This window comes from Ambystoma mexicanum, chromosome 2q (assembly GCF_040938575.1).
Source record: "Ambystoma mexicanum isolate Mex_15411 chromosome 2q, UKY_AmexF1_1, whole genome shotgun sequence".
Lineage (NCBI taxonomy): Eukaryota > Metazoa > Chordata > Amphibia > Caudata > Ambystomatidae > Ambystoma > Ambystoma mexicanum.
Window position 1 is genome coordinate 507,758,747 of NC_090924.1, and position 72,089 is coordinate 507,830,835.

Below are 72,089 nucleotides of genomic sequence, written 5' to 3' on the forward strand. Positions count from 1 at the left end.
GTCTCCTCCACTTCCTCTGGGGCAAATCACTTTGGGTGTGACATCAACAGGGCAAAGTCCACTCCAGCCAGCAGTAGGGATTGGTCCCCTAAAACAGGCTAGCTTTAGACCAATCACCTGGGCATTTGTGTCTTTAAAGGAAGGGGTTGTGCATGCCTTCAGCAGAATGTCCTCAGTTCCTCAAGGATTCTTTAAAACCGAAGAGATATTCTGAACATTCTCACCTTGCCTTCCCTTGGGACATTTGCACTATTCAACTCCCTCAGCCTGAGGTGAAGAAGGAGCCATCCAAGACAGAAAGAAGATCTTTACACTCTCCACTCCCAGGGAACATTGGGAGTTACTAGTGCTGTGTACCAGGACCAACCACTCTGCAACTGATATTCTGTGCCAGAAGAGCAGACCCTGAACTGGAGCATGCTGTCCTTGAATGCTTTACGAAGGCCACACAGTCTCAGGCTCTGGTATTTCCTCCACCTGACCCTCTTTACCTGGTTTTCCCATGGCACTATCCTGGGTCTTCATTTTCCTCCTTCTCCGTTTCTTCTGACAGCCTGATTCATGGAATTATTTGTGTGAAAAACGCAGATTTGCGCGCCTTTCTCCCCGAAAATCCCTGTTTGAAGTATGGGGATTTTCGGGCAGAAAGGCGCGCAAATCTCAGTTTTTACGCAAATAATTGCATGAATCAGGCTGTTAGTCTCTTCCTCCTTCTTGTCCTTCTTTTCCTTCCTTTCTTTCTTTTCTTTTCCTAGAGATACGGGCGAACTCCGCCGGAGGCCACCTTGACTGGGTAAGTAAACTCCAGACAAAAGGGGACTCAGAAGTCAGAGGAGCCAGCCCCCTCCAGGGAAAAAGCCTGATGGCTGAAAAAACCCTGGGTCGGTGTAGCGTGTAGCTGGTTAGAAGGTTCTGTATTCCCAATGGAGTACCCAGATGGAAGGAGGGCACTTGAGAGTATATGTCCTGAACCGACTCGCAGAGATCCCGGATTGGCAGAACGAGTTAAGGCTGGAGGTCAAGAGGAATATGGAAAGCACAACTTTAGCTCGGGAGATTCTGGAGATCAGTCTTCATAGCAAGGAGACACCCAAAAGATACAAAGAGAAACCCGGACACAGGAAAGCCAGCAGAGGTGAAAGGAGGAAGGAGGAGGAAGAGGGAAACCGAAGGAAACAGACAGAGAGTTGCAGGAGTTGCCAGCTTCGCAAGGCAAGCTGGGCAGATAGCAGAAGCCAAGCAGCAACCTACAGATGGGAGAACAGAGAGAGCGCAGCATTCCGGAGAACTGAACGCGGCGAGCGGGAATGGCAAAGAGAGTATAGCATTCTGGGAAATTGAACGCAGAACGAACAATAAATGAACAGAAAGCAAAAGTGTAGAAAGGTTCAGAGAATGAACTGCGAGCGTCCGGTAACAGAGAAAGAGTTCCAATGCTCTGAGCTGGGGGTGTGGCTCCAGTAAATAGTATGGCAGCCATTGTGGAAAAAGGCTAGACCGTTACAATAAGAACCTGGGAGACTTGACGGCCTGATCTAACAGAGCCTCCAGCGCTGCCATATCTTCCAAGGACGGAGCATGACACACAGCAACATGACGGCCAGACCAGCCGAAGCTCCCCGAACTGGTCGCTCCATGTTACCCGCATCCACAACTATATGGAAGGCCCTGGTGCTGGTATCTGTGTTCTTCCAACCAGCGAAACTATTCCTCTTTATCTAAACCAACTTGAAACTACATTGTGTAATAGCAAAGCACATCACCTGATGGGCCCAAAGTGACTGTTCAACACCAGCACCTGAACCACATTTTTGGAGGGTCACTCGCCAACTTTAACAGGGGTTACAATACAATCATGGATCAGCCCAGATAGCCCTAGACCCACTCCCTCATTGATAGAACATTGGCAAACCTTTGATCACCACTTCGACAAATGTCGCCTTTGACTCAGACCACTGGAGCCTCACTCGCCAGCCTTTTCCAGTGGTTAAAGATCGACTTGACCTGGCCAGCTCTGGAGCATTCTTGGGAATGCCCCATCCTGCATAATTTGAACAGCCACTGTCCGTCTGTACAGAGCACCCGCAATTGCCCCGTGTTGATGCCAGCTTGCGAAAAGTGTTCAGAAAAGGATGACTTGCGGCACTTCACTTGCAGACTAGAGTGGTAAAACCCATTTGGTGAAAGGGCGAGGTGGCATGTACATCGAATGCCAATTCCGTCTTTAAGGAAGAAGCTGCACATTCCAGCATGTAGGCTACAGATGGTACGATATCAAAAGAGGTTCAGGCACCAAAAAGAGGGCCAGTAGAGGAGCAACGAAGGATGCAAGTATGTCAAATAGGGACACCCATGAGAACAAGATGGTAGTAGGAGTGGTGAACTATTCAAATTCCAATCTTGTCCTGATGATGGCCAGAGCAGCAATTAGTGTTAATGAATGGCTAACCAGAACCGGCTGAAACACATGTCGACGGATAGATGAAGAAATAGACACACTGATATTAGCAATAGGTGTTCCAAAGTACTAAATATATGTTGTTAGTCTGTATCCCCGGCACTTCGACCGGGTTTTGTTTTAGATATTATGATTCCTACCTTGGTGGGATAGTGAATGAATGTGTATGATGATGAGTATGGTATGTATTTATTTATTCAAATGATGAGGAGTCTGTATTTATTAATTGTTTAGAATTTATGGGATGAATTATTGCATTTTTAAGTAATTGAATAAAAATACATTATATTTCCTTAATTGGAAACGGTATGACTGCAATTAGTGTGTGGTTAGTTCTGTTTGTTAGTATATGTCTTGATCATTGTTCTATATAGAAACGTTTACTTCCTGGGCCATCACGACTCTACATGCCCGAACTGAGCCTGATCAGCTGGAATAATTGTTTGACACTGGGTCTGATGCGTCAACCCACCAAGAACTGGAATCCAGGTACTTTGAAACTGAACTGCTCCCCACCCCCCGGTTCACTTGCACCCTAGAGATCACGGTCGCTTCTGTGTTCAACCCAATACCCTTTTTATGGTAGTACCTTATCTACCAACTCCAGAACTACACTCAGAGAGCTATTTTCGGCAGTCTATTGCACCTTCTCAGTTCTTTCCTTTGGGATAGGTTTTTGTATAGAAATCTCTTTTCGTTCTACTTGTCAATGGTGTGTTTTGGTAAAGTGTTTATATTTTTATATTTTTTTAGAACCTTGATTGTAAATTCCCTTTATTTTGGACTGTGAGGCTGTGTTGTTTGGTCACTAGAGGGTGACCTTGACAAAAGGTGAAGGAGGTAAATCTCTTAAGGGTCCCTGTTTTACCTGTATAATTGCATTGTGTTTTTGTTTGTAGAAGTGTGAGGGCTGAGTGGGCTATTTTACCCCTACTCATCCTTGTACTCCTGTGAGGCAGAATCCAATTCATCGCAATTCGTTCTTACATGTACATGGTATTGTGGGAGGTATTGTGCAGTTAGCATGAAATGGTGTTTTCTTACTGTGGCATGACATGTTCTACTTGTGTTAAGGGCAAAGCAACTTCATATGTGCTCTTACATGGGGGCAAGCCATGTTTGCTGCCAGCAAGGAAATGCTTTATTACTGTGGTATTGTATGTTACTGCCATTAAAGGCAATGTCAACATAATCAGTATTCTTACATGATGGGTGTGGTAGGGGTAGCCATTGGTGTACAGATCAAGAAGGTTATATTTATTGATTTGACATCCATTTTTTTTTACTGTCATTAAGAGCAAAGTCAACATGAGTGTTCTTTCATGAGGAAGGTATTTGTGCATCCTGCAAGAAGATTATGTTTTCTCACTGTGCCATGACATTTTGTACTGGGATTAAGGGCAAAGGCACCATGTTGTGTGTTCTTACATGGAGGGGAGGCATTTACGAAGCCAGCAAGATCATGTTTCCTTACTGTGAAATTGCAGTTATTAGTGGTTATTCAGGACAAAGCCAACATGATGAGTGTTCTTACATGGTGGGGTGGGAGGAAAGTGTGGAGCCAACAGGAACATATTTTCTTACTGTGGCATGCGATTTATTTCTGGGATTAAGGGCAAAAGCAACAGGAGTATGTTCTCAATTGTGGATTCTGACATATATTGGCAGAGCCACCATGAACATTTATTTTTCATGGTATCATTGATGGCATTATACGCAAAGCAAACACAACTGTGCTCCTATGTGGGAATACTGGCAAACATTGCTGGAGTCAGTAGCCAGCATGGGCATTTATGGGTGCAGACTGCATGAACAAGTTGTTTATACTAGTGTATACATGCATCATAAAAACGCTCCTGTACACTGCTGGTGGCTTGAATTACAATGGATTTTTTTCATGTCTTAAACAACAAAACTGATCATAAACAGTGTGGCTTTACCCAATTGTGTGCCCATTATTTAATTTAAAACATTGGTTACTGGGGAGCACCTCCCCTGATGGAACTCCAGTTGTTTGGTTCAGGCTCCGTCGCTGCACTCCCTTGGTCCCACACATTTGGCCCAGCTACATTACCTTTGGCCCGACTTGTTAAGCAATCTTGGCTATGTCTGTGCTGTGCTTCATGGACTGCCCCTCCTGAACTCCTTCTAGCCGCCTTTAGTGTAGCTCTGTACCGCTCTTAGTGGACGCTCCTCCAGCCAGCGACATTTGCTCTACACCATTCCCATATATAGGAACATACAATCTACAGTTCCATGTCTGGCGTAACCGCAGGGGTCCATTCCTAAACATTAAAGCGGGGGACGCATCACCAAACGCAGTGGGGTGTGACGTCGCTGGAAATTAGCATATCAAGGTGAAATATGCACATTTCATTAAACTGGCTTTCCATAACCATCCACATTTTACAGGATGGATGGCATTTGCCGTTCACAAAATGAACACACACACAAAACCAAGAGAGGATATTTTCTTCTAATAGTGTTTTTGAAAACGTTAAAAGGTGTGCATGGTTTAAACTTCAAGAACCACTACAAATGTTTTCCCCGGAACTTGCAGTACCGCAATGTGACATTTCACCATTAGTTGTATGTTACATTTCATCATGTTATATAGTGCATTGGTGAAGTGTTTGGCCTGCAAACCTGACTACTGTGGTTCGATCCCTGAGGTCGCTTTAATTCATAAATTCAAAAAGGATATTGAATGTTTCTCATTTTAGCTGAGGGGACTGAGTACACCCTCTGAAAAAAGTGTGTGGACTCCGTCCACACGCGTGTACCCTTACTTGAGCCCTGTGTAACCCTCTAAGTTTTCTGTGAGAGAATTCCACAGCATGTTGCCCTTTTGACAGCATATGTTTGCAGTAAATAAATAATGACAATATGGAATAAAATAACTTGTAGCCACTGCTCCAGTAGCATCATCCCACCAGCAGCGATTTCACTGCGGCACTTCATCTTAGGTCTGATGTAAGTATATTTCCCAGCACATGCTGTGGCGACCATTCAGCACATGCCTCAAAAGCTTAATTGGTCAACATCATTTGGTAACAACTGCAGTTACTTAGTGACCATGCTGCTCCGCCTCTATTGTAACAGCCACAACTTCACTGCACACCCCCACAGCAACCGATGCTTCACTCCTCCTCCTTAGCAATGCAGGAACTGCACTGTGTTGTGTGCATGTTTATCCTGCTCATTATAACTACCAGACCAGCATCATCATCCTACAATGCCTTACCTCTTTACCTTTATCTCCCTAACTACAAAACAATCGTACCGCAGAACAGTACACATTTGTATATGACTTTAACTGCACTGGTGAGGTAAGGAGCCCCATACCATGTTCAACCATGTCAATAATGAAGAACTCATTTTAATTAAACTTTTCCCCCAACAAAACTAGGCATGTGCGCCCCCCAACTTGAGAGAATAACCCCGCACTACTCAAACACTCCGGATCAGTGTAAAAACACTACCACATGCGCCTCTCTTAGCTCATACGAGAACGGTTGCTGATATGACAGGATAGGTTCTTGATAACGCGCTTCATATCTAGAGGTTTCTAAGCGCGGACCGGGATTCGAACCTATGTTGCTTCATGTCGTTTTGCTTTCAAGGCAAGATATCCTCCCAAGGCAGCGTGCGCTAATGGCATTCATTACGGTACATGGGTTGGGTAGCTGTGTTTACACTTGCATTATGTTATTGTTGAATGTTTTCTTGCATTTTATCTTCATTCATGTACAGCGCTCTGGTAATCAGTTTTTGATAAGGCACACCATTTATAAATACACTGAATCAAATTAATTAAACAACAAAATATGCCAACACCCATCAATCTGATCTCCTGTAGGAAATAAGCAAAAGGTTGCAGTTGTATGAGTAACCTAAAGAACGGGTAACATTAGCCCTCATTACAACCCAGGCGTTAAGGGCTTAACGGCGCCGTAAAAGGTGGCGGCGCCGTTAAACCCTTAACACCTGATTACGAGGTCCCTTTGCGGGTGGCACTTTAAGGCCTGCTTTTAGAAGGCGTTAAAAAACCAACCCGCAAAGGGACCTTGGTGCTAAGTACGGTGCCGCAATTTGCAGCACCGTACTTAGCGCCTTCACCATTCCCATTGAGCCCTATGGGGCAAAAATGGGAATGGGGAAGGGCCATGGCGGCATGGGGAATTACCGCCCCGCCAACCTCGGAATGGGGCGGTAATTCCCCATTCCCCCATGGCGGAGTCGGTAAGTTACCGGCATGGACCATGGTGCTATTAGCACCACTGTCCAACGCCTGGGTCGTATTGTCTAGTTGCTTTCTCTGTATAATCCTCAAACTTCCACTAATAAGCACTGAAGTCCAAATCAGCCTATAATGCCAAGTAAGCAAGTTAAAGGCAACATACATATGAATAGGACTTTCCTTCGTGGCGATGATGAACAGTAAGCAAGATGGCCGCTTTTAGTGAATGCGCTCCGCGATTACCACATAATTCTTTGGCTTTCCATCATTCAATGTTCAGAAAACTGGGCTAACATCAGCTAACCACAATATGTAACAAATACTAGTCCCTCACTTAAGTCATTTCGAGAACAGCAGTCATGCAACTGAGGTAATCAACTTCGCTGTGTGCACCGCGGCTTGCTTATCAGGCTTCATGCAACAAGTGCGGGAGATCGAGCATGCGTCCTCGCAGTGGCAAACACAGATGGATGCAGCAGTGCAGGTCCCGTTGTGGAAAACTGCTGACTATGATGACATTGCCCCCGTGCCTGGTGCCCATGAACTACTTGCACAAAGAATGCTGATGTGGAGTCTGTCTTCCCTGTACAAGTGGTGAGGAGGAAAGGCAGCCGTGCCGGCAGGAGCTTTGATGCTGTTATTGCCTGCGCAGCCTGGAGACACATTCCCTGATTGTGCTGCCAGCCCCCAGTCATCAGATCCTGGCCACAGCCCATCGCCAGTGGGATTTATGGTGCAATCCTCCAGGAGAGTGGTAGGAAATCCTGTCCCATGGAAGAGCTTCTGAGTGTGGAGCTAGGCTGCAGTCCCTCCTGTAAATAAAAGAGGACAAATACACTGTCCTCCTGGCCTGAATAGTGGCTGTGAAATGTGGACAATATTGCAATAAAGGATCCTCACTGAAAGACTGTGTGAAAACAAAATCAAAATATCGAGGTTGAGTACCCCAAAAGGAAATACACCAAACACGGGTTACAAAGGAACATGCAAAGTACTTTATTTTATACTGAATCCAGTTACAAAAACAGAGCTAAATGAGATAGCTATCGGCCCTCAGTACAACACAACAAACTCCAGCGTGGTTCAGTGTCTTCAGTGAGAGATGCTGTACATTAGAATGCATTGGCTTTTTATACACTTTGTGAGCATGATGTCCAGCCCCACTTCGGGTTAATATTCCACTTAATACATCACCGATCTAGGGTTCATGCCAAGTCTCAAACAACCGCATATAACTGGTTCGCTTTTAATACATGTATCAACAAGCCTATACAGCAACTGTGTATTCTGGGATTTTCCATGTTAGTCTTCTTAAACATTAATACAATGTGGTTAACCAAGTGTTCTATGTTCAGTATTTGAATACATTGTTTTTATAGTATACTCGTGGATTAGTTTCTTTACACGAGTAATCCCTTACACACAGGTAAACGAAGGACAAGGTCTCAGTTCACAACCTCAACAAGTGGCCTGCAGGCAAGTTACATATTAGCTATGTACAGAGGTCAAGACGGCCATGTTGTATTTTGGAATGACATCGTCCACCATTTTAACTCACAGGGTGACTTTACAAAGCGAATCCTAAAATGGCGGATTGACCTAAAATGGCGGCTTACATTGATTTTAAGGTCAGGACCTTGCAACACGGATTCTTTCGCAAGCGACTTTCGAGCATCTTGGCGTAGGCCAATATACATATATTTATTGCAATAGGAGGCACGATATAATTTCTCTTTTGACAAACCCTCCTTTTGGCTTATGCCAAGTGCTAAAACTACTTTGGATCTCCTTGCAAATAACTCCATGCATCATCGTCCATGCACCCTGAATCACTGTCGGAAATATCTATTGCCATTAGGAAATTTGCTAACATTTCTTTCAACACATATTCTTTGGAAGTTTTATCTGGGGCATACACTTTATGTCCTGTCGAACCTATCGCTTGTGCGCTACATCCCCCTAGCATCAAACACATACCAGGTAGACACTGAAAGCAGCAACAAAGAAACAACAGGATTCCTAAAATAATCAGCAAGACCGAAACTACCGTCCAACCCCAAGATCGCAAGAAGTCCCAGAACCAAGCTCTAAGATCCCAGTTTCCCTCGGGAACATGCACTTCGGAAATAAGGACATGCAGATTCTGTATTGCCTTGAAGATAGTTGGGGAGGAATCTGGTACGAAAACACAGCAAGCGGACCCCACATATTTACACACTCCACCACGTTCAGCCAGAATGACATCTAATGCCATCCGGTTTTGAAGTGCTACTAGTCTTATCGCCTTCTGTTCTAACATCATATTATAGAGTATGTCCGTGGTCCGGTTGATGGTTCTCTCCAGTACTCTCGCTAGTTTTCTGATATCTTCTGAATTCGCTATCTGCCCCAAAAATGGCACAACTGATTTAGCTATATCTCCCAAGATTTGTGCTGGGGTGTCACCATTCTCGTCCCGCCGTGGACGAGCCTTTGAAACTTCTTTTGTACTAGCTATAAACACCCAAGGTAACAGGATCCCTAAATAACAGGTTCCCCGCCAATCCCTGGGCAACCATGGGAATGCTACATTACCGCAGACAAAGTAGACAGGTTCGCCTACATACAAAGGTCTGTTTTCCCCTGTCAAATTTGCAACGTTGGCACAATCTAGAAAATCTCCCATTGACTGAGTTCCATTCCTCTGTATGCACAAAGAAACTGAATCGGGGCTATGTTTAACAGTGTAAGAAGGAGGCATGGCATCCTTATTGCCTATTGGAGCCATCTTAAAGGAAATCAAAGATTGGAAGGGACGAGACAGTCTGTTAGAAGGCCTAATAGAAGCAACATTAGGTTTACTCCTGTTTGCAAAAAACGAGCATCCCAGGGGAGTCAAAACACGTTTCTCAAAACTATTCAAATTGGTGCCATCAAAGTTCCCTGAGATGCTATCATTCCAACGGCCAAACAACAGCGCTCTAAGAGAAGCATAGCAAGCAGTTGTCAAAGGTAAAGGATGAATATACCAACCTAGCCCCTTATCCCCGTGTTGCGGTAAATGTGAGCAGACCCAACAGATAGATTTATTAAAAATGGCATGCGTAGCATTCATGATAAGTAGTAGAGTGTTATTGTGGTACCTTTGTCTATGCTGAGAGTCCCTAGGGGATAGAGTATGCAAATGTACAAAAGGAGTAGGAACAATAGGTGTACTTTCAGTAGGTAACAAAAGTTCTAAAGAATTAGTTTCCTCAAGGTACCACAATCCTAAGGCAGCGACTATTAAAAACCCAAATATCATTATAAAAATACAGCAATACATTTTTGGGGCCCAGGCATTTTGTCCATTGTCCCGGTTGGTCACCCCCTTATTTACAAGTCCCATAAGAGCGGTAGCAGTAGCAGGCATTTGTAGTCTTCAGACAAATACCCCAAAGTTTGTTGCTGGCGACCTCCCGGTCGAGCGACTTCTTAGTCCTTCCAGAACCCTAGCCAACAGAATCCTCTTTCTCAAATTTGGGCAAAAACAAGCCCTCGATGATCCTTTTCTTCTTCAAATGCACAGCCGAACCGTGCTGTAAGTCTATCAGATGCACAGCAAAACCGTGCCGTAAGTCTATTTTCTTGGACGCAGCTTGTACCTTACTTTTCCCGGTACTGATTGATCCGGAAATAATATGTCATCACTTCCTGCTGGAAGCAACATGTCGGAAACAGGTGAAGATGTCGAATTTGAAATAGCAGTTTCTGGATGCAAAACCTTTGGAGAGTGTGGAGACAAAATGGCAGCTTCCCCAAGCCTCACAGGCTCAGAGAGATTCTCTGACACACTCTTAGTGCAACTTACTGCTTTGGGATCATTGGTTGCAGCATTAGCGAGGGGTTCTGTTTCTTCTGTAACATGTGGCACAGGGTGAGGAAGTTTCTTGACGTGAGACGCGTGGATCCAGTTCTTTCTCCCCCAGACCCGCACCGCTGTTTGGGTGACCAACAGGACTTGGAACGGCCCACACCAGCGAGGTGCAAGGCAGGAAGAGCAGTCGAATGCTTGGACGCGCACCCAGCTTCCAGACAGTATACTGTGGCCCGGGCCCTCGTATCGCAAAGGTAAAGCTTCTCGTACCTGGTGATAAATCAAATACAGGTTTTTAGTGAACTGGCTGCAATAATCTGAAAGTAATACATTTTTAACATTTCTCAATGAATTGCATTTAGGAAGGTTCCAAATATTCGCAGGTCTCCCCATTCCCACCTCAAATGGAGCGAGCCCAGTCTTAGTTTGAGGGGTTGTACTCATGGATAACAACATGATCGGTAAGGCGTCCGGCCATTTTAGTTTGGTGCCGGCACACGTCTTAGCTAGCTTATTCTTAATGATACCGTTGTGTCTTTCTACTAATCCGGCGCTCTGAGCATGTCTAGCCGAATGGAACCGTTTGTCAATTCGTAATGCCGTACATATCTGCAGAATTACAGCAGTGACAAAATGTGGACCATTGTCCGACCAGATAACTCTTGGTAGCCCCAACCGCGGGAAGTATTCCCTTAACATGATTTTTGCAGTAGTCATGGATGTAGCATCTTTAACAGGGAAAGCCTCAACCCATTTACTAAAAGCGCAGATAACTACCAGCACATTTTTTTTATTATCACATCGTTCCCTTTCAATAAAGTCAAAGTGGATCACTTTGAAGGGGACATCGGGTGGCCCAAAACTTCCCGTTGGAGTTACTGTCCCCTTTCCCACATTGTGTTGTAGGCAAATCATGCAATCCTGGACATAGTGCTGGGCAATTTTCGAAATTTTGTCATTTACCCAAACTTTCTCTAACATGTTTGTCATAATCTGGGCACATACATGGGGCCATGATGACCATCATCATTCCCGGGAGGATAGCTCAGCGGCAGCGTGCGCGTCTTGGAAGCAGGACGACACGAAGCAACAACAGGTTCGATCCCCGGGTCCGCGCTTAAAAACCTCTGGGTGTTTAAGCGCGTTATAAATACGCAACTAAGAGAAAAAAAAAAACAATTACGCAACTAAGAAAACACAAACAATCCCTGTAACAGCGCCTCGATGCCTGCGGGCTGTGTGAGCGCTTTATAAATGTTAAATAAAATAAATAAAAATCATTACATACGCGCCAGAAAGTAGCCATTTCCCTTCCACTATATCCACCCAAACACCCGTCTTCATCAATTTTCCCCAAGCCTTCAGCCCACCTTTTGGATTCTTCTAACGTGGCATCAGCTTGGATATCCCGTACAGACCCAACACCCTCATCCATTGCATAAGCATTTACAGTCTCCTTGGAAACGTACATCTCCGTAAGGGGATCGGTAGCAGTTTGTCTAGCTATCTGATCAGCGACAGCATTCCCTTTTCCTATACCATCTGTAACCTTTCGATGTGCTGCACATTTCATAACTGCTAACTGAGTAGGGAGCGCAAGCGCTGAGAGTAGTTGTACTATTAGGGAGCCATGTTGGATTTTTGTGCCATGTGAAGTTAGGAACCCTCTTTCTGACTCTTAGTTTCTACAACCGAGCTTAATGTGGTGATTGCATAAGCAGCTCTGGATGTACCATCCGGAAGTTTGAAGCAGGAGCCATCACAGAACAGTTCTCCTTGCGGATTATCCAAACGAGTGTCTTTCAAATCAATTCTACCCTTTGTCTCTTATTCGGTAGTATACAGACAATCATGTGGCTATTCATCGCCGCAAGTAGTATCTTGCGGGAAAGGGAGGAGTTCAGCCGGATTAAGAACACAACACCTCTTAATTTGAATGTGAGGAGCAAACAAGATCAATTCATATCTTGTCAACCGTGCAGAAGTGAGGTGTTGCGTTTGAGTTCGGTTCAGTAGAACATCTACAGACTGAGGCACCATCAGGGTTAAATCATGGCCTAGGACCATTCCCTCACTCTGTTTTACAGACGCAGCAGCAGCGACAGCTCGCAAACATCTTGGCAAAGCGCATGCCACAGGATCAAGGGCGGAAGAAAAGTAACCGCACGGCGTATTCTTCCCTCCATGTTCCTGCGTTAATACAGCCAAAGCACATCCATCACATTCATGCACAAACAACACAAAGGCCTTTTCATAGTTTGGTGTGCCCAAAACTGGTGCAGAGCATAATGCAGTCGTAAGCAAGTCAAACGATTGCTGGTGTTCCGCGTTCCATGGCAATGACGAAGAAATGCCCTTCTTTGTCAAAGCCAACATCGGTTTGATCACTAGTGAAAAATGTGGGATCCACAACCTACAGTAAGAAGCCATACCTATCAAGGCTCTAACTTCCTTCTGTGTATTTGGGACAGACATGCCAGAAATGTGTTTTATTCTTTCAGGTGTCAATCTTCTTCCCTCCTTTGACAGAAGATAGCCTAAATAGGCGACCTCCTTGCAACAATATTGACATTTTTTAAGCGAAGCTTTGTGACCATGCTTAGCTAGATGGATAAGCAATAACACAGTGCCCTCCTTACAGGCGCTCTTAGAGTCAGCAGCTAAAAGCAAGTCAGCAACATCCTGAAGCAATGAACAGGTAGAGGGCAATTCAAGGGTATCAAGTTGTTCTTTCAAAGCCCTACTATAAATGCTAGGACTCTCTGTCTCCCCTTGAGGTGCATGAGCAAAAATGTGAACAAGCGTCCCCCTAAGGTGAATGCAAACAAGTATCTACTGTCCTTGTGTATAGGAATACTAAAGAAAGCATTCTTTAGATCCACCACACCAAAGTAAGTAGCCGTAGCTGGAATCATGGTTAGGATTGTCGTTACATCCGGCACAATTGGAAATTGTGGAGCCACGACTTTATTAATGGCATGTAAATCAATTATGAAACGGAATGGAATTGCATTATCGCCTTTCTTGTACATGGGTAAAATCGGACTATTACACAAACTTCCTGAAATTTCTTCAATCACCCCGTGATGCACAATATCGGAAACAATGCATTTCAAAGCTTGCTGGCCCTCAACTGAAATCTTATAGTGGGCAATGCCTGGTAGCTCAATTCCATGTTTCAAAACTATCTTAACAGGTTCAATCTGTACAACACCGACATCATTGTCGTGAACAGCCCACAAGCTCTCTAGTACATTAATGAATTCTGGCGGCAAGGGTCTAGTCAAGAATTGCGAGATAGAAAATTGCTGTGGTGAAATCGCCAAGCGCACTCCATCAGGAGAACAATAAATCACTGCATTTAATTCTTTTAACAGATTCAACCCCAGCAAGTTCTCTCCACAATTCGAAGTCAACAGAAATGGACAGTGGTCCGTAAAGGGACCCAAAGAAATAGGTACCGGCGAAGAAACCGGACAAACAACTGTTGTGCCAGAAAAACCTACAGAAACATTGGTTTGCCCTGACAGTGGAATGCTTGAAACCCGTGAATGATCAATGGAACACTTCTGTGCTCCAGTGTCTATCAAAAATTGATGTTTCCTATTTCCCACTACCAGATCAACGTAGGGACCTTTCTGATTGACGGGAATAGGTGTAGGTTCCAAACCCTGCTTCGGGCAATCCTAATGAAACAGAATGTCATCAAAAGGAAGCTCTTCAGATAAATATGCAGTGGAAGGATGATCAAATATGTTCCTGGTGTCCACACTCAAAACCTGATTGTCCTGCGAGAAAGGTTGCTGAGGATCCTGTGTAAACTGACCTCTACCAGGGCCCCCTACACCTGGGCGACCTCTGGATCCTCTACCCATATTTCCGAATGTGTTATTCGACCTTTGTCGAAGGACGGGGCATTGTGCACGCCAATGACCCTCTTGACGACAATAGGCGCACTGGTTAATGTTCACAGGACCCAAGGGCAGATTCCCTTGCGGGACATACTGACCTCTAATCTGAGAACTACCCCCTCTGGGGCCTCTAACAATTTGCTGCAATAGCACTTTAGTTTTCAAATCACCTTTTCGTTTTTCAACTATATCTTTTTCATTATTGACACGGTTCTCGTAGTACTGAGCCATGTGCAGTACTTCTGATTGCGATTTCGCCTGCCAAGCGCTCTCAGAAGACATAATTTGTGACTGGATGTCAGGCAGCAATCCATGCACAAATTTGTCCACAAATAACCTTTTCCCAGACTCTGTGCTTAGGTCTTGTCCACTGAAATCCCAGAATACCTATTCGAACCGATTAAAGAACTCGGTAGCACCCTCAGACTTTCCTTGGACACAAGCCGTAAGTTTGTCCCATATAATTCTTTTCTCTGGAATTATGGTTTCAATTTTGCAATGATTCTATCAGGCAAAGTTAATATCACGTCAGGCGGTCTTTCACCAGCTGGCCTTTCTCCATCGAGTCTAGTTATATTCACCCATGTATCTCCCAACCTTGGCACGTCGTCTATAGTTCTAACTTGTTTCCACAAATCTAAAGGCAGGGGTACAGGAAATAACAAGTCAATATCACCTAAGGTGAACCCTGCGGACTGCAAAACGGACTCTATTTCTTTATAGAATCCTGTCGGATTTTTCCTAATATCAGGAATAGATTGCCTAATAGTGTTCACTTCCTGTCTTGAGAACGGGACATGAACGAACTGCGATACATAATGTGCAGGAATGTCCACAGCGACTATACCCCGTGCAGCATCGGCCGCAATCTCAACCTTCGGGACAAATGTCGGAGGAACCTCTCTCATAGGCAACTGAGAAGTAGGCAACTCCGAACGCCTACTAAGCAACAGAACTAAATCGAGCGCTAAAGCAGTCGAAGAAGTGTCAAGTGAAAAAGCTCTCTTGCAAATACTCAATAACTCTGTGGGACAACTAATCTTTCTTTTTACACAATCATCCTGTAGGTACTCTATCATTACCTGTGTCACTTTCCTCTGCATTTCTGGCGTATACTGACTATACGTGTCATATACTTGGAGTTATCGACATATCCGAAATCCATCTAAGTGCGTCCTTCATACAAATTTGTGCTTCCTCAGATATCGATTTACGACAAGGAAGGAACCGTTTCTGTACATACATACTTTCCTCCTCGTCATCCTCATTCTGCAACTTTTCTAACTCCTTGCTATACCTTGCTATACCCAAATAACCTCTCGACATGCTCCTTTACTTTCTCCATGCTAAAATATTTAGATCCCTTAACCCTTGCGGGAGATCTGTATTATTTAATTTTCCCCACATTACACATAACTGAATCCCTAAACCTTCAATAAAAACATTTTTCTCAGGAAAATGATCCATATTACAAAGCGTAGCAAAAACATTAGCTTGATCATCCTTCTCCATACAATACTTAGCCCATGCAATTAACTCACGTTTCTTCTCCGGTAGTACAGTATTGCGAGTGACAACCTTTGACCCTGCACCTCGATCGATTACAAGCGGCTCAGGACCACTTGGAAGAGAGGGAGCAGGCAAATTCAATGGAGGTACTGTAACTGGCGCGATAAGAAGAGGTGGAGGAGCTGGAGGAAGGGAAACATTAGGAGGAGCAGGAACAACGGGAACAACAGCAGGTAGAGCAGGAATAACAGGAGGAAGAGGCAAAGCAGCAGGAAGAGGAACATACGAAGTTGGAGCAGAGGCACCAGGCCTTCGTTCATTTAGCAATTTATCTATAAATTCATCGGAAGCATGGAGGTCTTTGGAAGGATATATTTTTTGAATTCCAAGTGAGAAAGCCCTATCCATATTCCTAGTCGATACAGAATGTTTATTTTGGTCATACAATAATGCTTTTTCGGCGTTCGTCTTATGGCGGCACGCATGCTTTTCTCTACTTTTAAGTTGTTGCAACGCTTCTTTTTTCCAATTCTGCAAAACATCAAATGCTGCAGGTATAGCCTTTTTCTTTAATAGAATTGACTCTAAATACTCAATACGAGGGATTTCAAAACTACCATTGATTGGCCACTGAAGTTCGGAGGCATGTCTGGTTTGTCTGTGCAAAATGTCATTAAATACTATACTTCCAATGCCATGCTTACAGTACATAGTACATGCCGGTGACCCCTCCTGTGGTGCCGGACGGCCAAATTCCAAAGATTGTCTATCGCTGCGGAACAACACCCTGAAGCAGGTAGACAATTTCCGGGGCATATCAAATTATTGGTGTTACCTGGTCAATAATTGTGTCTGCAGATACAATGCGCCAAATTCAAATTTTCAGGGTTGAATTAAGAGTCGGGTCACGACTCACCTGAACAAACCTAAGGAGGTCCGATCGGATTTCAAAGAATCTTACCTAACTAATCTTACCTCGTGTATGGTGATTTCGGCAAATCTGCCCGCCTCGATTAGTGGACCCTCGTCAAGATGCCGTCTCAGACCACAAGCTAATCGTCCAGGGATCGGGTCATGCAGCGCTGCTGAGGTGTTGCGTCTCATTCAGTGGGGCCCCTTTTTGTCACACCATCTGATCCCGGTCCGATTGCGTGTGTCAACCTTCAACAATCCGGCATCAATCTTGAGGGTCCCTATTCGAGCACCAACTGTGAAAACAAAATCAAAATATCGAGGCTGAGTACCCCAAAAGGAAATACACCAAACACGGGTTACAAAGGAACATACAAAGTACTTTATTTTATACTGAATCCAGTTACAAAAACAGAGCAAAATCAGATAGCTATCGGCCCTCAGTACAACACAACGAACTCCAGCGTGGTTCAGTGTGTTCAGTGAGAGACGCTGTACATTAGAATGCATTGGCTTTTTATACACTTTGTGAGCACGATGTCCAGCCCCACTTCGGGTTAATATTCCACTTAATACATCACCGATCTAGGGTTCATGCCAAGTCTCGAATAAACCGCATATAACTGGTTCGCTTTTAATACATGTATCAACAAGTCTATACAGCAACTGTGTATTCTGGGATTTTCCATGTTAGTCTTCTTAAACATTAATACAATGTGGTTAAACAAGTGTTCTATGTTCAGTATTTGAATACATTGTTTTTATAGTATACTCGTGGATTAGTTTCTTTACACGAGTAATCCCTTACACACAGGTCAACGAAGGTCAAGGTCTCAGTTCACGACCTCAACAAGTGGCCTGCAGGCAAGTTACATATTAGCTATGTACAGAGGTCAAAAAGGCCATGTTGTATTTTGGAATGACATCGTCCACCATTTTAACTCACAGGGTGACTTTACAAAGCGAAACCTAAAATGGCGGATTGAGCTTAAATGGCGGCTTACATTGATTTTAAGGTCAGGACCTCGCAACAAGGATTCTTTGGCAAGCGATTTTCGAGCAGCTTGGCGTAGGCCAATTTACATATATTTATTGCAATAGGAGGCACGATATAATTTCTCTTTTCACAACTGCTGATGGGGGATTACCAGTGCACCAACCCTGCTCTGAGAGCCTGGGAGACTACCCTTCCATATGACTACAGGTGGACGTACACCATATCTTCAGCTAAACATTGCAAGTACTACCAGTAAATACTGCTCTTCAAGCAGTGTGTGATATAATGTAACAGTGAATTCCAGTTGCTGGAAGAATACACCATGTAATAGTACTTCTGCTTTCTTTTTATCATCCAAAACATTGAAGTGATGGGTATCTGAAGTGTGCATATGAGTGCCACTATCGTTCAGTGTGACTAACATATCTGCATACCAGGCTAGTGGAACAAACTCTTCGGGCAATGCAAAGGCAAATCAATAAGAAAGGATGGATTGCTGTACACAGAACATGAATACAATCCACACAGTGTCCGGTCAAAGGTTCGACACCAAAAGGATCGAAGGCAATAGGGTCGAGGCAATAGGACCGAAAACCAAAGGGTCGAATTTATTTTTAAATATATATTTTTTGGGATTTTCGTATAGTTAAAAAAAAGTGGTTTTTACACCAAAAACTGTGGTTTGGGTGGGGACCCCCCCCAAAATAAATAAATAAATAAATAAATAAAAAATTTGACCCTTTGGTTTTCAGTCCTTTTGATTCGACCCTATTGCATTTCGGTCCTTTGGATTTGATCCTTTGACCTATAACCAATCCACACATGTCATTGATCATTCCATGAAGCTCCTCTGGGACTCTCACCTCTACATGCAACTGATGATAAGGATCAATGGATGTTGCTCACAGAGTAACTATTATTTCAAGTAAAGATAGCGTTAAACAATATTATCAACCATCTTCAGAGACATCAGCCTTCATATAATCTTCTTTAATTAAACAATTGTAGCTCAACGCGTTTTGGGAGATCCTCTCCCTTCTTTAGGAGCAGTAATTATATATGCTAGATAATACAGATAAGCCAAAATCAGAACCACTTTAATGAGGGAATTGAAATATAAATCACTTGGGAAATTTTATACAAGTAACAACATAACATCCAAATGAGAAACTATGATAAATACGCTTACAATAATGTGAGCTGGAACAAAGTGTAGAAATCTGTATAAATCAAGATATCGATACTCAAGATAGCATTATACACATGTCTGTAGGTTGGTAATATATAATACTGAATTACAATGGTTGTCGGGTATATTTAAGGAACCTTATGTGGGTCATACAAGTTAACCCAAAATTGACATAAAGCTGTATCTCAACAAAGCTCTCTGCACAAGACCCTGCTAGACAAAGGAAAGGTAAAAATGAAAATAAAAAGTGAATTAAAAAACGGTGAGTGGAGGAAAACAGAGGACGACAACAGATGGGTGGGGGCGAACTAAGGGTGGTGGGAGAAAGGATGGCAATCCATGTTACCTGGACTAGAAAATAAGTCAGTACCAGTGTTTGGAGATCTGTGGGGTGAAACTGCAGATGATACAAAAATGGTATGGCAAAAAAGTTAGGAACTCAAAAGTGACCTGTGTATAAAAAAGCAGTAAAGGATATAGTTGATGTATAGTAACTGACTTGGAAGGGTGATCAGAAAGAAAAAAAAATCACTTACAGGCTGCAAACATACAATTTCCACTTGTTATGAAGTGGAGTGTGAAAAAAAGACAAATATAGAGATGGGAAACGGACGTCTTTACGTTGTGACATTATCACGTCAAAAGTGACATGATGCATGACTGGCTGTTACAAAAGATGTAATAATGAATTACTGTTGATACAAAAAAGATAATATACAATAGATAAATGATACTCAAAAGTACAATGAATTGAAGGTTATTTGTAAGGTGAGTGAAGTTGTCACCTTAAAATTCAAGAAATCACATCAACAGCCTGAAAGTAGGAAGCGGGGAAAGTGGATGAAAGAAAAGAAAATGCGAGACAGTGTGGATCGACAAAACCAAGGTGGAAACTTTTATAACAAAGTAAAAACCACATACACAATGCTAAAAAAGATAAACTACAAACTGGACAACAATTTAAGGAGACCAAATACATAAATACATATATATGAGGCACACCAGGAGTGGTGTGCTGCCAATGACCTCTGCCTTAATGCCAGTAAGACTGAGATTCTCCTCATTGGCACACCTACTCCCTCCTTCCCTGTTGCTCTCTGGCCAGCCTCTCTTGGTCCTCTTCCTACTCCCACCTGCAAGGCTAAAAACCTCGGAGTCATCTTCGACTCCACACTCTCCTTCTCTCCTCACAACTCTGACATCTCAAAAAAGTCACACTACCAGCTGCACCTCCTCAGAGGTATTCTTCCTTTACTCTCCTTCCCCCAGAAGCTCACTGTCTCCAGAGCCCTGGTTCACTCTAGGTTGGATTACTGCAACAGACTCTTTCTAAATATTCCTGCCTCTACTCTCCGCCCTCTGCAATTCATCCAGAACAGGTCTGTGAGACTTGTCCTTGGCCTCAAGCCCAGGGATATCTCTCGAGGACTGAAATCTCTGCACTGGCTCCCAGTGGCTGCGAGGATTAAGTTCAAAACCCTTTGCATTGTCACAAGGCCTTCTGGGTCACAGGGCCTCAATACCTTCAACTCTCTCTTCCAAAATATCTTCCTTCTCTAGCCCTTTGCTCATCTGCCGCCAACTCCCTCAGGGTCAGTCGCTTCTCCAAGCAACAAGTTGATGGTAGATCTCTCTCTTTAGCTGGGGCCTCCCTCTGGAACAGCCTCCCTGCCTCCCTAAAACTTGAGGAGAACCATCTCTGGTTCCGGAAGCACCTCAAAACCTTTCTCTTTGCTTCTGCTTTTTCTCCTCCTCTCCCCTGCTGACCATCTGGCTGTAACGAGAATTGCGCTAGTTAACTGGACACCCTCTGAACTTGGACCCAGGTCCCCCCCACCAGTCACACACACACTTGCACTGGGTACTGTCTCTGTATCCCTTCAGTCCCCCTACCAGCACTTGACACCTGATGTCAGCACTTACCCTTGCACTTGCCACCTGCTGGCCGGTACTGTTACTTATTGTACTTATTGTTACTATCTATTCCCATGTATTGCACTGTCCCTTCCCCACTTCCGTTGCACTTGCGTGATCTGAATGATACCTGGCCTAGTAGGATCGTTCTCCGTCCTCCCTTTGGTCCCCTCCCTTGCCTCATCGCTCCTTGAAACACTTGTGTATAGGCACGTTATAAATGCCATATCATACCATCATATTGTATCATATATTAGGTTCTTCTAAGAAAAAAATATTTCATAATTGATATACAAGATATAAAAGATACCCAGGTAGCTAGATAGCATCCTAAAATGAATGATGTGAAATCTGCTAGAAATCAAAACATCCAGTGTTAAATTGTTAAATGTATACATTTATGTATCAAACATGGTGACACTCATCTATAAAAAAAATAAATCAACAGGCTAATCACTATTCAATCAGGTTGAAGTCTATAAGATAACAACAAATGTTGTGTTTAATACTCTTTATTGGCCATCACTGTTTGGATTTACATTTGTTGTTATCTTATTGAATCAACTTAATTCAATAGTGATTAGCCTGTTGGATGATTTATTTATGGATAATTGATTTCATATGTGGTACACACATGTATACATTTAACACTGTAATGTGTTGATTTCTAACTGATTTCAAATAATTAATTGTAGGATACTATCTATCTTCTTGGGCATCTTGTATGTCTTGCATATCAATGACAACATAATGTTTTTATCAGAAAAACCTAATATATATTTATTTCTGTATTTGGTCTCCTTAAATTGTTGTCCAGTGTATAATATGCAGACTCGAACATAGATTACAAGATTATTAGATTAGGCAACACTGTTGTTTGGGAAGATAGCTCTGGGGCAACATGCTTGTCTTGGGAGCAATACAGTGCAGAGCAGTCCAGATTTGAATCCCAGTCCCATGCTTTGAGACTTGTCGCTGGTATTAAGCATATTATCAAAAATGGATGATTTTCGATAGTGCATTTGATTGTACTTGACAGATACTTGATTCACTTACAACATCTAAGAACGTACATGTTGATAATAGAGGTTTTCCGTTAGTCTTTTTTTGCACTTTTTATGCGGTTTTTACTTTGTTAGATTTCCTCCTTGGTTTTGTAAATCCACAATGCCTGCAATTGTCCTTTCTTTCCTCCACATTCCCTGCTTCCTAAAGGAACAGCCCAAGATATGATTTCTTGGATTTTAAGATGACAACATGAATCACCTTATAATTAACGTACAATTCTTTGTAAGTTCGAGTATCATTTATCTTTTTTACATGATCTTTTTCATATCCATAGTAATTCATTATTACGTCTTTTGTAAAAGCCGGGCACACATGACATCACTTTCGACGTGATGACATACCACGTAATGACATCCCTCTCAGCATCTATATATTTGAATTATTTTGACATACCAGTCCATCATGAGAGGACATTTTATGCTTGCAGCCTGTATGTGATGTTTCCAATCACCTTCCAGGCCAGTTACTGTACAGCAACTACATTCTTTACAGTTTTGTTTTTTTATATCTGCTGACAGCTTTTGGGTTCCTAACTCCTTTGCCATGGGTATTGTCTGCAGTTCAGCATGGGTATCACCTCATTACTGTGAACACCACTACTGCGAATCCGAAAACATTGAATGATTTGTAACTACTTTATGTGAAAATATAGATGGGGTTGGGTTGGGGTATAGATTAAAATGAGGGAATGTGGGGTGATGGTGCTGGGGGGGGGGTCTCCTCTCACATTTATTTGAGCAAAAAGTAGCTACAAATGATTCATCTTTTCAGATGTGCAGTAATTTCTGTGGTGTTTTCACGTAGATCCTCACCATGCAGATCTCTGAACACTGGTACTAAACTTACTTCACAGTCCAGGTAACATGGCTTGCCATCCTTTCTCCCGCCACTCTTAGTTCACCTCCCACCATCTGTTATCATCCACTCACCTGCTTTTAATTCACTTCTTATTTCCATTTTTACCTTTCCTTTGTCTAAGAGGTTGATGTGCTGAGCACTTGGTTCAGGTTCTGCTTTATGTTCTTTTATGGGATCACTTCTAGGATCCACATAAGGTTAATTAATTATACCTGACAACCACTGTCATTTGGTATTACATATTACCAACCCACACATATGTGTATATTGATGTCTTGACTAGTGATGTCTTGATTTTTGCAAATTTCTGTTCAAACTCACATTATTGTGAACATATTTATCATGTTTGCTCATTGGAGGTTGTGTTATTACTTATATAGTATTTCCCGAGTGATTTATTTTTTATTAAAGTGTTACTGATTTTGGCTTATCTATATCATCTAACAGATATAATTAATGCCTCTAAAGAAGGGAGAGGATCTCCTGAAATACACTGACCTAGAATTGTTTAATAAAAGAAGATTTTGTGAGGATTGATATCTCTGAAGATGTTTGATTATATTATTTAATACAACGCTATCTTTATCTGAAATAACAGATGCAACTCTGGACGGTTTTACCAGCATTAAGGTGTGCAGGGGAAAGGCTTTTCTTGGTGTCAAGGCTGTTTATCTCCCCTGCACTCAAATTGTTTTGAAATACTTACCTTTCTACCGATTCTGACCTCTACTTTTGGTGTGCATTTGAACAGATGTTCCTTTGTCCAAATATACCTGAGCAAGGTAATGGTGAAAATTGAGTGCCTGGGGGCAAGGGGCACCTGCTTAGATATATAAGGCCTGATTCACATAAGGGGGGGTTTAATGGTGCAATCCCATAGGAAAAAGGTCTGTGAATCAGGCCCATAATCGGAGTCCTCAGCCTAGCGGGACTGACTCATATTGAAAAGATGGATGCCATTGTGGAGAACCTCTTATTAGAAATCCTTGTTAAACCTGGAGTGTCCCAACAGTTCCTTGTAGAACAAACAGCCTATTGTGGCTCACATTTTTAACTATTGGGATCTGTATATGGTATTGAAAACAGTTAAGCTAAGAGGAGACCATCCATCAACTTCCTTTCCTATCCCAGATTCCAGTTCATCAATGCCAGAGGCAAGGAAACGGTCCCAAAAGGCAAAAACGGCCCTGAAACAGAATGCCATTCAATACACTGTGCTATTTCCTGAAAAAAGAAAAAATAATCTCTGCTTTTGAAGGAAAGATGCTATTCTTCACAGATTCAAAACAGGTGAAGTAGGTCTTTTAGGTTTACTGGCACGGGTGAGGTGTAGAGGGGCATTTAGGCAGGTTTGTTGAACTTACTGGTAAAAAAAGAAAATTCTCTTATGCAACAAGTTCTACAATCCCAGCTGATGTGCACGAGTGAATCAAATGACTTCATAGAGGTGTCAGTCGATATAAGAAGTCTCTCATGCTTACTCTTGTACCATTCATTATTCATTGAGGCAAAGAAGGGATCCGCTCCTCACCTTTTCACAATATGGCAGACATTTAAAGTCTTTGCTAGAGGAATTTGCAGCTCCATCGAGAATGGTATGCTCAAAGCTATATACAACACACGCTGACTCAATTAGAACACACTCTAAAAGACCTGAAGTGCAAATACATGGTAGATGGCTCGCCAAAGACACTGGGTGGTGTCCATGAGGGTCTGAATCGATTCAGAGAACAGGCCGAATGGGAATTGACCGTCCATGACTGCTGCCAAGCTGCTAGGCAGTTTGGTGAAGGCAACCATTGGTGTGAACCCTTCCAGTGATGATCTGTCAGCAGGGTGGGGATAGGGGGAGTTATGAAATCAGGGAAATTGGAGAATCGAGGCACTTCCTCTACCGTAATATTCAAAACATAAACAAGACATTACAGATATATTATATGGTTTGCTCTACCGCCTACAGCAATTTTACCAACACAGAAACATAACCATTTCTTGATCAGGAAGCATTGGGGTGTCAAAAAAGGAGCAAATGGTTGTCATTAAATGTGCATTACTTTGGATGAGATCAAGGAAATTATAAAATCACTTTCTAACAATAAGGTCCCAGGAACTAGCATCCTAAGAGCAGAGTTTTATAAATAGTGTGCCAGGAAGCTTGCTGCCAAACTGCTGAAAATAAAAGAAATCCTTTATGGATTGGTGAACCCGCAAATGAACTTGTACCTCTCCAGTGATGCTTTTCCATATGTATGGTAAAACCACGGGGTAAGGTTGCCTCCTATGGGAAAATCTCACTGGTCAATACATGTGAAAATTTGCTGACTAAGCTCATTATACACGGTTTGCTCCATCAGGTGCCATTTCTGTTTGGCTGAAATCGGGCAGGTTTAATCCAGGACTGCTCCACCGTCAAAAATGCATTTGCATTGTTTTCCCGCATTCACAGAATTAATGCAGAAACTCCAGCTGATCAGTTCCTTAAATTCCGAGAAGGAATTCAACTCCATGTAATGGATATATTTTCAAGTGGTTTGCACATATTCAGGTTTGGCCCTGATGAATAAAGTACAACCAGGTGCCATCTCTCTAATGCGTGGCAAGGATGGCCCACTTTCCCACTCTGATTGTTACTGTCCATAGAGACTCTTACCTTCATTTTAGAGAAAATATAGACCCAGAGGGATTTACATATAACCAGCCCCAACCTTGATCTGCTTCTCTGCCAAAGATATGCCAATATTTTCTAAATAAATCACATACATAATTTGGCCCAGTAGTGGGGGATCCAAACACATATTTAGTAAAATATCTAGGCTGTGCATTAATTGGGATGAATTACAACTGTTACTGTTGACTCCAATCATCATTAACATGGGATAAAGATTTAATCATATATCTTGGCATACTGTTTTCTTTTGATAGACATCAGAATTATCTCAAGGTAATGAATGGATAAAAGGAGAAGCATGAACAATGGATCCTGCTTATGCATGGATGTATCTGACAAAAATGGTAATTATCTTCTATAATATATTAATGCAACAATTATTCAGTGTAGAGTATATTCATTATGTATAAAGAAAAATATGGCCACCCTAATTTGGGCTAGAGAGAGGTAGACCATTCTTTTATTGTCAGGGGTCCAGCCACAGGTGTCTATGATGGTCCAGACTCTCCCTGATGGGCTTCTCAGAGGGTGAATGGAGTGTGATTCCCTAGGCTGATCACCCCTTCTTATTTGTGGTGCCAATACTTCCTCTTGGAAGACACTGAGCTCTAACTCCCAGCAGCTATTTGAAGGAAATAGATACCGAACTGGACTATGCCCCCAACAGGGGACGCTCAGCAGCAAACACATTTGTTGCTGGCAAGCAGTGAAAGTTCAGTAGAACAATAGTGCTTTCCAATCAGTAAATGTTTGATGGTTTTAATGTATTTCCAGCATGACGAACATTTGGTGGAATAAGCATATATTTCAAACTGTGGGCATTCAAGGATAGCAATATATCTCCTGGACCTTGTAAAAAGACCATGTTCCCCGAACCGTCAACACTCAATGAATCAAGTGTCCCTGTGCAATATGTGGGAAGCAAGGATTTTGTTGGCACCATGCGGGCTGGTCATAGTACCACACCTGCTCTCTCACATATGCTGCCTGCCATGGGACACAGTGGAGCCACAAACCAACACAGTAATATTTCCAAGATGGCACCAACATTCCAGAGCCCATTTAAAATCCTAGGAACAACTAATTAAGCATAAGTAGGTCCTAAAACCCCACTTCTCCAATACAAAGTGGGTAATAATCAGACAATTATAAACCCATTAAGAATTTACTATAATGAGGACTAAACAAGCGAACCGAATAAACCAACCACGGCAATGACCAATCCCGAATTGGTTTAGAAAGAAGACCCTTAGTCCAGGTGATTTAAAAGGGCTTGGGAGAGCCATGAGGTCAGGAAGTTGGAAGAGAGCAGACATACTGTTCTCGACTCCCTATGGAATAACGGAGATCACTACCTGGACTGAGAAGGCACATCTGCTGGAAGAAGCAGAGAAGGAAATCGACTAGATAAAAGAAAGAATCCACACCCATAAGACTCATGCTGGGCCAGGCATGGCACATTTTGCTGGGTGTTGCCATAGATGTCATCAGTTCAAAGGGAATCCGGAGGACGGACCCCCCTTCCCAAGGACATCTAAAACAGAGAATGAGCTAAGAAGGAGATACCATTTCAGAAGGGTGCGAATAACTTCTGCTTGTCAAGACCCAGAATGACGGGAAGAAATACTCTTTCTAGAATAACAAGATAAGAGGCCATGGAGAGGCCCTGAGAGAACTGTTGTAGATGTACCCTAAACCAAGCAAAGGCATTAATAACTTGGCCTAAGTGAATTGTGAAGAAGTGAACCTAACTGAGAGCCAGAGGCTGTGGGGAGGATTCAAGCTGATAGGTTATACAGAAGATTAAGAAACCGGTTGTTTTGTGCTGAACATTTTGTAGAAGAGGTCTATGAACATTCCTGTTGGCTCTCAGGCTCTCAAAACTGGATTGTGTTCATTAGACTAGGGCACCCCAGGTGGGACAAAGACCTATATGATTAGATTGGAGACTGTTTTGCCCTCAATATCCTAAGCTGCAGAGAGCACTAATAAGACCTCACTTTATGTTATCACATCCTTGACACTGTTTCCCCTATTATTTCTCAATTATTACCTTATTCCCCATAAGCGTTTGGGCAACCCATATCCTAAAATCACTTCTAGTAATAAAGATACTTTGAACTCGACTTTTGACTCTGGTCCATCTTAACTCGACCTTCTTGCAGGGCCTGTAAACAGCCTTGCATGTTGCCTAGGAAACTCTTATTTGAGGGCTTAGTAGTACCTAACATTAAAGCATATTTTATGGCAGCACACGCTTATTATGCAATGTGGTGGTTTACAGATGTGCACGAAAATCCCCATGTTGCAATGGAAAATCTACTCCGCATAAGTCGAAATTATTATTTGTTTTGCGGGGTGCGTGTATATGTCCACAAGCAGAAATACAACCTCTTTAAGTTACCTGGTGGGCTCTATCAGCGATTTAGGGGACATCTGGCTTTATCCTCGGCAGTGCAGCACCTTGCATGCCTCACATGTAGTGAATATCAGATGTGTTCAACTGTTTTGCAGTCAGTTTGAGAGATTGGGTTTAACTCAACAGAGAGGCTGCTGCATATATAGTATAATCATATCTCTGTCACGTGCCGTGAAAAAGGTCCTGGGAGAGGGGCTACTTGGGCTCTGGCTGATTCCAGGGCACTTTACCGCAAACTGCTTAAAACTAAAAAGGCAGAGTATTCCAAACACTTGTAGGATAATCTTCTCCAGGCCTCCAAGGTGGGAAACTCCAGGGGCTTTTAGCACCACGTTGGGGTGGAGAGGAGGAGCGAACAACACCTGATTTGGGCTGGTATCCCTGCGGTGACATGGTTAGCCCATTCTGGAAATCTTTACAAAGCAGAAAACCATGACTTCCGCAAGGTAACCAAGGTCATCCTGGATAGGCCCAAGGTGGGGTATGATGCACCCCTGGTGTTGACCACGCAAGATATTGAGGTGGCTTTATTGTCGCAGAAGCGGGGTAAAGCCCCTGGGTCGGACCTGGTCCCTATCGACTGGTATGGGCAGGAGCTGGTTATGTGGCTCCCTTATCTGGTAAAACCTTTCAATTCTTTGGTAAAAATGGACAGAGTGCCTTACTCCTAGACCATATACAAGAAGGGAGAAAGGGGTTTCCCGGCAAATTGCCGGCCTGTCTCCCTCTTGGATGCTGGGGGCAATGTTTTTGCCAAGGCAGTATTGGGCCATTTGGACGCATGGAGTCGGCAGATGGGGGGTTTGCATCCCCTCCAGGCTGGATTCAAGCATAATATCAGTACGGTGGATCAAGTCCTGAGGCTTTGTCTGATTCTGGACAAATACGTCACACTACGGGCTCTGAACATTTACATGTTTTGTTGATTTAAAAAACGTGTTTAACAGCGTGCCCAGGAGTAATCTGTGGAATGTATTGACCAAACTGGGGATGCTGCTTAGTATTCTAAGAGCAATTCAATCTCAATGGGGCAAAAATCAAGTATGGGCTGAAGGGGCAAACCACTGCTAGTATAAAAGCTCCCTGGCCTTTGAGAAATCTGAGTGCTGAGAATAAACCAAAGGACATTGGAGCTGTGCAGAGAATAAAAGGACCATGGAGAGGTCTGGGTAATAAAGAGAAAGACTGTTTGAATGGTTTGGCGAAAAGAAGGACCCTGGAGATTTCCCAAAGAAGCATCATTTGTGTTTAATTTCAGTGTTCTACATTTATATGGTAGCTTTGTGGGTTCTTGTGTTTGTGAGGTCTTGGGGCGTTTGCTTTATATGCTTAGGGTTCGATTAGATGCTAATAGACTTGTTAAAATAGATTTGAGACTTTTCTGTTGGCCAACATGTTTTGACTTTATGTTATAGAATAAGCCACAAGGGGAGGGATAGAAACGTGTTGATGTTAGGCTTCAGAATGTCTTGTTTACTGAAATCATCTCCCTAATCTGTTGGGAGGACCTCAAGAACACCTCTTGTTATTGCCCATCCTCGAAACTCTGATCCAGCATTATATCTTATTATTTGTAGATTATTCCTCATGAACCTTGACTTACTGATAATGAATACACCAGTCTAATCCAAAAGGCTTTTTCGCTTGCATCATTGCTCAGCCTTCCCATATTTTCCAACAACTTAGAGTGGTGGGTGAGTGTGGATAATGGCTCAGGGGTCCGGACTTTGCAAATGATTCCACTATGCCCATGTGCCTGTGTTAATGTGCCAAATTTTGGAAGTGTGTGCATATTTCTCAGATTGTACTGGTTCTCCTGCACTATGGTGTGGTGGATGAGCATGGATCGACAGCTCAAGATGGTCTGCTTGGGTTAAGATGCCTTCCATTCTGCCTGAATGTTGATGTTAGTGTGATTTTGCTTACCAAGATCACAGGATTCAGCAAAATCTACTACGTTGAGTGCAATTTTATGTGGGTTGTGGAGGAGGTGTGTGTATTTTCGGGGCTGCGTTACATCAGTGGTCTGGTTGTGTATAAAGGTGAGCTAGGGAGTGTGAGTGAGGGTGGGAATTGGAGGAGATGAGAGTTGTGACTACATATGCAGCTTGATGGTAGATTTAATGGGTGGCGATTGGGAGATTTGAGTGTGATCACGTAGGTATTGAGTGCAATGAAGTATGTAGTGATGGACCTTACCCAGATCCATCCACTAAACATAATGTGATGGTATACAACATTGCATCCCAACAATTTGCATCAATGTTCACATGGTTGTGGCTTGTAACTGGTGCTGCACACTATAATTGGTGAACACTAAGCATAAGAGGCCAAATGTGCTTTTGATCCATAACCCCACAAACATTACAAGGGATGTGAAGTGTCCCTCAGTACACATGGTCAAAGTGCAATGAGACACACACCAGCAGAACCATCAACACCTTTCACAGGCCACAAACAGCCGGCCCGGCGACCCACTCCCAAACACCCAAGAAATGCCCACACAGTTGGAACTCCCACGATTTTGAATACGAAAGCAGAGGCTCCACCAATCCATAGAAACAACACCATGCCCAGACCTATCACCAGAACCACACTGTGTCAAACAACATGCACCCAATAAGAAGTACAGGTGACCCACAAGACAGGTTAATCCCAAGTGATCACACATAGTGCAAGACTCCTAGGCAAACACCACACAAGCATCTGCAAATGCCCTTCACTTACTTGCACAGGGTACCCGCCTGTCTAGCATACAATGCACACAATTGGGAGATGCTTCGCCTAAATCCAATGACATGCAAAGTAACAACAGAAAGAACATGCAAATACACGACAACACATGAATTGATACTGAAAATATGCAAAGAACACCCACTGCAGAAGCACCCCAGGGAGCAAGAGGATGACAGGACCTAGGCTGTGATCTGCCCATGAGTGCAGCATACCACAACAGAGCGAGGGAGAGAGAGTGATACTGAGAGGGCAGACCAAGCAAATGCCATATCAAGCAGTACACTCTCTGTATTGGAGATGGCCAAATACATGCACTACAACACAGTATGTGCGGCCAGAGATGAATTGGCCAAGGTAGGTAACACAGTGACATGAGTACCACTTAAATGAGCACACCAGCATGTTAGCATGCAAAGCACATATAGGTTAAGTTACACATGCAGCAAACATGGTGACCAATGATTCATGCTCAACATGTAAGACAGTGCTATTGCTTATCCACTCACTGCGTTGGCATGATGTGAATCCTACATTACCTTCACCTGGAACTTTGTCTCCAAATTAGGTACAGGAGGGACAGTGCCTGGACATCAAAGGGTGCAGGGTGTCTCCCCAGGGACAGCAGTCACTGCCACATCACGGATTACTGAAACAACATGGGAGAAGACATTGCGACAGGCATAGTGAAGTACTAATCACACAGCACACATGTGCGAGAGAACACTGAACTCATAGTTACCTGCACATGCCATTGTGTGCACTACAATGCAAACATGCAAGTTGACCTCACTATGCATGCCTGTATGTCCACCACTGCAAAGGTCATTGCCCTGAGAGGTTAACATCACAAATCATGGCAGAAATAAATAGAATAACAAAAAGAAATCCTGGCAGGGCAACTCAAAAATGAAATGCCGACATCCGGGCCTGGGGTCAACTAAAGTATCAAAAAAGTTTTTTTTTTTTAAATCAAAAATGTCCATCATGGACCGGGGGAGTGGGGAAGGGGCGATCCAGGATGGCGGAGGGACAGGGTGCATGTCAACTTCTACATGGATGGAAGTAATAAATACAAATAAAAATTAAATCCGGTCCATGGGCTCATGGATGATATGTCTATGGTGGACCGGGAGGCATGTCTCTGCTGGCACCACAATCCTGTGTTGAATCAGAAGGTGGAAGTGATGCTGGAGGGTGACCAATGGGAACATGCCATAAGTATGGGAAAAAGGAAACTGTCCCAGTTGATGCATGACTGTAATAGTACCACCTAGCCACGGTCTGTGAAGTGGGGAGAATAAGTAAATGTAGTTGGAGATTGGAACAAGGTACAGTGACCCACAAGAGGGACAGTGGCCTGGACTCAAGGAGTGTGTGCTGAGTGTGGGAGGGTAACAGGGATCAGGCCTCACAACGATTTGACTCAGGAGTCATTGCCATTGTGGCAGCAGGGATGTGCACAGTCTAGACATATGCATACTCACTCAGGGCATGTCGTACGGCGTGTTGGTTGTCATCTTGTGAATAGAGAATCTATACCCTGCAAGGCATGAAGTGTAACTCGTTTTTCAGACACAAGCACATGTCTAGCAGAGCAGAGTCAATGACATCCAGGATGCAACTAACATGAGGGCACGTTGTGGTCTCATGATGCAGATGTTGGGTGGGTATGCTAGTGGGGGATGAGTACTGTCACATGGCCATGTTCAACTGATGTATAACACATGTGTTGTATCCTCTCCTGAGTACAGTAGGCAGGAGACAATACACCATGACATGGTTCACCCAGGGCAGTCATTCAATTTCAGCCAGATGTGCACCACAATCATACATCTTGGTGATGCTTCACTACACATACTCAGAATGCACAATCTTGGTCACTCACCAGACATGCTCTTGTAATTTGGCAGGCCTCCAACGCCTTGCAACTTCTCCGGTAGAATGGATTTGCTCATGGCCTCTTCATGCTCGGTCAGCTCCTCCTTCTCTGGTGACCCTGCTCCAGGTGCCAGAGCAGAGGCTAGTTTGGCACCCAGCTGCGACAGGTGAGGTCATTCCAGCGCTTCACTACCTGAGCAGCAGTGCGCTTCTCAAACCCTAAGGCGTTGATCTCATCCGTGACATCTTGCCAATGCACCATACGATGACCAGGTGTATGTGTGCTCCCCAGTTCCTGGCTTATGTCATGGTGGTGCATGGTCACGTAGTCCAGGAGGATCTGGAGTTCTTCATAATGGAAGTTCCTCTTCCTCAACGCGCCAGTGTCCTGTGCAGTGCCATGGGAGCCTGTTCCTGCTGTGCAGGCTTTGCCTTCTTGCAGCGTGGTGTTGGTGTTGACCCTGTGTAACTGGTCCCTCTCTGCTGGACCACTAGTGGTCTGGGGCACGGCATTACCCCATGGATGCATGCCCATTACCCTTTTGAGCTGGGACAGCTGCTGCAACTGCACATCCCTTACCATTTGGCGCTGGGACAGCTTCTTCAGCTTCACATCCCTTACCCTCCCTTACCCTTCTGGATTGGGACAGCTGCTTCAGCTGCACATCCCTTACCCTTCTGGGCCAGCACAGCTGCTTCAGCTGCACTGCCCTTACCCTTCGGGCTGGGACATCTGCTTCAGCTGCATGTCCCTGGACCCTAGGTCTGCAACAGCTGTTTCAGCTGCACGTTGGGGCTGGGAAGCTGCTTCTACCACAGGTCCCATGACCCTTGGAGCTGGGACAGCTGCATCCGCAGGAGGTCCCTGACCCCAGCCACTTCTGCCACTTATCTCTCTTGGGGCCTTTCCATTCATGTTCCAGGTGTAAGTGAAAAATGGAAAAATGGAAAAATGGAAGGCACACCAAGCAGTTGTCCTGGGCAATTAGAGTGAGGGGGCAGTGTACATGATGGAAGATGTACTTCTGTGGTCCATCAAGGCTCAAACAGTACCCCAGGTGTCAGAAATACGATATGCGTAATGCACAGGCACCCCAACAAATGAAAGAAATATGTACACAAGACCAGGAAAGCTACTGTAAAATGTAAAAAGAAAACAGCGTTACGAGTTACAGAGTGGCACCCAGCAATACAACAAATACATACGCGAAACCCAGAAAGCTACCCTGAAGGTAAGAATAGAGGTACGCAATACACAGGGGCATCCAGAGTTGGAAAAATGCATACGTGACTCACCATTAGCCTACTAAAATACAATTGCGTGGCACCCCAAAATATACAGTACTCCACTCATCTGTTTCCTCCCCTGCACACGCACATTCGGAGTTTCTTCTACACGTACTTAGGTATCCCCGAATATGGCATGCTCAACGCCTGCGTGCAGCACATGTCAGTTAAGTCACGCGCTGAGGGCCTTTCCTCGGATTTCACGTGTCCATGCTAATTTTTTATGCCCAAAATCCTGTCACTCTGTTTCCGGCTGCCATCTGACAAATACATGGAAGACGCACGCTCCTGCCTCCATGCCTTTTAACCTGCCGTCGACTGCCCTGTGCTGCCTCCTACTCAGCAATCTGCTGCTGCCTGTCCAGTGTGTGTGTGTGCTGCCCACCTGCACTGCATGTGGATTGCCTGCTGTCCAGCCATTGCCAGTGCTCCTTTCCTTGACCCTGTGACTTCCTCAGCTGCTTCATCGGACTTCGACCTTGCCATACCACCACCAACGCTCCATAGCCCAGCTCCAGAACCACCTTGCCCACCCACACCAGCCTCAGGGGTTGCAATATCTGCACCATCATCTTCAGACCAAAGCGGCAACCCCTTGGCAGCGAGGCAGAGGGCTGTCAACTTAACCACCAGGGAAGTTGACATCCTGATGGAGAAGGTCCTGGAACATTATGACTCCCTCTTCAACCCTTTGATGCAACATGGCAAGTCAGGACATCAGCAGATCTGGGACAGGATAACGGATGCCATCCATGCGGAGGCAGTGGCATCCCGCACAAGTGCTGGGAGGACCTGCAATCCAGGACCCACAGCAAGGTGGTATCTGTCAACTACCAACATGCGGGTCCTGGATAAGTTCTACCCGGCACTGCACACACAGGTCTGCAAGTTAGCTGAACATTTTGAGTCGACTGGTGAGTATCATGTGGTGCAATGCTCTATGGTGAATGTGCATGTCACTGTATGTTGGCAGTGATCCACTTAGGCTTGCAGCAAGTATGTTTCTGAGACGGATGTCTGCGTGCATGCAGCAGACATTGCTTCCCATGTATGCAGTCAAATGATATGTATTTTGAATGAGCTATCACTTGCATTGTGTGTTGTAGTTCTGCCTTTGAGACCGTGCACCCACAATGTTACTTGTGTCGAGACATGCCAGTGTGACAAGTGTGACAGTTGAGGTAGTGTTGTCCATGTCATGTGCAAGCATGAAGTTCATGTCTATGTGCCAAAAATGGGAATGTGTGACTGGGCATCACTCACGCCTGGATGCAAAACAAGCATTTGGATGTCTGGCTTAGTCACATAGAGGGATTACAGTTCATGGGACTCTGATGTGATTGGTCATCACACTGCTCTCAGTTGATGTGTGTGCATGCCATGTGTATGTGCTTGTTACTGTGGCATGCTGATATGTGCATGTGCAAAGGATGCATGTGTGTGGAACATGCACAATTGATTGGTTGTGACAGTGGCAAGTAGTCTGATGTGAATGTCTGGAGTGATGGCCAGGCATGTGTCTGCATGGATGTGGATTGCATGTCCATGTGTGTGGGTGTGGAGGTTGATGGTTGTTCCCTTGACTAGTCATGTTCATGTGAATGTAGGTGTTGCCATGCACGAATTTGGTGCAGTACACTGATGTTTCTGTTCTGTGTCACCTTTTCCACAGTTGCATCTGATGAAGAGGGCAGAACCAGTGCTGTGGAGCATGGCAGCAGGGATGCTTCCACCAGGCAGAGGCACAGGGTCCAGCCACACCCCCATGAAGGCACATCTTAGGGGAGTGATGTGGCTGTTGCTGTGCCAGTGACATGGGGCACAGCTTCTGGGGGTACTTTCAAGACGGTGAAGGTGGGAGTGGACTCCTCATCAGCAGTGGGGACAAGTGATGCCACACAGGGGCCATCCATGGTGGAAGATGCCCCAGAGTCATCCAGGTAGGCGAAGAGGGAGGGGTAGTAGGTGGCCGCTGTAGCTCAGTCATGGGGTCAGTTGGGGTGTTGAGGTGGGTGTGCCTACTGCCATCCTGTCCCAGGGTCATGAGGCTGCCCAGGCCACCATGGAGGTGCCTGTGCAAAATCTAGTTCCTAGGCCATCAGATGCAGCAACATGTGCCTGCAGGGATGCCTACACCCACCAGACCCACCACCCGGTGTCGGCTGATATGTCCACACAGACCGACACCCCCTTACCATCTGGTGTTGCCATCCGGGATTATGTGCTACCCCTGCAGGCCGGGGTGGTGAGGCGGACATCAATAATTCGTGATGATGTGCAGGATACATGTAGTCTGCTTGCACATCATCACAGTGAGATATGTCGCCTCATCTGCTTGCTTGCAACATGCCTGTTCCATGTTGTGATCCATGGGGTGTTCACTGCTGCAAATCCCTCCTGATCTTCCTCCTCTGTGCACCATTTGTCCCCCACGGTGCCAGCCCAGATACCAACAAGGCCCCCAGTGCACCAGCCCCACCCACATTGCCCAGTTTGGTGGAGCCAACATCCCTGCTGACTTGGGAGTCCAAGGCAAATCAGCTGAGGTGGTCACTGTGCTTACCCAGGCACCGACAGGGTCATGGTAATGGAGGGACAGCAGGCACCTAGAAGCAGTGCACGTGCCATACATCCCTGGGTAGCGTCATCAGCTCGGAGGGCATACAAACATAGCAGGCACTGGGCACTGTGGCAGCAGGTGGCAACAAGGAGGAGGCTATCTTTTTCAGGGCAGAACATCCAAAGGGGGCAGGTGCGCGGTGTGAGGCTGGAGGCACATGTGGACCTGAGGGACATGGGCAGCAGATTGGAGCAGAGAGGCAGCAGGCTCGGGAAACGAGGGTTTTGTTGGCCAGTGCTGAGATTGAAATGCGTCAGGTGAGGAGGCCACTTGCAAGGAGGCCGAGGTGATAGAGACACACATGCTGGAGGCCCTGCAAGCCTTCCAGGAAAGAAAGGAGGCCTGAATGAGGAGTGAGGACGTGGTGCTGGACTCTGCCCTGGTAGAAAGACTAAGTGAGATTGGAGAGGAGGAGTTGGATTAGCCCGCTGCCTGTGTACATAGTTTGTTAGGTGAAGGGTTCCTTTTTTATTTATTATTTTCCCTAGACTTTGAGCACTTCCCTTCCCAGTTTTTATTCTATATAGTTGTTTGGGGTTAGGATATTAATTTTAGTACATTTGTCCCATGGACTACTTTGCACTTCATTCCCAGTTCATTTCTGTACATATATATTTCAAATACAGCGTTCTGTTTGATACATTCCACACTTCCTGCATTTCATTTGTGTGTCGTCCTTATATTTTCATCCATTGCATCTCTCCATTCCAAGTCATGTGTCTTGTGGCATGCATGCTTGTGTGTTGTTGTTGCTGGGATGGTTGTGGATGTCAGGATGCACATGTGCCTGACATGTGGGGGTGGGTCCATAAGACGACTGGGTCTGCACTGTATGTTTTCATTAACATTTACCTGTGCAACATCATTGTGTGTTTGGCATCTGTGCGGTTGCCTCACTGTGGGAGTGTTCCATAATCACGTAATTCATAGCACATTAGTTTGTCATTGCTGTGTAAAACCCATATCGTGCAGACATGTTCAGTAGAATGTACAGTCACACAATGCCTTCTCTCATGTTCTGCACAATCTCTACCACTGGAATGCAGTAGTGGGCCATGTTTCCTCTTCCAGAGTGGCAGCATAATTCTCCAATCTCTGTGAGTCATGCTCTCTCTGACTGCCCTACCATCACCCATGCATGGCCCTGTCATGTGATTGTTCCCTGACAGTTATTTTGCCACCCAGGACACCCATGCTCAGGCTGTGACACACCTGACCATTGTTTGTGAATCTTGCAATGACTTTTGGTAGGTTTGCTTCTGTCGTGGGCACAAATTCTGTCACTGTGCTTTGATGCCTTGTCAATATGCCATGGGGAACATGCACATGTTTTTGCATTCACTTGTTATATGTTTATGGTGGGGGATGATTAAGGCCTGGAAGGGTGCGTGACCAGATGTTCCACTCATGGATGGACCTTCGGTGATTCCAGTGGTCGTAATTTCAGACTACATGTTTGTGTTGCACTTCATGGTGCTTTCAGGCCAAAGAAGTTCAGGTGAGCTGCATACATGCATTGCACTGGTATTGTGTGAGAGTGTCAGGGGGCTGCCTGGAGGGGTGGGGGGGGGGGTGTCACAGGTGAAAGTGGATGTGGGGGCGGTCCTATCTGGATGGGGCTGCCTGTCGGGGGTGTCCAGTCTGGATGGGGCTACCTGAGCTAGGTTTCACAGAGTAGGTGGGTTGGGGTTGGTGTCCAGTCTGGAGGGGTCTGACTGTGGGGGGGTGTCCAGTTTGGAGGGTGGCTTGGGGCTGGTGTCCAGTATAGAAGGGGCTGCCTGTGGGGGGTGGCACAGGTGAGGGTCGATGGGGGTAGTGTCCAGTCTGGAGGGGCTGCCTGTGAGTGGTGTCCAGTCTGGAGGGGGCTGCCTGTGGGAGGTGTCTGGTCTGGAGGGGGCTGCCCATTGGGGTATCACGGGTGAGGGGGGCTGAGGGGTGGTGTCTAGTCTGGAGAGGGCTGTTTGTGGGTGGTTTCCAGTCTGAAGGGGGCTGCCTGCGCGGGGTGTCCAGTCTTGAGGGGGCTGCCTTTGGGTGGTGTTCAGTCTGGAGGGGGCTGCCTGTGGGGCGTGTCACAGGTGATGGGGGTGGTGTCCAGTCTGAAGGGGCTGCCTGTGGGTGATGTCACAGGTGAGGGCTGCCTGTGGATGGTGTCCAGTCTGGAGGGGGCTGCCTGTGGGTGGTGTTCAGTCTGGATGGGGGCTTCTTGTGGGGGTGTCACATGTGAGGGGGCTGAGGCTGGTGTACAGTCTGGGGTGGGCTGCTTGTGGGTGGTGTCCAGTCTGGAGAGGGCTGCCTGTAGGGGTGTCACAGGTGTGGGGGGATGGGGATGGTGTCTGGACTACAGTGGTTGATGTGAGGTAGAGGGGTATGTGGACAGGATGGGTGCCGATGGTGTTGGGGGGACTCACGTTTTGGTAAGGGGTGTAGCCTACACTTACGAGAGGGGCCTGCCTTATCGCTGGGTGCAGCCTGGTGTAGTGAGGTGAGGCATGGGATTTCGCTGTGGTGTGGCTTAGGCTTGCGAGGAAATGCTTGCGCTTGCTCTGGGGTGCGGCCTGGGATTGCAAGATGAAGCACTAAATTTTGCAGGGGTGCAGCCTGGGTTTGCGAGGGAGGGCACGCTTTTTTTCTGGGGTACGACCTGGGATTGTGAGGTGAGGCACACGATTTTGCTGGGGTGCAGCCTAGGCTTGTGAGGGAGGGCATGTGTTTTCTCTGGGGAGCATCCTGGGCTTGCGAGGTGAGGCGTGCGATTTCACTTGGGTGCGGCCTGGGATTGCAAGGTGAGGCATGCAATTTCGCTGGAGTGCGGCCTGGGCTTCCGAGATGAGGTGCGCGATTTCGCTGGGGCACTGGATGCTTGGCCTGGGGTGGCACAGAGGCTTGCACCATGTAAGTCCTTTAGCTTGCTTTTTGGTGTGCGTGGGGGCAGGTTGTGAGCATTCCTCGTGCAGCTTGGTGTTAATTGCGCAACTGCTAGTAATGCATCTTGAAATCCATGAATACGCGTGGTGCGCAATATTTTTTCTGCACCACGACTCGCACAGGGTCCTTCTCTGCGCGCGGCCCTTGTGCCATTTCAACACCATATTCCATGAATATGCCACAGTGTCATTGAAAGTTGTGCACATTTTTTTAGGAACTACCACTGAAAGTATTTATCACCTATCAATCTGTTCGCTGGTGGTAGCCTAAATATGTATTGTTTTACCATTTTTTTCAGCCATTTTGTCCTTCAATGTGAAGGTGGAAACAGATCATGTACACTAGTGGGTCATACAAATACTGTTTATGTTGTTATGCATAATGAGGTTAATTCGGACTCTTTTTGCATTACATGGATGAGGTGGCGAGTGGGGCATCGGAGATTCCCACCTTGTAACACACCATGGCTCTTTTTAAAATATTTGTTCACTATACAGAAGGGGTGCACCTGTGATATTGGGGAGTAAAAATAGGCAGATTCTCAGCAGACAGTCCGCCTAATAAACTGCGGTGGTATTCATTTACAATTCTGCCAGCGGTATTAGATATGGCATTCCACCAGTGATAGTTGATCAGCCCTGAATGGAAAATACCACAGATTTTACTGTTGTCTCTCAACTTTGAATGAGGCTTGGCACAAGGTCAAATAATAGAGAATGCAATGACATCCTCCCCACCCCCTTAAAATGCAATAATATGCTGAAACACACAAAATTGTTTAAATTGATGTAAGTTAGCTCAGAGCAGGCACACTCCCAATGTCATGTTTTCTATTCACGTCTATCAGAGATCTATTGGAAACATGTCAGCGAGACTGCCTAAGGCGTGTGAACTGTTATTGTACATGAAAACAAGCAGACCATAGGTGTTCATTAAACACAGCAGCACGTGTATATCAGGTTAGGCGATTGCAGACATGCAGAGTAGTTTGCTGTTGTGATATGCACATACCCTAACTAAGGAAATGGCACTAGCACTGAAATTCAAAAGCTTAAGATTTTACAGCTATTTCAAAACAATATATATGACCTACTGTCTACACAACCGTTGGAGCTCGTTTCTCAGTTTTCGTTGGATTTCCATACGCCATGTTTGAACAATCGTCCAATTTCTATCTTTACGCTCTCTGTAAAATATGTCCATTATTCTCTTACGATCATTACAACATTCTCCTTCCTACCTCTGTCCCTTATGCTTCACAATATTCAAATCTTTCTAAGAAATGCCCCTCAGGACGTCCAAAATAGATCAATACAAATTATTTTTGGCTTAAACAAATGCAATGATTTGTACTCATTCCTTAATACCATAAACTAGATCCTGTTTGATTTGCATTTTGTTTTGGAAAATGTTCAGTAGTCTGCCCCAGACTATTTGACTGACTTTGGTTCAACACCTGTTGGATGCCTGTGCTTGAGAGATTTTGCTTTCTTTCTTTACCTGAATTTGCCTTATCAGGAATACCTTTCAGTGGCAAGTCTGCATCAAATAATCATCAGACTGAACCATGAGCCTCATTCGAAGTCAGGCAGTAACTACCGGCAGTTTGCCACCAGACTCTGAGTAATTTACCGGCGTCTGACCTTGCGGTGCAACCGGCTCATTACGAGTCCATCGGCCAGGAAGTTAGGTGCCAGTAAATTGTTAATCCCCATTCCCATATGGGACTCTATGGGAGTGGGAACACGGGAGCACGAGCACCATTAACAACGGTTTTGGTGCTCCCCTGACAAGTCTACCTACCGTGGCCGCTGTGCCCGGCATGGTCAGACCTGTCGGGCACAGCGGCTCCGGCAGGCAGACTTGTAGTTTGGCGGTCCGGAGACAAGGGTGTCGGTGAGCTTAGCGGCACCCTTGTTTCCGGACCGGCAAACTTATAATGAGGCCCCATGTCTTTTTTTTAAACTGAACTGTGTTTTCTGGCTTTCAAAGGAATTTGAAAACATTGGCACTGCAGCAGGTGGCAGCAAATCTGATAGCATTACCACCAGCATGTGATTTTCAAGCTGGCAGTAATCCAATGGATTCGTGTGGAATCCGTCTGAATTTACCACATGTTAAAAGAAGGTGGATTTTAGAAGACTGTAATGTATATGCCTCTGGCAATAGTGATTTGTATAAGGCATTTAGACATTTTCCAAAACTGGGTGGAATAGTGTTGAATACTTGCAAATCACGTATTTTACTTTTAATATTTCTGCAGCATTTTGGAAATGTACACAATTGCACCGGGGAGGGGCATTTTTTCTTAACTGCGAACGTTCACTTCTCCATGAAGTTCAATTTTTGAATTTCTTAAAAACAATCCTCAGTGTTTACTGATTGCAGCACCCTCAGTAAGAATCGATATTGCCCAAATACCTTTAAAGTAAAGGATATAACTTGTAGTTTTTCCAAATTAGGCGTTTTATATAGAATCACCTTGCTTACAAGTTTTAGGCCAAACACCTATGAACTTTGCACTGAGGTTGGACTGCAACAATACACTTTGCACAGTTCCATGAATAGGGTTTATGTTGACAGTGCAAAGTCACTTTTCAGCAGTGCAAAGTCACTTTGAACCGTGCAAAACATTCCATAAATCGGCCCCAAATCAGTACCATCCTGGAGGTGAGGTAACACTAGGCATTGTGACAAAGCTTACTTACTTTTATCCCTCCTAATGCTTGACAGTAAAGGGGACTACCAGCGCTCTGTTGGCTTGGAGACGGTGCCGGCCATCTCAATGCAGTCATGCAATCACTATAAACAGCAACAGTGATTTTAGAATGGCTCATAGAGATTCAAGACTCCATCACAAGGACCAGACGGGCCCCCGAGAACCACCACGCCTGGAAATCCTGCACTGGTACTGTAACACGTAGAGCGGTGGACCTGATCAGCAGGGATCCATCTGCAACTCAGATACCCATGGACTCACTGCAGACACCTCGAAATCTCACCTTGGCTGCCATGCACACCCCACTACATGACAATACGTAAATAATGGGGAACAATAAACAACAAATTGCTGCCCTCTTCCCCTTTCCACTCTCATATGGAGGCAGCATAGCATTGCTCCCGCAGAGGAAGGACGTCATGATTGAAGCCTGCAGCACCCTGGTGTCAGGGAGTAGCTTTGAGCTTGTTAGTAGACCCCTCATTGTGACAGGCCTTGTGCAGTCTGTGGCCCAGTTCCTGCCTTCTTAGGAAGCAGCGGTATGATTGGGAGTAGACATGTCATAGTGCTCGAAGTGTACGAAAAGTAGTAGTGGAACTATGTTTCTTGCTGGCCTGCCCCCGCTCCCCACAAACCCCATCACCACGCCCCCTCCTTTGTGGCATACTAACCACTAAACAAATGCAGCTGTTGTTTAAGGGACCATGCAGTGCAGTGCACTGATGTGCATGTTTCAACTTCTTCCTACACTTTTATTTTAAAATGAAACCATTCCAGAATTGTTTCTTTTTAAAAAAGAAAGAATTGTAGGAACAGTAAATCTAACCAAGACATGGAAACTCGTCTATTCAGCAACATCAAATTGTTAAATGAAAGGACAAATATATATCTAACATGATGGCTGATACAAAATGAATCAAAGATGCAAGGACAAATGTATTCTCTCACAATAATTGATTGTTCATGTAATTGTGTCACTTGTGCCTTGAAAAAAACCACAGTAAGGATCAACAACTTGCACGTGCCTCCAGGTGTTGGCACTACTGTACAGCACGACAATACAAACATTGATGTTTGGATCAAGTTTTTATACAACTATGAATAAAATACTAAGAAACTAGAAAAGCAATGAGACTGCATCTACCCTCATATATGAGACAAATCCAAACTTAATACTCACCCAGATGCGCACAGGACAACACAGAAAACCCGAACCTAAACCGATACACTTTCCAACTGGTTGGTGGATACTAGTCTCTATGCAGCAGTGCAGCAACTGGACAACTCCCTAAACTTACCAAAAGAGAAACTTGCAAAACATCAATATGCAGGTAGAGCGCACTAAAACTAATTTACTCACCCACTTGCTCATCGAGATTTGACAGAGACCGCCATTTTTTCGACTTCAGTCAGCTTCCGGGTCAATTCTCCTAGTGTGTCCTGGGACTCCTTCTTCATCTCTGTTTTGATGTCCACTAGCCATGACTGGAGAGTTTAGCCCTGGTGGCTGGGGCTGAAACCGAAGACTCTGCCAAAACCTCAGCATGGACGTGCGCAAGGACAGGGAGGCCTGATTTCTAGCCTTTGTCCTGGCTATGCATTAGTGTGAGAACATCACCGCCCTTGCCAGGTTTGGCAGTCTTCAAGGACGCCATCTCTGACAGGAGAAGGTGGACAGGGCAGGGCTACAGTACAGAATTAGAGCCCTTGGATACAAGCAGGCAGAAATAGATGTGAAACAAAGTTCGTCCCAGAAGATGGTCATTCCTAGATCATGGTCATGGCAGCCCCAGCTGGATAGCAGCATGGCATCAGAGGAGATCAATTAGGTATCAGCTTCACAACAAACATGCTGGACCCAGGTGCAAGGGCGTCAGGCTACAGACCCTCAATTCCCGGTTCTCCACCTTGCAGATTCGACTACCAGAAGAGAGGGTAATGGAGATAGATCCGATGGGTGCAGAAAGTGATGAAGACCTGCATAAATCAGAAGGGATCATTGCCCTCATGAGCTCAGCCACAGACGCCATCTTGAATCGCTCAGACGTTCAGAACATCCAGCATGGCCCGCCCAAGACCCAGCAGCAGGCAGGCTGCTGTGAAAGTCAGAGTGAGTCATAATATGAGCGGGGGCCAGACACAAGCCTTCTGCCTCAGATTGAGGAAGATTCAGGTGGCGCATGGCGGCGTGGCTCTACATTGCTTGAATGGTTTACAGAGCTACCATCGAGCATGTTTGATGTGACAGTCAGCTTGGCCATGCCCCCACCCCAATTCTGTTCTATGCTTAAAGATGAAATGTCATGACTATGAACTGTGGCAGTAGCAATGTGTGGACGAAGAATATGATGGAAAGTGGATACAGTTCTGTGCAGATACGTTGGTCAAACTGGCAAGAATGGCACACAAATCCCTTCATTACACGCACATAATTCCATGGGTCAGGGCCCTTGTATGCAAGTGAGTTCAAAACCGCTAGTTTTCAGTGATGTGTCATTTGTATTTTCATAAGGGGGGTGACACATGTTTGCCATGAATCACCAGGATGAGGACTTAAAATCGTGTTATATAGGTGGCAGGAAATAATAGATGCTGCTCTGTTGTTCCATTGTGCACAGTAAGACCATTACACCAGCAGCGCGCACCAATCCACCTGAGCAAAGATTACGTTTTCTTTTAATGTTGTTGTTTGAACCATTTGCTGAGTTCTGTCATCCAAAGACCAATTATGATTTAGGAGGACTGAGCAGTGCAACAATGGCAAACAGGTATGTTTGATTGTGTACAAAGACATTTGAATTCATGGGAATATTGCATATATTTTTGATACAGCATAGCTGTGCTGATAACATATCCTTGCTTGAAATCTGAAACACGCATGAAGGTTACTGTTGTCATGACGTCCGTAAGAGCAATAATCTTATGTGGAGGAACTAATATTTTAATCATAAAGAATATGGGAAAAGAAAATCAACATTTCACTATTATACATTTTTTTAAGGTGTGTCTGATCTCTGGATAAATATATATATATATAGAACTTATAAGGACAGGTAGCGGGTAAATAGTAAATAGTCAATCTTGGGTCAGGCTCTGGGTACCGCAAAAAGGGACTTACTGGGCCATTCTGACCCTGGAGGGCCTGGTAATTCCCTTTCGTGGAATAGCCAAGTCCTTGTTAAGGGCATGGCTTCCTCCAAACTCGTAATGAGTCCGATTGACCAGCGGAATTTGCACCAAAAACAAAAATGGTAATTCCGCCACATTGCAAGTGGAAATAAAACTGAAATACTGCCAGAAATTGGTGTTAATTCCATCAAATAGACAGTGCAGTTACCTCCACCTTCACTTCCATTCATTCTTGTCCTGGAAATGAAGCTGCAGGTGGACTCAGAAAGGGAACATAAGGCCCACACCTTCCCCAAACAGACTTTCCGCCACCATGCCACCCTGGAAATCCAGCACTTCATGTTGTACATTGATGTGCAGATAAATGAACAGCACCATTGAACAAGTGATGAAGAGAGGCAGAGAAGACACCGTGCAAGGCGAGCAACCATTCCCCTGGTCAGGCCATCACTCTGGCCATTAACAGATGTCCAGCTCGTAACTCTGTACCGACTCAATGAGGAGACCATTTCTGAGATACTCTCCTTAATGCAGGATGACATCCAGAATAGGATCAACATCCATCTGGCCTTATTACTGCTGCTTGAGCTTGTGTCGGTGCTGCATTTCCTAGCCACAGACACCTACCAGCAAATTGTGTGCATGCTGCATGGCATGTCACAGTTCACATTTTCTCTGGAGATCGTGTAGGTACTGGATCCACTTTTGTGGCATGTAGCCCACTGCATCTCCCTCCCCACCACCCCAGTATGATTTTACGTGGCTGCCCAATGAAATAGCAGCCCTAGAATGCACCCATATGGCCTTGGTGGCCCCTCCAGGCAGCAGAAGAGGTATACTACAACAGGAAGCAGCGCCATTCACTGAATGTACAGGTGACCTGTGATGCAAACCTCACTATTAGACACTGCTGCGCCCGCTTTTCTGGTTCTAATCATGATGCCATGGTCCTGCAGAACAGTGCACTTCCTGTCTGCATAGAGAGATATAGAGTTCAAAGGACATGCATACTGTATAAGTGCATGTGCCACCATAGAACACAAACTTGCATCGATGGGTATGTGCACAAATGAGGGACAAGTCAATGCATGCCCCATCAAAGCCCTGTGCATGCAGGACCTGCCCTCTCACACCCCACATCATATCCATCAACCCACAGGATTAGACCCTGAAAGACAATGCCATAGAATAATAGTAAAGCACTATCATAGCAAGTAACTAATCCACTTAAAGTGAACTACAGGTACCGCAATGCATAGGGAATCCATACCTACAACAGCAATAGTATGTTTCCCATTGCACAATGAGAACACAACACTTTCAGGCAGAAATGGCATGTAAGGTGAAAACCATGAATGTCATTCCACAAGAGCAGGAATGCACAAACCATAACAATGCATAATTACAAATATACGCCCTCAGGGCACATGCATACCAGCACAGTACATGACTACCACAGACAAGAGGTACATTGCCAATCCTGTCACACTGTATGCAGGTTACAACTGGTGATTAAGAGATAAGTGAATGGGGAATCACAAAGTGATATTGCATGTGTACCCCTGTCGTACATGACAGATGAAGTAATTTAAGTGATATACAGCCATGTTGTTCACCAATGTGCAGTTACGTCATGAACATGTTGTTGATTAACAAGCCATGAACAAATGCCACACATCCTCATTGTACGGTTACTGACACCGGTGCCCTTTTCCCTTGCAAGTTAATCTGGATACCCAGAGCTTGCATGGCTAATGCCACCTGTGTGCAATCCACGCCATCCGCATACCACAGGAGGTGGCATACAATGAGGTACACATCAGTATCAGGTTCTGGATTGACGAACCTTCGGCCTACTGAAGGGAAATTTCCGGTATCTCCACCTGGCAAGAGGGACCCTGATGTATAGCCTAGAAGAGGTGAGGAAAGTCTTTTTAGTCAATGCCATGCTGCAGAACATGGGATCAGGTGACAGGTGCCCTTGCCCCCGGATGTCGACATGCCTCCCTAGAGGTAATGAAACACATGCTGCTGATGAAGTGCTGCCATGCAGATAGCGTGATGATGGCAGTGAGGGCAGTCTAGAGTGGCAAGCACTCACCTACAATTTCTTTTGGACAGATTTATTTGCACCAACAGCACTTATTTGCACATAGCCACGTATTAAATTGTACATTCTCACTCACAAAACATGTTCCTTGCATGTGTTAAGCTTTATAAGTAATGTATTCAGTACAGTGCAAATCACCCATCCCCTCCCCACACCCACATCCCAATACCATCGCCAACAACATCCCCTCCTCATACCCTTGTGGTAAGCAGTCAGTCAAATGGACGTGTCCACTACTTCTTCCACTTGCCACCTCTTTGGCTTGAAGTGGTGGGACAACTGATGCACCTCTGCAAGCACCTTGATGGTATGCTTGCAACTGACCCCTCTGTTGGGTTGCCACGTTTGAAGTGGCTGGTTCACTGCCCCAGATTTGCTGCAGGATGAGTGCTATGGCCCCTGAGATGTTTTCATTTGTGGCAGACACATGCTTTGTCAACTCCAGCACCCTTTGACTTATAAGTGCCATTCTGGCTCTTCCTTCTGCTGCACACCAACACAGATGGTCAAGGGCAGTTTCCACCCTCCTGGAGGCACCCTGAACTGTGTTCCACATTGCCTGGGAGTGGCAAAGTTGTGCCTGGACAATCATTTCCATTCTCTCCTGACGCTGCTCAATCAGTGAGAGCCTCTACCAGATGGCCTTTAGCGTGCACTGGGGAACTGGGTTGTGAGTGTTGTGCTGGTGTCTCTTCTTGGAGCTAGAAGCCTCTGGCCCATTTACATCCTCATCCTTGGGAGGGAAATCAGTGTCCTCCGGATAGTGCCAATGCAAGGCACAGCAAGCTGATAAGCGGGTGGGAATGCTGTGTGTCGGTGTAGGCAGGGGAGAGCACTCCATGGCCATCTGGCTGACTGGGACAGCTGCAGTTGTGGCAGCGGTGGCAGGTATGGTGTCTGGGTTCTGCGCAGTGACCTGCTCAACAGCCTCACTGTTGTCTGTGGTTGAGGAGGTGCTTTGCACAACAGACTCTATGCCAACAGTGGTGGGAGGTAGTTGGATGGGAGATGCTCCTTTAGACTCTCCAATGGCCTATGTTGGTTCATCTACTGTAGGATGTGTGCTTGTTCTCCCAGAGGTGGCTGCAGCAGTGCCCTTGGACTGTTAGTTCCTGGAGGTGTCTTCGTGCCCAGTTGTCTTTCTGGGGGCTGGACCACTGGACATTGATGCATGTTCAGATGCCTTATTGCCACCTCCTGTCAGGATTAGTCAGGCGAGTACAAAGGCAGCAAATATGGCAAGGGAAATGTGCACCCAGGAACAACGACTCAGGTATGCTAGAACCCAGGAGTGCAAATAGAGTGTGACATCAAAACCAATATATGAAAAGGGATGTGGGGTAAGCACCTGACCGCGAGGAAAGTCGGCAAGCACCTTACCCCCAATTGCTGTTACAGGTACTGACAGCGCTAAACCCACGTGGAGGGCCAGCAATGACAGGATCTGTGTACTAACACTCTTGATGGTATTACATAAGGGAACTTAAGAACTGTACTCACGAGGACGAGATACACCTCTTGAATGTCAGCTAGCCCACGAATCCTGTTGATGAATCTGGGACCCAGAAAAGGCTATAACAGCAATGGGAGAAGTAGGGAGGTCCAGAGGACAAGGGCTGAAGGCAGCCGGAATCAGCAGAGCGAGATCCGCTGCAATGTAGAGAGCCCGGCAGGGCAAGGGCGGAGACTGGAAGGCAGCAGAGCGTGATCCGCTGCTATGTGGAGAGCCCGCAGGGCAAGGGCGGAGACTGGAAGGCAGCGGAGCGTGATCCGCTGCAGAAAACTAAATACCTAAGTTGGAATAGGGATTACAAATTAGTGGGGAAAACATAAGCATTCACACAGGAGCTAGCTACCACCGCACACCACACCTAAAGATCAAATGGGAAATGGATGCAGAAGTGAAATGGAAAACATGGAATGGATCCTCTAGAAAGTAAGGATCAGGAGCAGGGAAAAACGAAATAACCTATGCAAACTTCTCCCTACCCCTCCAAGGAAAAGACAGGAAACTAAACTAAGAGGAAGGCTAAGGCTAATGGGTAACAGCAGCAAAGGACAGAGTCAAAGAAATATAGAACACAGACAAACTGGGCTGCATCTAAAAGGGGAAAGCACTGAGAATTGCTGCCTGCAAACAGGGGAAGACAAAAAGGGAAATCAAGGGAGCAGAAATCAATTAGCGCATGAATCCGAAATTCAGGGCGGAGGAAACAAGAAAACAGGAACAAGGAAGTAGGTACAAAGGCAAGGAACCAGGGACCAGGGACTAGTCAAAAACAGGAACACTGCAAACGATGACCAGCGCTGGACTGAAGTGAGACTGAGGCTTTTAAAGCTGTTTAACGAGCACACACCTCAGGTGTGCTGACTGCTGCACCTGCAGCCACAGGTGTTGCCTATCCTCCACCCAACCTTGTCCTGCAAGGGTGGAGGTGGAGCAGTGGGCCAGGCATTCTGGGAAGCACAGTCATTTGGTTAAAGAAGCATGCTGGCTGCCAAAAACCTGGAATGGATCCGGAAGGGAAGTAGTTTGGAAAATAGGGATTTAGCGCTCCCAATTCATTACAGCACTGTGGCATTAGGTTCGGAGGAAATGTCCAGCAAGGAATAAGCCCCAAAACATGCCCCCAAGTGGCGGGAACGGGAGCGAAGGGAGCGAGTCGTGACAGTATACCCCCTCCTACGGCCCTCTTCGGGTGCCCGCCACCCGTACGAGACTTCTTCTTTCCATGATGGGAGTGCTTTTTCTTTGGAGGTGGCACTGATGGAAATGGTGGCATGTGGGCAAAGGCAGATGGGCTTCCATGATAGGAGTGTGTTGTCTTTGGAGGTGATACTGATGGAAACGGTGACTTCTGGTGAGGAAGAGACTCATGGTTCGAAGAAAGGCATGAAGAACTTGCAGGACCTGGAGCAGAGTTGGAAGGTCCAGGAAGCTCAGTCACTGGGATTGGACCCTTGTAAGTCTTTGAGGAGGGAGGCAGGCTGGTGCAACTTGCCTTAGACGATGGTAGAAGTTCTGTTAGCCTTTCCGCCGAGAGCGGACATGCGGGAGGTGAGGAAGTTGCTGGCTTCAGAAAATGTTCATGTTCAGCCATTAGAGAAGGTGGCGGCTGAGGTAGAGGTTCAGATCTTTTTCTGTCATCCCTCTGGGAAAAGGCTTGTGGTTGAAAATGATTAAGGTTTGACTGCACATATTCTACGCCTTGGATGCCTGGAAGTCCCATGGGTTGTACGAGGCTGGTACTCCTGGTGACAGTCGTGTAGCCACTTTGTTGCACGTTGGATACAACAGCAGGGACGTTTGGCATACTGATAGGAGTGATAGACACAGTACTTGGTATTTCAGGCACACTCGCAGAAGGAGCAATAACAGACACATCTTGAACTGCAGCAGTCATTCCCTTCCTTTGGCTACTAGCACCCAACTGGTGCTTCTTGGCGGAATTCTGTTGCACAAGTTCTGTAGGTAATACGCCGGTCTGCACCACCCCCTGTGCACACCCAGGTGAGTGGTTCTGACTCACCACTTGGTCCAACTTGATGACTCTGAAGCGGGAGCTGGCAAAAGTCTCAAACTCTGATGCTGCATTTTTAGGAGGCTCTGATGCTAAAGTGAAGCAGTTGGGAGAATCGTCTTGTGGAAAAGGCAGGCATTCTGGTGCTCCTCCTGAAGCAAAAGAAAGGCAATCTAAACGTTCATCGACAGTAAATGTTTGGGATTCAGGAGGACTGTCTGGAGCAGTAGAAAATATAGCAGGATCTGATGGTGTAGACAGGTATACCTCTGATGTTGGAAGCGAAGCTAAGCAGGATACCGGTGTATCATGAACTGAAGGCAAACAAGCAATAAACTCTGGAACTGAAGACATGCACATATGATGGACTACCGGAGGCTCTCTGGCTGAAGGATGATCTTCTGGATGAGTCACTGTAGCTGAAGACAGGCAGGCCAGAGGAAACTTTGAAGCTGAAGGCATGCGAGTTGGAGCCATCTCGGTAGCTGAATCCAAACATGTCAGGGTCTTTGGGACTAACCCCGTGCATGGTGGAGGCTCTTGATTAAATGGCAGACATGGCAGCGGTTCATTGATTGAAGACACGTGTACCAAAGATGACTGCAGGGCTGTGGATTGGATCATAGAAGAGTCAATGGTTGTAGGAGGACACACAGAAGTCTCAGAAGTTGATAGACACATTAGTGGCTCAGGAATGGAGGGCACCTTTAGGGCATTAGACTCCTTGGCTCCAGTAACCAAGGACTGAACCGTACCCTTGCAGTCCTTTTCTTTAGTGGGTGACACAGAGTCTCTTTCTTTGTGGAAGTCAAAATCAACCAGTGGAATCACCATAGTAAAGTCTCTGTTAATCAGGATTTCGTCAATTGTCCATTCCTCTGTCTTGGCTTCTGAAAGAGGCAGATTAACAATCAACAGTTCAGGAATCGCCTGCTGGTCTTTTGGTTCTGTATACTGTGGAATGAGTTCATCAGAACATGAAATCTGTACTGTCTCTGACTGTTCGTATTGATCAGAATTGGCAGAAGGAAGAGTGAACCCAGAGGTAAGATCGTCTTCCACATCAGCTTTAACATCTACTTCAGTCTCAGCAGCTGTATCAAGAGCAGGACCTAAGCCTACTGTAGTGACTGAATCTGTGTATGCCACCTTTGTGTATTGTGTTTGGAGATCAGAAGCTTGTATGTGTGCTAGCTCAGAATTATGACAGACTGCTACACAGGAAACTTTAGGTAAAGGAGTGGCTTGTAAATCTTCAGCTAACTGCAATCCCTGACAATCAGCAGAACAATTGTTAGAAACTGTGCCCAGATTGAGCGCTGTGCTAGAAGAAAGACTTTCACTTCCAATAGATCTAACATATTGGCAATTATCATGGTTTACCAAAGTCTCTGCACTCAGGGGCTGAACTGTGTTCACTTCATCAACATCAATGGATAAAGTCTGAGGTGTATTCAGGAATGCGTGCAAGATCTTATTCTCCTCTTGTAAAGAAATGAATTCTTGTGTTAACTCCTCAAGCTTAGCTCTTAGAATGCCCTGCATTAACTGTACATCACTATCAGTAGGCACAGGGGGAGGCATAGTGGCATCAGGGCTGGATCTTGCACTAGCAATCTGGATGTGCACCGATTGTGCATTATCCTCAACTGCTTTCAGGTTCTGAGATTTATACTTTCTCATACTAACTTGGTCTGTGTTACCCTTAAGCAATCTATTGACCTTAGAGCTCTTGACATTAGGGACTACCGTATGTACTTGTGCAAAGAAGTATTTGGACTGAGGGTAGAAAACTGAAGTTATGCAAGGGACCCCTCCATTCGTTATGTTTGTACCATGAAACTGTTCTATCTGAGGTGAAGCACAACTGGAATCATGGGGTTCAACAACAGAGGTACTCTTGTATAATAAGTCTAACAGTGTGTTGTTTTCTGCGGCTAAGGCTTGCGCTGACATAGAATCGGGATCAGAACAAAAGATCGAACTAGGATCAGGCAATGTAGGATGTGCCATCCTATGGGAAAAATACTTTGCTCGTAAATGCCCATTCGTGACAAGGAGTTCATTTAAGCAATGACTAGTGATTTGATTGTCACAGGTAAATGTAGGGGAAGCTTTCCGTACAAGCTTGTTAGAGGCCTTGCTGCCTTTCTTTCTTAAACTTGCCATATTCAATGGGAATTTTGGGCTGGTCATACTGTCAGGATTAGTCAGGCGAGTACAAAGGCAGCAAATATGGCAAGGGAAATGTGCACCCAGGAACAACGACTCAGGTATGCTAGAACCCAGGAGTGCAAATAGAGTGTGACATCAAAACCAATATATGAAAAGGGATATGGGGTAAGCACCTGACCGCGAGGAAAGTCGGCAAGCACCTTACCCCCAATTGCTGTTACAGGTACTGACAGCGCTAAACCCACGTGGAGGGCCAGCAATGACAGGATCTGTGTACTAACACTCTTGATGGTATTACATAAGGGAACTTAAGAACTGTACTCACGAGGACGAGATACACCTCTTGAATGTCAGCTAGCCCACGAATCCTGTTGATGAATCTGGGACCCAGAAAAGGCTATAACAGCAATGGGAGAAGTAGGGAGGTCCAGAGGACAAGGGCTGAAGGCAGCCGGAATCAGCAGAGCGAGATCCGCTGCAATGTAGAGAGCCCGGCAGGGCAAGGGCGGAGACTGGAAGGCAGCAGAGCGTGATCCGCTGCTATGTGGAGAGCCCGCAGGGCAAGGGCGGAGACTGGAAGGCAGCGGAGCGTGATCCGCTGCAGAAAACTAAATACCTAAGTTGGAATAGGGATTACAAATTAGTGGGGAAAACATAAGCATTCACACAGGAGCTAGCTACCACCGCACACCACACCTAAAGATCAAATGGGAAATGGATGCAGAAGTGAAATGGAAAACATGGAATGGATCCTCTAGAAAGTAAGGATCAGGAGCAGGGAAAAACGAAATAACCTATGCAAACTTCTCCCTACCCCTCCAAGGAAAAGACAGGAAACTAAACTAAGAGGAAGGCTAAGGCTAATGGGTAACAGCAGCAAAGGACAGAGTCAAAGAAATATAGAACACAGACAAACTGGGCTGCATCTAAAAGGGGAAAGCACTGAGAATTGCTGCCTGCAAACAGGGGAAGACAAAAAGGGAAATCAAGGGAGCAGAAATCAATTAGCGCATGAATCCGAAATTCAGGGCGGAGGAAACAAGAAAACAGGAACAAGGAAGTAGGTACAAAGGCAAGGAACCAGGGACCAGGGACTAGTCAAAAACAGGAACACTGCAAACGATGACCAGCGCTGGACTGAAGTGAGACTGAGGCTTTTAAAGCTGTTTAACGAGCACACACCTCAGGTGTGCTGACTGCTGCACCTGCAGCCACAGGTGTTGCCTATCCTCCACCCAACCTTGTCCTGCAAGGGTGGAGGTGGAGCAGTGGGCCAGGCATTCTGGGAAGCACAGTCATTTGGTTAAAGAAGCATGCTGGCTGCCAAAAACCTGGAATGGATCCGGAAGGGAAGTAGTTTGGAAAATAGGGATTTAGCGCTCCCAATTCATTACAGCACTGTGGCATTAGGTTCGGAGGAAATGTCCAGCAAGGAATAAGCCCCAAAACATGCCCCCAAGTGGCGGGAACGGGAGCGAAGGGAGCGAGTCGTGACACCTCCAGGAGCCAAAGTCCATGATGTGCTTGGGTTTTCCTACTGGATGTCTTGTGTGCATTTTGGGAGACATGGAACATGGCATGATTACCCATGTTGAAATGCTATTGGGTGTGTAGAACTGAGGTACTGTGAAAACTGGGTAGGCAGGGTGCTATGGCCACATGAGGAGCATGTTTACATGGCAGCCGGCAGCACAGGTAACTGGCATTGTGATTGTTTTAAATATGCAACTGTTGGGAATGTCTACCTTGGTTTACCAGTGGTCTCATGGGTATCACAGTTGTCCAAGGTTATGGGTGCCCATCTAGACCTGGGCACATTTTGTATTTGGAATGTATAATCCAATGCAGGTCTGCCCTGCTACCTGCAATGTTGTGAGTGTGACATTTGATGGTATTCACTGCTCATAGACGCTTTGCTGCTACTGATCTGTCGCACTTGCCTGTGGGGCTGGGACAACAGCAGATGTTGGATTTGTGCCATGCGTTTAGTGGGTGGCGGCTCTTTGGCATACATGTGGTGTGGATACATGTTTGTGGTCATACTGCCCTACAGAGGTTGATGATGTACTTTGTGATTCATCGTCAGTACATGATATTTGCTGTTGGATATTTGTGATGTATGTTCTGCATGAATGTCCTCCTCCTCTTCTATTGTGGGTCTTTTTGGGGGTACACCTGCCGTAGCCCTGATGTACAGTCCTGTGGTGTTTGATATGTTGCTTGTTCATTGGCTGGCAAGTGCCCTGCATGGCGACTGCAAGTGTGTAGGTTGATATTCTACTGGGGCTGGTGTGAAATGGACCCATGGATAGCTCATGTACTCACCACAGTATTCTTGGCTGCCAGCTCCAACCTCTGCCAATCCGACACCCTCCAGGCCCAGCATATGGAGTATGCTGCTCACTGTCTCCTCCCAGGGTGTGAGATGCAGTGGCTCCACTGTCCCCCATCCAGTGGCTGCTGTTGCCTGACAGTGATTGGATATGATCAAACACAACTTATTGGGCTGTTGTCAGCATAAAAGCATAAAACAATACATTTCATAAAACATACTTTACAGTTCATAATCACAATGCAACATCTCATATTTCATCAGACATCCAGAATATATACACAACAATATTAAAATCCAATGGTCAAACACTTAAAATATAATGCACTTTGTGTATGGCCATTTAGAACAATAAAAAAGGGAACTATACAGCATATCTTAAGATTCAACCCAGGACCATCTGGCAGACCATAATCGTAGCGCCCAACTACTTGAGTCTTAATAACCAGGCTTGGTGTATATATTTAGCAACAGCAAATACTGCAACTGGATCACTGGCGTTCAGACAAAGTTCCATGGCTTCCTGGGGCTGCCCCAAATTCCTAAGTTTAAGAAGGGGTACCAGATAGCGATGTCTCAGATCGCCTAATTTACTACAAAAGAACACAAAGTGCATGATCGATTCATTAGCTGCCCCACAGGCAACACATTCTGAGGTATTCTTCTAATCCCATTTTGCAGTAAAGGAGGGTACTTTCAAGACATTACTGGGTAGTTGTACATAGAGGGAGTGGGCCTATCCTGGGCTAACATTGTCGAGGTATTCCTCGAAGCTGTACCCGCTTGTGAGCCAAATACATTCGCCCTGTACTTGGGGACAAGCAGTCCAGCTTCATCTGGTTAACCACTAGGTTGTGTTACGCACGCTTCACCATCAGCCTAGTTCCTGAATTAATGCTCTCGGGCCTCTCCCATAGCTCTAGAAATTTAAGTTTCGTAAGCTCTGTGCGGATAACCTAAAGAAGTTAGACAGAGCCAGTTGGTATGGTGCAAGATGTCCGTTTGACCAGATCCTGGCCCAGTACAACACAGGCCTGTTAGCCAGATCCCCCGTAATAGCGGGCCAATTACACTCCATCTGAAGACTAGCCATGGGGGCTCCCCTCGGTTGCATCAGGATTGCACTGAGGAATTCATTCTCTGAAACATAAGGGATGGTACCCTTAGGTAGCCCCACAACTCCGCCCCATAGAAGGCTGCCGGGAGAGCTTGTGAAATGTATAATTCCAGAACTGTATTGCAGTATTGCCCCACTAACATGGCTGCTAAAAGAATTCCCCACAGTATTTGTCCAGCGTCACAGTAGCCTTAATATGCTGGTTTGACCGTTGGCAGCTCTCTAAAAAATGAATACCCAGATAGTCATAGGTGGCGACTTGTTCCAATATCTTGCCCTCACACTTAATATGCAGCGTTGACCCTTTTGCCCAACCTATGCCTAATGACCATTGCCTCTGTCTTATCCCTGTTGATTGCCAACTTAAGACATCTACAATTCCCCATAAAGTTGGTGGAGTTTTTCCCCATAGGTGTGGTCGACAGGATAACTGTGTCATCAGCGAAGAACAGTGCAGGGGAGCTTACCTGACCAAGCCTAGGAGCGTCAAGACTATCTGCCACAAGTTCCCCAATAATTTGATCAATAGACAGTGAAAATAACAGGAGGGCAAGTGCACATCCCTGATGCACTTCCTACTCCACTGGGAAAGACTTGATTAGTTCCCTCCCAATCCCCACCTCACTGAAGCCTTATTACTAGTATATAGTGCACTGATGTTATTGACAAGCTTGGTGGGTACACCCCTCCTGGCCAGTGCTTCCCTCACTAGCTGCTGTGGTGTGCAATCAAACGAAGGTCCACAAAATGTCATAAATTCTGGTCTTGTTAAGTGGGGCATATTTGGAAAAGATCAAACTCAGCCTGAACCCCTGGCCTTTTGTGCTGATGCCCTTACGGAAGCCTGCCCGGAGATGGTTTATGGTTTCGCTCTTATCCGCCCTCCCTTGCAGGTGCCCAAGAAGGACTTTAGCGTAGATCTTCCCTGTGCTGTCAAGCATGGAGATGTGCCTGTAATTCCCAGGTATATGCCTATCAACCTTCTTATAAATAGGTAACATTTTTACAATGTTTTCATAGGCTTTGATGGTGCTCTCCTGGGTGCTTGCATCCCCTCAGATTTTGCTCAAATGCAATGCAATAGCTGCATAGAAATTCGGTTTGGTCACCTCAAGATCAAGGGTAGCCCACTTAATCCTAAGACCTGTGTGGCCTTCAGCCACAATAGTAGAGTTCTCCGATCCAACCCGCACTGCTTCCTTTACCGAGCACACACCCTTGGTTTCACAGCACACCAGGCTATGGTCACTCTTCCCCCGCTTTTTGCACATACAGACTGGCAATCCTCTCCCAGTCGCCACCACTAAGAAAAATATAGTGCATCCTAAAGCTCCCCATTAGGCCTTCAAAAGTGAGGTCATCAGGCTGGCCTGCACTAAAACGGCCATTACAGGCCAGCCAGTTTACACCATAGTGTAAATGTGCCTCCTCAATAGTCAACAGGTGAGTTCTCACAGGTTTCTCGCAAACCACAGGGGATACTCAGTGCCACATCAAGCTCATGGCAAAGCCCTTCTAATTTGTCAATTGACTCAATTTGTATATTTAGATCCCCTATAGCAACCACCAAGGGGCTACAACCTTTATATTGTTCATATTTGGAGATGGTCCGACACATTGTTTTTAAACTTTCCAATGGGGTGCCGTCATTGGGTTGTAAACATTAAATAGAAGCATCTGCCTCCCTCCTCCCCAGGTTGCCTCACTATACTGGAGGTCAGGCGACACCATAGGTTTATCCACAAATTTGAGGCCCAGTGTGGGGCTTACCAATGTTAGCAAACTACCCTTAGGTCTCCCTCTTTTTAACTTAGATGCCGGACCCGCGTATTATGCAAAACCTTCAAACAAAGTGGACGACATTTCCCAGATCTCCTGCAGACAAACCACATGGAACCCGTGGATAATGTTCAACCATTCCGGATCCTTCAGATACCTACGGCATCTCCCCCCATTCCATGACAAGATGTTTTGGGACTCAAGCCTCCCCACTACCCCTGTTGGCGAGATAGGCCGCTCAACAGAAGTGCTTGACTCCTTGGGTGAACAATGTCATCCAGGTCGACCACTCTTCTGGGGGAGGATAGCACTTCCATCCTGATGGTAGTAGGTCCAAAACTTGATCCAGGGTTGACACAGAGGGTTGGGCTCTCAGAGAGATCCCGGAACCAACGATGGGTTGGTGCGTAGCTTGCCTGATAGGAGACCATCCATTAGTTGGCCATTTGTCACAGACACCTGGATGTAGTCCTCTGGTCCTCCAGGTGCAGTCTTCCTTTCGCACCTCTGGATACCCCCTCAAATGCTTTAACCAGTGGATGACTTTATTCACAAGGGCTTCCTTGCTTTCAAAGGTTCCTGGCCGCAAGCGGGGTGCGTTCACCATATAGATACAGCACAAGGGGCCTCTCCCCAAATCCTCTGTTTCAGGCCGGCCCCAGGGCAGCATCCTGGCTGGCCCTGGACCCCAAAGATCCTGGCCAATCCTCACCAGCCTCCGTGGTGGATGGATGCAGGAGAACCTGTCAATCATTTTGCTTAGAGCACTGACGGTCCCATTGATGGACATCATATTCTTGCTTCCTGGTTGATCGCTTTGGGTGCATTTGGGTTCTTGGCCTCCTTCCATTGTGCCTAATTGCCGGGGAGCATACGGTCTGTAGCCACTGCCAGTCTCAGGTTGATTTGAGGGTATCCCTGTACCAGCTTCCCCCCTAGGCTTTGGGATCATCATATTGTTTGTGGGTTGCCCATGCGTAGATATTAGCCAGGTCTTTTGCTGAGCTGTGCCCTGCTGGTGCAAGGATTTAAGTGTGTTTGTTACAGCCATCAGTTGAGAGACCCCACTCTTAAACTGGGTGATCGAACACCTGAGGTCCTTCAACTCCAATGAGAAGACCCTCATGGGCATAGCACCACAGGCACATGCAATGTTTGGGCATGTTATATTGTCCACTGTTTTCAGCTAGGGGGCTTTGCAACACTGGGTTCCTGTAGATCCAGCCACCCTGCTGGTGTTCGGTTGTTACTGTGTACACCTTGGGTCTACCCCTGGGTCCCTACCATTATAGAGGCACTTTATTCTAGTACCTCATAGCGATTACTTAGCACAATTCCTGGGGCCACTGCCACTTCCACGATTAACCCCTCCGCCAGCTTGTTGCCTGTTTCCAGACAATTCTGGCCATTAGGCCCCTGAGATACAGGTTGCGTTACTTCTGTCAGGATAGGATTAGCTTTGGTTCTGGCACTGGCTCTTTTCCCCTTTAGCCTGGGACTCTGGACCCGAATCTGCTATGTTACCGCTACGGCAGCCACACTGCTGTCCTGGCCCATATCCCTTGGTTGCTGATGGCACTCAATTTTGCCCTCCCCCACCCCACCAAAGCCAACTGCCCGTCTTCCAGATTTGTAACAGGGATGATGTAGTTGCACCCCGTCGGCTCCCTCTCTCCACTGTTCGGCTCAGATCTATTATCATGAACTTCTGATTCTGCCACCTGGTAGGTCTCCACCAAATCTGGTATCCGCCTGTCACTCTTTTTAGAATGGGCAACATCCATGGTCCCTTTAGTTGGCTGTTGTGTTTCGGGCAGTTCTGTGACCCCGATTGACTCCAGAGGGGAGTTTTCCATGCAGTTGTATTCCCCCCTCGTAGCTGGCCCCCCCGTTTCCGAGGGTGTGACTGTAGCTGTGAAGGTGGGTGGGTGCCGGGATGGTGGTTGGGCACAATAGCTGGTTGTCCATACCTTCAATCCCTTCGAGAAAGCCCTGCATCTCTGTAATCAGTAAGTTCACATCCTTAGTGCGGTTTGAAAAGTTTAAAAAGTTTTTTGTTTCCCTCTCTAAGTGTGGCAAAAGTGGTAGATTTCTGCTTGCCCATCTCCTAGTGGGGAATTAAGGAAGCCCAAGCCCACGCATGCCCCCTCCCCTGCAGGATGTTACAATTATTATTATTGCTCGGCCACAAGGTTCTACGTTCTCCGTTCAGCAATCCACTAGGGGAAACATGGAAATTACTGACCGCTGTTTAGCTTGCAGTCGCCAAACACCTTACAGGTGGCAAACACCTGTGCCCTTAACTGCAGGTTTCACCCTGCCGGGCCCGGGAACACCATATAAGGGCTGGGGGCATGGCCAAAGTGATGTGGCGTTGAGCTGCTTCCTCTCCCTCCTCTTTCTCCAGGCATCAAAAACCTGCACCCTTGACTGCGGACTTCACCCTGGCGGGCCTGGGAGCTCTAGGTAAGGGGCGGGCGTGGCCAAAGTGACACAGTGTGGAGCTGCTTCTTCCCCCTCCTTTTCCTCCAGGTGCCAAACACCTGCGCCCTTGACTGTGGGCTCACCATGGTGGGCCCGGGAACACCAGATAAGGGCTAGGGGGTGTGGACAAAGTGCCGTAGCGTGGAGCTGCTTCGTCTCTCTCTCTTCTTCATCCAGGTGCCAAACACCTACTCCCTTGACTATGGGCTACAACCTGGAGGGCCCGGGAACACCAGATAAATGCTTGGGGGTGTGGCCAAAGTGCCACAGCGTGGAGCTGCTTCCTCTCACTCCTCTTCCTCCAGGTGCCAAACACCTGGACCCTTGACTGCGGACTTCACCCTGGCAGGCCGCAACAGATAAGGGCTGGGGGCATGGCCAAAGTGACGTAGCGTGGAGCTGCTTCCTCTCCCTCCTCTTTCTCCAGGTGTCAAAAACCTGCGCCCTTGACTGCGGGCTTCATCCTGGGGACCCGGGATAACCACATAAGGGCTGGGGGGTGTTGCTAAAGTGGCATAGCATGGAGCTGCTTCCTCTCCCGTCTCTTCCTTCAGGTGCCAAACTCCTGCACCCTTGACTGCGGGATATCCAATTCTCATATTCAATCATATCCCTTGATTGGATATGAGGGTGTGGACACTGGCTTTCAGTTCGTTCCACCTCTTCCTTAGGTAATCACAGTCATGTGGAACATTCCAATTGTCTTCACCTTATACCGAATCTTGCTCCAGATGGTGTTTTTGCACTGGTGGGATATCTTACGATGTTATATCCCACCGCCTCCCAAATGGGCCACCACCAGCCCAGCAAACACAGTGAGCGCTTGCTCTGTGAATTTGGGCTTGTGAAGCCACATTTTGGGTAGCTTGCCTTTCCCTTTGCCTAATGAGATTTTTGTGATGACTTATCAGTCAGATGACACTTCTGAATGGTGACTTGGAGTGGATTGAGTTTTTAAAGATGGCACTGTAGGACTTCCCATTTGTGTCATGCCAGTTTTCCTTTCTGCAATTCTGCCAATTTATGGCAGTAACAGTAAATCCGCCGAAAAATGGTAGAATTACCATTGAACTTAATTTTTCATTGGTGGTTGGGGCATACACCCGTCACCTCCTTATTTTGTGGTAATTCCATTGGGCACTGTGGAGGTAAAAGTAATTATGTCCAGAGGAATTACTGCAGATCTTAACGCTCAACTTGTGATGAAGGTCATTGACTGTAGTCAAATACCTGATCAATTAATTCAGGCTGTTACCCTGCCCTGTCACCTGCAGGTTAAGGCTTTACTGATCCTGAGACATAAACACTAAAATATAAGCAACACCCAGTGCACCTTTATTTCATATAGACTACACTTACCTCATGTCCATTCTGAGGCAGTTCACACTTATCTGTGGATATCGGCTGCCAAGATCAAACCCATACCTAAATTGGTGATGTAGCCCTTCTCCTTTGAGCTATGGATGGGCATGTAAGGCTATCGATGGTTATATTTGTCCCTTGATTCCTAACATAGATATAACTTGTTCACCAGCCTGACAACGTCCTCGGCTTTTAGGTACCAGAATAAAATTAATATTGATATGTTTTATGGCCAGTGGTCGAAGTGAGCGGGAGCGGTCAGGAGAGGTGATCCTCTACTTTTTTAAATTACATGTACCAGCTCCTATACTTTTATTTTAAAAAGAAACCGTTCCGGAATGGTTTCGTTATAAAATAAAAGTGTAGAAAGACGTTGCAGCTTGCACTTTCAGTGCACAGCATTGAATGTTCCCTTAAACAGCAAGTGAAAGTGTTTGGGGGTTTGTATTGTGTGTTGGAGGGGGCATGGTGATGGGTTCGTTTGGAGGGGGTGCAGTCCAGCAGGGAACATAGTTCCACTACTTCTTTTCATACACTTCGACCAGTGTTTATGCAAGGTAGCTCGTTGGAGCCTTTACATATCTTCCTATGAATTTCAGGAAATTACATGTACTACACTTCAGCCCAGGTTTCGAACCATGTCATTCTAGATGAGAATTGTTGACCTCTCTTTCCAAAAAGTCTTGATTACATCTGCACTCACAGCAAAAACACCAGCATCGCTGCATATGCCAGCCTGTCTGCTTAACGTGGGCATCCTCAAAACCATAAAAGCCATTTCCCTCCTTCCATAACTGTTTTCAGCAGCATGCCCACTCTATGCTACTTGCAACAGTGCCACATCCTCTCACACAGCATTCTTCACTCCTGCTGCTGATACTATAGGCCGCGCAGTTCTCACCTGGGATTCTGATCATGGTAAAGGTTACGGTACTGCACCAAAGCCAATGCATAGGGCCTCATTACACGGATGGCAGAGAACAATGGCGCTATTAGCGCCATGGTTCATGCCGGTAAAATACCGGCACCGCCTTGGCAGAAAGGGGAATTACCGCCCCATTCCAAGGTTGGCGGGGCGGTAATTCCCCCTTCCACCATTGCCCTTCCCCATTCCCATTTTTGGCCCATAGGGCTCAATGGGAATGGAGAAGGCGCTAATTACGGTACCGCAAATTGCGGTACCGTAATTAGCTCCCTGGGTCCCTTTGCGGGTTGCTTTTTAACGCCTGCAAAAAGCAGGCGTTAAATCCCCCAACCCGCAAAGGGACCTCGTAGTAAGGCGGTAAGGATTTACCGGTACCAGTATTTTACCGGTACCGGTAAATCCTTACCGCCATCCGTGTAATGAGGCCCATAGTCTTTCTGCAACACACACACTGCAACCCACTGGCACCAGAGAACATTTGTTGAGCCACTTCTACTTCTCTTGAACTTCCCAGCAGCTAAATTCGTCAGTTAGGCTTTAGCAGGCATCTCGTTTGTTTAAGTTATTTTCTTTTGATTTCTTCTCACTGAGGTTAGCTGTCAAAGTCTTCTCTTGAGAGCCCCTTCCTCTCTTTAATTCAGGCCACTTGCTTTAGGTTCTTCTGCCTGGACTCTGCTAATCCAATGTGCAGAGAATGATTGAGCTAGTCTGGTAACTTAGTGGACAAGAGCAGATAACGGGGGAGCGGGTGATGGCCAGTGTGGGAGTGTGACTGTAGGGAGACAAGTTGAGTCAACTGGTGACTTGGACGTCAGCAAAAATATGGGTAGAGGCTACTGTTATGTTAGTTAGCTTTTATACAGCACACCTCACCACTGTAGTGGTGTTAGCGTGCCGAAACCTTGACTGTGTAGTTAAACTGTGACCCCACCGAGGGTGCAAAGCAGACCGTGGTCTGTGCTGTGAAAAGGAAATAAGGATAAAGGTGAGCGGTAATTTGCAATAGTGGTAGAAAGTCAGAGATAGACCAGAAAACAAAGCTGACCAGGGGAGGTGAGGATAACATGAGGGTTGAGTGGTAGTATAAGCTAGGATGTATGTAACGTAATATAGGTTTAGACCAAATGGTCATGAAAAGAGTATGGGGCTGTCCCTAATGGGCAAATAAATGATCTTGTCAGTTAGGAGTTCAGTGGGTTGTAGGTTTAATTATATGTATGTTTATGGATGCATAATGGCCTTGAGATGTACTCAAGAGTTCCTGGATGTTGTGGAGGTTTAGAGTCCAAATATTCATATTGTATCACTTATGGGAAATCCTTAAGAGGCCTGGTGCTAGTCAGCCCGCTGATAGAGGTGTCGGAGCCAAGAGTTGGCTGTGTGCTGAAAGAAATGTTGGAGGACACAAAAGGGATGAAATGACAAACAAGTTGCCACACCTGGAGCCATACTCTGATAGCATTCTGAGGCAGCGAACTAATGAGAATGTACACTAATGTAGCTGTATAATGTAATGTATTTTTTTATAATATAAAAAAAACTGTTATTTATTAGGCCTTTAGTTACACACCAAGCACAAAAAAACACAGGTCAGCACCGACACACAAAACCCCCAGACAGATGTAAATATTCACCACCAGAATAACAGAACCGATACATGAATCAACCACCAGTGTCGCACAGGTGAGAAGCCAAATGCAAGAAAAAACAGACTGAACTGTTCAGAATCAAAACAAGGACAGCGTCCCTCAATCCTAACAAATCCAACCCCAAGACAGTCTCGGAGTCCCATGCCCAAAAGTCAACAGCTTCAAAGCACAAACTCACCAGGTAAGTTTATCCAGAAAAGAATGCAGTGGGCTGTGGTGGTGCCTATAGAAAGTTTACAAAGTTAGATAAAATCTCAGCAAAATCGAGGTAAACACTCAACTAAATCCGACACACTAGGACAGGTCCAGGGAAGGATCGCCAACCCAGGCTACACCACTAACCATCAGGCTGGAGTGAGCCAGGGACAGGACTCCACACCCAATGTCACCCCACGCAGGACGAAGGGGGGTACAGAAAGAGGTATATTAACCTATCCCCCCCGACTCTGAATCCTCCAGATACCACTGCAGATCGTCTGTAATTCGCTGGGGACACAATCATCTGCACTTGGTTTGGGTGAGGAAATCCCAGGGGATGTGGGTTCAGAGGCCACTTTCTGGGCCGGGAGTCTGTCTCGTTGCACAGCAAACAGTTCCAGCCAGCTTCCAAAAGAAACATATACAGTTCAATCACCCAGAGAATCTTTAAGCAAGGCTGGAACCCGACTTTACTTAAGGCAGAAGATAACAGGGGGCACCCTAGTCTTTGAAAAAGCTGATATGAACTTTACCCATGTAGTAGGGCCAGAGTCTTCGTGACTGACCTGAAGACCCAATGTCTTTCCACCCTTCAGTGCCCAACCAACTAATAGTCCTTTTTGAGAAAATTTTTCTTTTTGCACCTTTCTTGACACAGATTTTGATGGGACACCCTTTCTTTAGTTTGTTTTGAATGCTGTCCTTACTTTTTGGAGGTAAGTAAAGCCTTCTGGTTTACTTCCCTTGCCTTTGTTTGTTGTTCTTATGGAGAAACTGGGCCTCATTACAAGTATGGCGGTAAGGCAGCAAAGGTGCCGGTAGCGCTACCGGCATGTCATGGGTTTTGACCCATGTTGAATCAATAGACTGGGTAGATGTGGGGATGAGCTGTCGCCGGCCATTATTCTATCCCAGAACAAACTAAATCAATAGACTGGGTGGATGTGGGGATGAGCTATCGCCGCCCACATTCACGCCAGAATAGGAGAACTGCGCAGTTGGCACGAGACCACTCCAAAGATACAACCTTCTTGTGGGGAATTCATTTTCTTAATCCCAAAAATGGTTACATTACCAGTACTCACCACTATCAGAAAGCCGTCGTTTTAAAACCACCAGACTTTTGTGTAAAACTGAACAAATGAAACAAAACCAGACCAAGGAAAGACTTGCTAAGAGGTGGATACAATGTAAAACTATATTCTGAAATGACTTGAAGGAAGTAATTATTTAATGTATAGGTAAAAATTGTCAGTTTGATTTGAATGTAGAAAACTGGGAACAAAAAGTGACAATTTGCTGAAACCTGGCTTAATGAAACTGAATTCTGCCTGACAACTACCCCCCGACAGGAGTTGATACTGGATCAACAGCTGTGTCCCCAGGCCTGGCTGCCAGGCCTGGCTGCATCCTGAGGACACATAGCCCTGTTGATTAGATTAGGGATGGAGCCGCTGGGGACTACAGGGAGTTGAACAAAAGCCTGTCCTGGACTCAGGCAAATGTTAATTGGGGGCGTCGTAAAAGTGGCTTCCTCTTAGGGGAAACTGGGAGGGGCAGTGCCTCTGCTAGCAGCTGAGCTTGGGGGAAGTGGATAAACCAGTTATTTCACCCTGTGATGTGGGAAGCCACACCCCTTTTTGACCAGGGCATAATTTTAAAAAGATAGATAACTCAAAGTGCGGACTTGTCAGAATTATATAAGTAATATCATTATTTTTGTGATTTTTCTGTGAACATTTTGAGATGCGTTAGGACCCTGTGGTGTATTCTGGGGGGTTGCTAGCGGAAAATAGGGTCTCACTCCAAATGTCTGCATGTTAAAAATCTGACACTTCATCAATTAATGTCCATACTCCTTGCGCACATGTGTGTAAATTTGGGTAAATGTCCGATATTGCAAAATCAGTTAAAAAGCGCACAATGTTGTCATTTTTGAATGCAAGCCCCCAGGAAGATCAGAGGCGGACAAGCATGGACCATAAGGAATATATAATGTGCACATGTAATTTCAACAAACTGTATATCTGGGAATGATGTATTTTAATCAAATATAGATTTGTGGGAAAACTGACCAGGGGAGGATCCTCTGACCCATAAAACCTACAGCATCACTCTGACTCACATTTCCTTCCCCCAATCATGGGAGAGGGGAGAATTGGTCCAATGACAAGTAGAGAGGGGCAGGCTTAGCTAGGCCCAGGCACACACCCATTTTCAAAACACATAAAAAGAGACTGCTGGGACAGGTAGAGAGATTCAATTCCATTTGCTGCGGAGCATGCTGACCGACGACTTCACATCCAGAGATCCAGACTTCAAATCCATCAATCTCCAGAACCTGTAGCAGTACCCAGAAAGCAGTGTTACATCCAGAATCCAGAGAGGCTAGACCAGCAGAGCAGAGCTGACCCAGATCACTGTGAAGTGCCGAGACCAGAACCGGAGTCCAGTCCAAAACCTGACCAGATCCGTGGCGAGGCCTATTTCAAATTTATATTGTGAGTACCTAGCAGAACTGTGCAGAACCAATCTCTTAGTAAAAATAATGTAATCCAAACTATTTTAACCTAAGTAGAACTGCCTCCTAGAAATCGTGTCATCTGTCATTTGTAAAGCTGCACAACTGTCACCTGTCAATTCTGCAGCTGCAAGCTGTCACCTGTCATTTTGAGTTTTACTTTAAATCCGAAAAACAACCTTTACAAAATCGTTCATATCTCTGGAACCGTTTGGGTTAGGAACGAAATTTAACTTTCCTCTGAAAGCTTAGAATCTCAGCTTTCCAACGAACCTAGAACCGACTACTCCTTATACTTTTGCCGCAATCGCGAGACACGCACTCGTGAAATTTACCGCGATTTGCGATTTGGTTAAAAATCCAGCCTCGTGTAACCATCAGCAGTCATTTCTTTCCTTGCTAAAAAATTGTTTGCCTCTTAATCACCATCTCTGAATCATTGCTAAAGTGAGCCTGAACTCATCCCAAGTATCTCTCACTCACCCTGAACCTCCAAAAGGGAATTAAAAGTATTTTCAGCATATTTCTCACTTCATTGCCACCACATTCAAAGCACTTTGGCCTGTGTTTTAAAACTCATACCGGTTTTCTCTAAGATTGCTGGGGGGGAACTGAATTTCGTATTGTATTTGATTGCATTCCTGAGAACTGTGTGCTCCTCTTTCCATCTACTTCCATGTCTTACATTGCATGGGGGAGGGGGGTGAATTGCCAGAGAAAAAGTGATTATATAATCTTTTGCTTAAATCATCTCAAGTATTTCTGTACTGCATTTTATTCCTCATTGCTTTTCCCTTGAAATCATAAAAGTATTTTTGCTACTTGATCCATCCTATACTAACTCCTCATTGATTATAAAGAAGTGTGCTAGTGTCAGATTACCCATTGTTGATTAACATTATATTTATAAGAGCGATATCGATTATTAATTTATAAAAGTGTGGTATCTATATTTTGTCTTATTTCTCAAATAAACCTTTCAAACTTGCAAAACAGAACTACTTCTTGGCTCAGTGGGGTCAGGGGGATTCTAAGAGAGGGGTATTATATAGGGGTAGTCATCCAGAACTCATGAACTGGACATAAAGATATATCAATAAGGGTTTCCATTCAGTATCCCAGACTAGGCATTGACTTAGCTGTAGTGTTGAATTGAATCTTCTTACAAATTGGGGGCTCGTAGCCGGGGATTCCGGATTAGAACTATCACTTGTGCAGATTAATACAGTGTGCCAACTGACAAGATACATACATCCGGTCAGATCACCACGCTGTGTTACGCTGTAAAGCACTCCTCAAAACGACGCTCTAAGGGAAAGGTCTGTTTTGCAAAAATAAAATACAAACTTCTGTAAGTCAGGAAGGAACTCAAATTCCAGAATGACGACCTTGGTAGATATGAAAATAGCCAGAGAGCACTTCTTATATAAGCTATTTGTGAGAGGTGATTGGACTCATCAGGACCAGACGGTCTGGTTGCAGGAAATCGCACCCCAGATCACTGAAACAGGGTCAGATATATGGAGAGACCAGGGTCCCTTACATGTGGCCCTGAGTGAACTATATATGCCCCCTAAGGCCAAGGATGAGCACAACAAGATTGCCAGGGTAGCGGCATATTTATATTTACATATGGGAGCCATGCAGGACAAATGTGCTGAAGGCCAAGATCTGGCGAGTAGGCAACTGCTGGCATTACAGAAGGCCCAATCTGATCTAGACTCTTCTGAACAGAGGCTGCACAGAAGCCAGGAGTCCGAAAATGAGAGTAGGCAGTACATCATTTAAATAAAGAAGGATATGGATATCCTGCAACAGGAAAAGACGGACCAGGATACCAGAATTCTGGCTTTGCAGAAGGAGCACCAAGACAGTCTGGACTCCTCACTGCAGAGCCAGAAAAAGCAGGAGCAACAGATCAATTTCAACAGGGCATGCACAGAGCAGGTAGCCACACTGCAAATCCAACTAGACAGAGAGAAAGAGGAAAGCAATAAATTGATTTTGAAAGACCTGGATACCCAGGCAGAGTTTGACCAGGAGCGCCAGAAAGCTGGTGCCTTCCAAAGGCAAAGGGATGACCTGGCGGCACAGATGCAGGCTCTTAGTCAGGAAAGGGATACCTTAGGCCAGGAAGTCTGCCACTTAAAAAGGAAAATGGAAGAAAATCACCTGGCCCTCCAGGGACTGGGTGACCTCCAAAAAGAACACCAGAACTTGTTAGAGCACACCATGAGGGTGGAGGATGCTCTGGCAAGAAAGGAGCAGGCCAATAGGGACACAGCTCAGGAGGTAACCCTCCTGCAGCAGAGACTGGCCCAGTACTCCAGGACCAATCAGGAAGGAACAGAGAGAAAATGAGGCTCTCCGTCAGCACAATAATAGGCTCCAGCAACAGGTAGCGATGCAGGAGAGACTGATAGAGTCTAGTAAGGCCTTAACTGAGGAACTGAAAGCGCAGGCTCTTGCATTGCAACAGGGAGCAGGGGCGGATAGAGACCAGGTTCGCTGGGAGAGGGAGACTCCTGAGCATAAACTCAGGGGCCCTAGTACCAGAGGCCTTCATATCTCTCAGTCCCTGGACTCTGCCAACCCCATGTATGGGGCTCATAGGCCAGTACCTCCCAGGAATGGAGGGGCGGGCATCCGGGTATGGGCACCCAAGCACAGTGCAATTTAGTGGGGAACCCCAGGAGAGTAGGCCCATTAAGGGCATCCTGAAAACTTCTGCCCAGTTAGGTCAGTGGGGGGGGGGTACCCATCAAATCCTGGCAGCAAGGAGGAATCTGAAGACTCCTCTGAACGGCGCAGGACACAGGAGACCAGGTCCCCACATTCTGCCAGCCATTCCCAGGCTCACAGAATCCGGGAAAACCTGGAAGATCAGACAGGGACCTCTGGGAGCAGTGCCTCTGAGTCAGAGGATGAATGGACCAGGGTTACCCAAACCAAAAAGGCCAATAAGGCAAAAAGGGCCTTGCTTAAGGACGCATTGAAGCAAATAAAGGCAATAAGGAGTGTTATCACGCCTTATCATAAGAACGCCAAGTATTCTGTTTGGGAGCACTTAGAGCTGTTTGAGCAAATGATGGAGACTTTTCATTTAAAGGACAGCCAAAGCTGTATTCAATATGTAAAGTGGACCTTCTCACCAGAGTACTCCAGTTTCTTTGCGGGGCTGGAGGACCAAAATCATTCAAGGTGGTCCACATACAGGGCGGCCATCTTGAAACATTTTTCTGTGCACAGAAATCCCCAAGAGGCTCGCAAGGCAGCCTACAATTTGCAATGTGGGGAGGATCAGGCCCCACAAGAGTTTGTGCAAGAATTAAAGCGTGCTTTTGCACAGACCACCAGAAGGGTGCGCACAGACAGCAAAGAGTTTGTCAATACATTTTTCCATGCTCTCCCCAAATATATAATGACCCAGCTCGTGAGAGATTTTCATGAGAAAAGATCTTTAGACTGGGTCATTGAACAGGCTACCCGGATCCATGAGGTGCAGAAGCCTATCGAAAATAAAAATAACGCGCCGAAAAACCCCAAAACCAACAGCACCCCTGCTGCTGCCAAGGTGGCAGAGGTAAAGGTTGCCCCCGTTTTAGATTTGGAGATGGGGGGGCCTAAAAGCCTGCCTGCACCAAATAATTCACAGCCCAGAAGGCCCTCGGGCCAGTCACAGACAGGGAGTCGAGGAGGTAGTCCCACAAATGGGGTCCCCCGCTCCCCTCACTATGTAAATCCCCGCTATAAGGGAAACCAACCAATCCTGGGTTATGTGTGGACTCCTCCAGCCCAAGGGGGGGATCCGGCCAAGCACCTAACCCAGGGAACGTCCCTCCCAACTTCAGACAGGAGGGCAGAAATTCTCCAAATCCTGGGCAGAACTTTTTCCCCAGATATCCACCCAATTTCCAGCCCCAAAATCATCCATCCTTCTTTCCCCAATTCCCTGAGCCCAGACAACCTAATCCGGGAGAGGGGAGGCCAAGGGTGGAGGGGTACTACCAGAGAAGGGATAGCTACCCTTCCCGGGATCAGTCCAGGGGAGAAAATAGAGCCCCGTATCAGCCTGAGCGGGTTTCACAACTTGAGCGCCAGGTCCAAAATATGGCACGGGATCTGGGTCACATACTGAGGGCTCAACAGAACCCTCAGATGAGCATGCCACCGCAGAACGCCCCAAACTCGGGACCTGGTGCTCCAGAACAATGACTGGGGCAGCACCCCGATAACACACCGGTTCCCAGGGAGGAGGCACAAGGGGAAGGGGGTGTAAAGCCTTGGAGGAAGCTTCCTTCCCAACTTGTAACCAGCCCCTGTAAAACCAGGAACCGGAAACAAAATCTCCTACCCCTGAAAGTCTGCCACCCAAGGAGCAGAGAGGTGGTAGGAGAAACAAAGGACCCAAACAGACCCACTTTGTGGTGGAGGTACAGGTCTTCCAATTTGAGGGAGAGGGATCCTCAGAAGATCCTGGGAAAAGGATCTTCTCCTTCAGAGATGGGGGAACTCCTCCCAAGGAAAAATGGGTTCCAAGGGATGTCAATTCAGACTGGGGAGATGTGGAGACTGAGCTACCGCCGCCCAACATCTCATCCCAGAACCGACAATACCGAAATCCCCTGGTTCAAACCCATCCTG